General features: G+C 44.8%; 3 protein-coding genes and 1 long non-coding RNA gene across 5 annotated transcripts; 1 reads left to right on the top strand and 3 right to left on the bottom strand.

Moving 5' to 3' along the window:
• Positions 1 to 3,211: 3,211 nt before the first annotated feature.
• On the bottom strand, positions 3,212 to 5,412 carry LOC146207529 (uncharacterized). The gene is made up of 2 exons (XR_014703730.1): positions 4,938 to 5,412; positions 3,212 to 4,830 (listed from the first exon to the last, which is right to left on the bottom strand). It is a non-coding gene; the product is annotated as an uncharacterized LOC146207529 (long non-coding RNA).
• Positions 5,413 to 5,609: 197 nt separating this feature from the next.
• On the top strand, positions 5,610 to 16,704 carry LOC146207530 (mitochondrial import inner membrane translocase subunit Tim17-A-like). Its single transcript, XM_084588277.1, has 7 exons — positions 5,610 to 5,708; positions 6,976 to 7,075; positions 9,096 to 9,159; positions 9,495 to 9,623; positions 9,734 to 9,769; positions 15,425 to 15,499; positions 16,380 to 16,704. Exons 1-7 carry the CDS (start codon positions 5,683 to 5,685, stop codon positions 16,448 to 16,450), a joined length of 501 nt encoding a protein of 166 aa, XP_084444403.1. The 5' UTR covers positions 5,610 to 5,682; the 3' UTR covers positions 16,451 to 16,704.
• Positions 16,705 to 29,240: 12,536 nt separating this feature from the next.
• Positions 29,241 to 58,208, bottom strand: Jwa (PRA1 family protein Jwa). 2 transcript variants are annotated; one of them, XM_084588299.1, is made up of 6 exons: positions 57,967 to 58,177; positions 57,449 to 57,594; positions 57,270 to 57,341; positions 56,472 to 56,607; positions 31,366 to 31,445; positions 29,241 to 29,458 (listed from the first exon to the last, which is right to left on the bottom strand). In XM_084588299.1, the coding sequence occupies exons 1-6, from the start codon at positions 58,146 to 58,148 to the stop codon at positions 29,433 to 29,435; spliced, it is 642 nt and encodes a 213-aa protein (XP_084444425.1). In that variant the 5' UTR covers positions 58,149 to 58,177; the 3' UTR covers positions 29,241 to 29,432. The 2 variants fall into 2 exon arrangements, with proteins under 2 accessions (XP_084444425.1, XP_084444432.1); XM_084588306.1 differs by lacking the exon at positions 31,366 to 31,445 and having other exon boundaries at positions 57,967 to 58,208.
• Positions 36,586 to 38,511, bottom strand: LOC146207532 (uncharacterized). The gene has a single exon (XM_084588286.1). It carries the CDS (start codon positions 37,918 to 37,920, stop codon positions 37,084 to 37,086), a length of 837 nt encoding a protein of 278 aa, XP_084444412.1. The 5' UTR covers positions 37,921 to 38,511; the 3' UTR covers positions 36,586 to 37,083.
• Positions 58,209 to 60,948: the final 2,740 nt, after the last annotated feature.

Raw genomic sequence — 60,948 nt, forward strand, 5'->3', positions numbered from 1 at the left:
TTTCCACCAATGCTCGAATCAGTACAGACCCCCTCCGATTGAGCCAGACTTTAAGCACTGGGCTTCACAAAACAAAGATTATTGGTAGAAGCAACAAGCAGATTACAAGAGAGATTCTGGAGGCAAGAGTCATCAAACAGAAAAAGGGCTTGTGCGTCAGTGCACCTTCAATAATGCTCAGTGAAAAAGAACTTGAGATCCTGTAAGTAGCGTAGGTTTACTCAAAACGCTTAGTATTGTTATATCTTTTCTTGTATGGCAGTTTCCGGTTCTATATCTGGTGGTTTTTAAGGCTAACGACACGACTTAATCCTGCTCATTCATACTTTACATTTTGACAACAGAAGCCCATATACAGCTCAACCTGGCTTTTTCATTTGTCTTCATCGAATGTTTAGCGGTGAGGCATGTGCTTGGTCATGGTGTATACTACTTCACTTGTGTTTTGGATTTTTGTGATTTCTTGTTTATTGTTATTTATTTATTTTTTTGTCAGTGCTTTGTTAGGAGAGAAAACCGGTATATGTGTATATGACGTTTTGACTTCGGCTGAGTCACATGTTATGAAAATGTGCATAAATTCCTCCGTTTTCCAATAAACCTCAGTTGACAGTCGGTGCTGTGTTCATCTCCCTACCTCTGACCACATATATCTCAATCTCAAAGACCTCATTCCAATAGTAACATGCACAAGTATTGATACAGTCATAAATTTATTACAACGAACAAGACTTTGCTGTCAACCATGATGAACTTGACTTTCTGCAACATCTAATGTCAAAGTGAAAGTGATCGCTCCTTCTGCTTATATGCTTTACTTATTATTAAGGAGATTATTAAGTTGGTTTAGACCTCAAGGCAGAATATTAGTTTAAATAGTTTAGTCACACAAACAAAAAAACACGGAAAAGAAATTATAACCGAGCTTTTTCTTGGTTGAAGCGCCGTATAGAGGAAGAAAGTAAATATATTTACACAGGTGGAAGCAGGCTCAAGCATTTTAGAACAGCTCAGGGAGCAGTAATAAAGTAACTTCGGAGCAGCTTTGAAGCAATAAAACGAGAGTTTTGGAGCAATCACATTATGTCTTGGAGCAAGATTCTAGACTCGCTTTTAATAATAGAATTCTAGCTTCCTCACTTAACTCTGACTGCCGAATATTTCGAAAAAAAAAAAAATCACCTCCAGTGTCGAACTATTTCAAACGCTATGCGTTTAGCGCAATACCCGTACTGCGAAAACGCCGCGGGACGGCATACAGCCGCAGCACCTGTACGGCAAAACCAGTCAAAGGGTTAAATAGCAGCAAATGGAATGCTGCCTTCTACACTTCATAATTGAAGATCGTTTAACTAAGAGATTTATACTGTTTTGTAAGATTCAAAGGTGGACTTCACCACCTTGATGCACTCAAGTATTGCCACTAGTTCGAAGTTCACATCAATGAACAGTACATTTCTGCTTTCTATCTTGTGCATATTCTTTTTGATCCTGCGCCTGTGCCGATAAATTTCTGGGTACTGGCCAGTAACGCCTTCAGGGAAGATAGGTGGCACTTTAAGTATAGCCTTTTTCCCCTTCAAATTCATTACTTTATGGCCCTCTGTGGCTGCTCAAATTATTGCTTGAACTATCTTAGTTTTAGCACACTGGCGATAGGCCCTGTATGACTTTCCAACACTTTTGAAAACACATTTAGTGACTGGCACCTAAGTGGCATCACCTCCATAAGAGCTCCAAGTGTGCTTTTGTCTGTCGTAGGCATGACAGGCTAGATGGTGAAGCACCTGCTTGTATTCACAGCAGAATCGCTACAAACAAACCGTGTAGTTCATTGCAGCTGGCCAAGTTTCCAATGGCTCGTAGTCATCATCGGCCAGACTATACCAACTGCAGGGTGAAGGCCTCTCCCATACTCCTCTACCTGTGCTAGCTGCATCCACTTTACTCCTGCAAACTTTTCAACCTCATCCGCTCACCCAACTTTCTGCTGTCCCCTGCGACGATTTGCTTCCCTTGGAATCGTTTATTACCCTAAGCGAACATCGGTTGTCCTCTCTACGCATTACACGCCCTGCCCATGCCCATTTCATCTTCTTGATTTCCACTAGAATGCAATTAACTCAAGTTATTTCTCTAACTCACTCTATGTGCTTCCTATTTTTTAACGTTACACCTACCATTTTTCATTCCATAGTCATCTGCGTTGTCCTCAACTTAAATAGAACCCTTTCCGTTAGCCTCCATGTTTCAGCTCCATAGATGAGTAAGTGTAAGATGCAACTGCTGTATACCTTCCTCTTGAGCAATACCGCTAAGATACTAGTCATAATCTCAGAATACTTACCAAATGCACTCCATCCCAATCTTATTCTTCTAGTTATTTCCCTTTCATGATCTAGATCTGCGGTTACTACCTGTCCTAAGTAAACATATTCGTCTACAACTTCCAGTGCTTCGCTACCTCGTAGTAGTCTGGTGCGCCTGCTTCACTCGCTGATCTCATTTCCCTCACCACAGGCGATTCAAAAGGCCGGAAGTAGGTGCTATATCAAGAGCACAGAACATTTTCCGTAACGAATTCCTCAAATTTGCTTATAAGCAAACATTATGCTGCATACTTTTCTAGTATATTAAAATTTTATACATATTAGGCTCGGGTGAGATGCATTACACCTCTGCTACCGGTGTGCTGCCATCGTTTTGACTACACCAACCACATACCCTGTATACAGAACTCATAACAGACCATTGCCCAGCTGCGCTTCTCATAGTCGCTTAACTTAATTTTCTCGGATTGCGGTTCTTGCTGTCAATACCAGTAATGGCCCACTCTGCGGCAAAACCGTGCTCCACTAAATTTAATGTCACAACATTGATGCAGTCGAATTGGAGCAATTTTGGAGCAGGGAAAGCAGACTGGAGCAGAATGAAGCAAATGGAGCAGCACTTCCACCCCTGCATTTAGGATGAATGCAAAGAAAGGAATACTGCAATCAAATTCTAAATTCTAAGTTCATTCTAAGTTCAAAAGGCAAGCCACCATGTCAGTGTTATCACTCAGTATCCTAATTTCTAAGTTCAATATCACAGGAAAGACAATTGTGCCAAGCTCAAGCTTAACACTGTTCAACATGATCCAGTTACATATATATATATTCCTGCCGAACATAATCACAGTTCCCATATTGTAAGGAATCTTTATCAACCATGCTTTTACTTATGTGTTTATTGATACCTCAGAGGTCCTAATGCAAGACTTTACAATGATAAATGGCGACAGGCTGGTGGTATACATGGCTATGATTAGACAGGTTCTTCGATGGCAGTACTGAAGCTTACAGGATCACTGATGACGGATGATTCCAGTTGTGAACAGTGCTTGCGAAAAATGACTCATGAAATGTAGTTGTGTGGGCATGCAGTGAAACGCCACTTTTACGATGACCTGTGCGAGGTGTTCTATACACAGGTTAGCCGAGACGACTGCCATGAGGTCTTGTATGAAAAGCTTGTGATAAAGGCAGGGGCATGAAGTACAGTGACTAGAACAGAGACTGTAACAGAGATTTCATGGCAGAGATGCTGAAGGAGTATTCGAGGGAATGAAACTGGTGGCATGGTTTTTAACAGGCTCATAAGGTTCAGTAAAGTTACAGTAGTGTGGATCAACTATATGATTGGTATATTAAAGTTGTGATCACACAAGGGTTTTGTAATCTAGTAATTTTACACAAGAAGGTGCCAGCCATGGGTAGGTTACGATAGAGGTATCCAACAGTTCTATTAGAGTAATTAGTTACATGGCTTACAAGGCAAGACAATGTTAAGCCATTAGTGAGGTGACCACCAAGGTACTTAAACGAATTCTTTGAAAAAGTAGTACTAGTGTTAATTTTGTAAGTAGTGAAGTATCATGTGATCGCATTGTGCGCGATTGGTATGTAGTGTCACGTGATGCTGTGACGTGTGTGAATGGCAACGCCGAGAGGGGGAGCGTGGCACTTGTTAAGAAGTCAGCGCGCAGATCGCTCGTGCGGGTCTCTTAATCTGTACGGCCCAGCATGCCGAATAAACATGTTGCTTAGTCGCTCTGCCTCTGCTTCGCTCGCCGCGGCTACAACAAGTAGGATGTGTTGTTTTGGCAGTGGTGAGAAGAAATCAACAGTTTAAAGCTTCTCAGGGACGGAGGCCACATAGCACATCACTATTGTATGCGAATTAGATATTGATATAAGGCAGAAGCGTCGGACGAGTTGGTTACAGAGCAGCGAAGTACACAGTCATCAACTAAAATGTGGATGGTAGAAGTTACTGAAGGGAGATCGTTAAGAGTAAGGGACAGTGCTTTGTGGAACACATAGCTGAAAGAAAACTTTGAGAAAGAAGACTGGGTATTAGCAGTAACAAACCGCGCGCGGTCGGTCAGAAAGCCTTGAATCAAACTAGTGGATAGAGGTTTGTTCAATTCAGGCAGCTTCAGCAGAATGCGGGCAACGTGAAAAATGCGCGCAGACAGGCGACGCAACTTGGGAAAAGCGGTAAAAGAAAATCGAGTACCGAACCTGCTGGATATTTTTTTCGAAGTTAATATTGGGATATATTGAGGGCGAAATGCACCATTTCGGCTCCATATTAGTGCCTATACCCTGTGCGATTCAGGGAACGTAGGAACGGGTGAATGCTAAATATTTTTTACACACTCTTGCACACTACACGAACGCGCACACCTCGTGAATAACGCGAAATAGAAGTGTCCTTTCGCTAAGGCAGTTTTGGGAAAACTGCTAGCAGCTTCGAAAAGACCCGTTTTATCTGGAGTGTCCGGCACTGCAAAAGAAAGAGCACATAAACACCCTTCCAGAATCAGTCAAGCGATCACATACGGTGATTACATAAACACCGCAACCTTCAAAACGAAAGCCAAGACCACCTACACATTGAGAATATTCTTCTTCCATGGCAGCACAAACCAAATCACGATCCCCATACACAGGCCTTTTACATACGCTCTTGGTTTCTACTATGCCACACTGTGCACCATTCATGCTTCAAAAATAAATCCAAGACGCCCTGTTCGTAAGGCAACACGCAAATATGATTTGTTGCAGAATGAACGGAGAGACCAACGGGGTCCGCAGGTAGGAGCACTCTTTCAACTTCTGTGGATGCATGAAGCCTCTAATGCGTCTATCGCCTCTGTCGTTACTAACGTAATCCATGAAGAAACTGCAAGATGAGCACTGAGGCACGAAATGTGCACGGCGCAAAAATCGCGATTCACACGACCACACATTCCAAACGTCGTTTACAAACACACGACATGTGATCTGCCTTGGGCTTTCCTGCAAAAACACCAATCCGAAAGTAATAAACAAAGCCAAGCCAATCCATGGGTTGCAATAACGATTTGCTTATTTTCACCCGGTTGCGCCAAGCTTCTAGCTTATTCCAACCGGGTCGCAGCAACGCCGGCCGTGGCTAGTCATTCTCTTGAAACAAACTCATAAAAATAGCTAAAGTGCCTTGTTCAATAATTTAGCGCAAACTTTTTATGGTGTAACTTAATACAATTATGCAACTTAATGTCATACAACCACAACATTTTTCTACTCTTTCAGTTTAAGTACAGTCTGGCGGTCTGGCTAATTTCTTCCTCCTCCCCCTCCTCCAAAAAACAACATGGAAGAATACGCACGTGAACCATGGTAAGGGGGATTTTTTACCGATTAATCTCGCAACAGTGTAGCAGATAATGTTTTGTTAAAAGGTACACTTCAGTCAGCAGTCAGGAACTGTTGTAGCCGCACGTCTGCTTTCAGAACAAAGGGTATTTCACTCAAGGAGACCGGCTGCTGTGCTGTTGCATCATGGTAGGCAGTGTGTGGCCTTCTAACTCATAGAAGGCATTCATTAAATTTTCTCCGCTGAGCTTTTGCTAGGCTTTGACTAGATACTTCTTGGCACAAACCTGGCTACGGGCACTGTACGGGATGCGTAACTAGATCGTGGAAATGTGTTAAACTATGTTTTTTTTGCCAGCATGATCTGCTCGACTGCGCATCGCCTCTTAGCGATGTCACTCGCGGCAGGTGGCCGCTTTCAGAATCGAAACATTTATGTGGATCCCTCAGTCAGTTAAACATTCGTGACAACAATATTGTTTGCCTGAACATGTTCAAATGACCACATTCATCCAAGGTCACAAATTGAGTCGTTAATTCCCGTTCCACATGGTGTTCACCTTGTCTCAAGCTTAGCTACCTTTCTTAGGACAGAAAAAGGCCAAGGGGACTGGAGTTCGGCTGCATAACCAGGGCACCTCTGATTCAGCGCCGATTAGCTTTCGAGTTTCTTGAGGCTTCACTTCTGAGGAAACCAGCCTGACATTTAGTCATATTGCAGCCACCTAGGCGAGCATTGCAATTCGTGCTTGTGAAACAACAAAAAAGAATGCCCCTTTTGGTTCTAACACTGTATGCTAAAATGGACAGTAAAATGGGCACATTGAGGCTTTGGCAGTGTGCAAAGAGGTAGATGTTCTTTCCAAGTGAATGGTCCCCATTATTTTTTTTTTTTTTAAGCTTGCCTTCTTTCCATTGGTTGGCAGCAGCTCTTTTCCTGAAAAAAAAAAAAAAAAAGCATGTAATATTTATAACAACAATGCATTTTATTTATTAATATGTATGCCTTACTACATCATTATTTTTCCACTACATTGCAATAATTGCCTATGCATCAGTCATGGTCAAATATATCTGGACATTGAGCCGAGGTTAATAATTAGCATTTACTACAAGCGTGTCACAAACACCACAATTCCTGAATGACATGATTAGGACTGGGGCATTATACTGGTCAGTAACTGTTTGACTGCATGAAATCATTCAAGGGTAAAGTCATTATGGCCTGATACATATTCAGTCTTCTGTCACATTATTGCATATTGAAAGCATGTTATATCTTCTTTTCCAGCCCATGGCGCATTGTAGACGACTGCGGTGGCGCTTTCACAATGGGCGCCATTGGTGGTGCTGTATTCCAGAGTATAAAAGGCTTCAGAAATGCACCATCGGTAAGTCAGGACATCGGTAACACATTTGATCTGCTTTGTAAATATTATCACCGACAAACCTTTGACATAGTCAGGGAAGGTTTACTGAGACATACTAGGATGCACTAGGCAGCAAGTGCCTGGTGTAGAATCGAGTGATGGACAACCGGGCGCAGAATTCATCCTTGCAACGTGAATAACTTTGGACGTCAGATGTTTAGAGCTTGTGGAGAACCTCATATTAGCGAAGAACCTGTTCAGAGCATCATCTCGTATGGTTTGGGCTCCAAACAAAGACTTGTTTGCCAAGCTGGTAAATCACATTGTTATGGAGGATGGTTATAGCGGTCAGAATCTTCTTGCTAGGGCCGGCTTTTCTGCCGAGCAAGTGCCGAGCGCCCGTGACAGAGTTGGGACTATTAGGAAGCCACATTGTATCAAGCATGGCTTGGACTTCGTAACCATGCACTAAAACAAACTGAGTGAAGCGTGTCATTTCATGGAGCTCAGCAGTAGTTGGATTTGCTTACGAAATGATGTTTTATATATGCAAAGGTGTGTTAACGGAGAATGACATCCCAATTCCGATGATCCGCACTTACATATGCTGAAATCATGGCGGTGATCATTTTCTTGCGACATTCATTGTGTCCATTTGTTTGAGTCTGGCAAGAAGTTGTTTTTTGAGGGACTTGTGCCGCTCAGTCTCATAACCTATGTCAGCTGAACAAATGGCTTCGGAAATAGTGTGGGAGTACCTCTGGTGCTCTGATAGTGTAGGAGAAAAAACATTGCGCAGCTACATGAGGCAGGAGTGCCATTTTAGAACGGAAAGCACGGTGCCAATTTTCTGCTGGACGGTTCCCGGTCACATTTGTCCACCTTTGATAGTAGACACTGAGTAAATTGAGTGATGAAAAATGTGTGGCATGTTGCAGCCATTCGAGGTAGTTGTCAGTTTGCGGCAGAGGATAAACATCTTTTCTGATGTTGTGACTTCTGAGTGATGCCTGTCTGGCCTTCGAAGTCAAAGCAGAACAGTCGGAGAGAGAGTCGATAATGCTCTCTATGCAGAGTGTATGATTAGTCAGAAGGTTCTCATTGGTTTTAATGGGAGCATTTGGTTCTTTTACTCGTAGCATCCTCCTCTAACTGTGCCTTAACGCAGCTACACACAGTGAAGAGGACAATAAAAATATGCTGAGGTACATGATACCACTGCTCGATAGTTAAGCTCCGCCTCAATATGTGCATGACGTTCATTTCTTTTATGCCCGCGTCCTACATCTAAAAGTTAAGCCTGCAAATTGGTGACCTGAGTGTGATGTGAACATACGACCTTCGGACTCTTCATTCTTCTACAAGCAAACCACTGGTGTAGTCAGTGAAGGTTTATTGGGACATGCTAGGATGTGCAATGCAGCAGGAAGCTCAAAAGAAGACAATCCCCAACCCCTAGCATGACTAAGGCTAGTCAGGTGTTGTCACATTATGCAATCCGACCTCATGAGATTACTACCCAAATGATTATCCACCTATCTACAATATGTGAAAAAATAATGCGACAAAACATCTGTGAGCTGTATGAACAGTCTGCCCATGACATTGTTATTGGCAATGGGCTAATTCACTACAAAAGTGTTGTCAACCTGTGCTCAGCAAGGGGTTGAGCAATTATTAACATATTCTGGTGGCAATACAATTTCAAGGCTGCCTGTTCTGCAGACTTCCTTAATCTGCTCTCCAAGTTTCTAGTTCTTTTACTGTGCTTGTCAGTAGCAGATTTCTTTTATATATATATATATATATATATATATATATATATATATATATATATATATATATATATATATATATATATATATATATATATATATACATATATTTTTTTTTTTTTTTTTTTTGCAAATAGCACTTCGCATAAAAAAAAGCTTCATGTTACTTCGCAGTAAACCCTTAATTTATTTTTATCTAGATCTTTGCTAGTGTGCCTCAGTTGTTCCTGATTACCTTGGCTGACAGAATGTCGCCTTTCTTCTAGGGGGTGAACCGCAGGCTTCTAGGCAGTTTAGGTGCAATAAAAGAAAGAGCTCCTATCATAGGAGGTGAGTAGACAACTTGTGCTTGATCCATTATTGTTTTGAGTCTCAAGTCATACTTGCTTGATGTTGGGCATGTTAGCCCACGGAGCTCCTTTTTGCTCTTCATAGAGGCTTTTATCCACAACACTTATTGTTACGATGGATAAGCCAAAATAGCCTTAATTTGAAAGGGTCTCTGTATATTATGATTGTACAATTTGATTATGCAGAGTAATCAACTGCTACAATGTTTCTTGCATGGCAGGAAAGTTTTGCATGAAGAGAGATTCTTTCTCTCTCTTTCTCTTTGTGAACCTGTATTTTGCTAGTAACTTAGAGTGCTACTGTCGCCTTTGTAGGAAACTTTGCAGTGTGGGGTGGCTTGTTCTCGACAATAGACTGCACCATGGTGAAGATTCGCAAAAAGGAAGATCCATGGAATTCGATCACGAGTGGTGCACTCACAGGAGCTATATTGGCCGTTAGAAGTGAGTATTGTACATTGTCTGTGCAGGCACATCTCACTGCAAATTTCTCTCTATTTGTGTTTAGGATCTCTGCTCATTTTTACCAACTTTTATTGCTTTAATTTTGACAGATGGTGCTGGTGCAATGGTAGGATCTGCAGTTATAGGTAAGTCTCTGTTCGACTTAGTGCAAATAAGATCAGGTTTAAAGGGTACAGTTATAGTTTTTCACGGTTGAGTTGTGTGCATGCGTGTGCCTGTGCCTGCCTGCTAGATGCCATCCAGAGCATTGGCAGTAAATAGAGCAAATATAGGTTTCATTGATGATATTGTGCTGGTCTCTGGAATTTTTTGGATAGCTTTTAGGCCACACTGTCTCAAGCTACACCTATCTTGGCAACCAATTTGCTCAATGTAGATTTAATACCTGCGCATTGCAGGGTGTAAAGAAAGTTAAAATTTTTGCCTTAGTGTTCTTTCAGGGAAGGTGGTTGAAGCAAACGTGCTCGGTGTAATGGGATGCATCAACTGGCATGACATATACTTTATGCGTCATTCATTTCTAGCAAAAATTACTTCTTGCATTAATACAGAGCTTATGAGGGTGCTTATTTTATGAGGATGCATGTCTGCAGCTTTTTGTATGTGGTGTTTATAGTGCCTTTCTTAGGGTTTTCACATTGATATTTTATTTCATTTCATTTATTTTCTCTTAAGGGCCTGAAGTCATTACAAAAAGGGAGGAAGTTTAATATGTTTAACATTCTTTGAAAATGCTGAAAAAAAGGAACAAATAGGAAAACATAACGAAAAAGCTGCAAATAAAAGTAACGATAGCAAAAATGACTGACAATATTTGGCATTGGCATTTTATGCGGGCCAGTTCAGAAAACAGAAGCTTAATCTTGAAGGTTGTAGAATGAGAAGGCACGGCACTTTATGAAGTACTCATGTGGAAAGGGAAGGGCGTAGCAGGAAATGTTTAATAAAATACAGGCATTGAGAAAGTGTGCAGACAACAGCTTCCTACTTGTGAGGTTGACATGATGCACTCATTTCAATGCAAAGCAATAAGGATTCACATTTTGCACTTCTTAGCAGTGGCGCATTTGGTCCACTGTTTAGCGCTCTGCCACCAATGAAATATTCCACTCTCAGAGGAGAGAGATCACATGAAGAACTTGTTAATGCTCAAGTGGCATATCAGTGACTGGCTGTTGAATTAGAAATGCAGGGGAATAGGCAGCTAGACATATTAATAATGCATGAAAGGCACGCTGAGGCGAAATAGAAAGGGGTAGCCCAGGGACGAAGCACTGGGGCCAGCAAGACAGTGGCGCACACTGTCTGGTGAAGAAGGAAGGAGCAACACAGGGAGATTGCTAAATGTTCAGTGTAGTAGAACTTCGTTGATACATTTCCGGTTCATCTCGTTTCATACGCTCAGAATCGCAGGCAGTAATGCATCTCTTATAGAGTTACAATATTTTTTTTCCTTGAATACATTCCCTAATAACATGATTTCCAAAATACTACGTTGGAAAGTTTGACAAATTGTGGTCGTATAATAGATCTTGCAATCAACCGGACATGGCTAACAAATGCTCGTGACAGAAAAACCAATCAGGGGTGCTCTTTCCAGCAGTGCCTAGTGCAAGTAGGCAAAGCATCAAAGAAAGCCAGCATATGCGGCGCCGATTCCCAGGGAAACATGTCTTCATGAGGAGAAATGTAGTGGCTTCTTTACGGTACCTTCGGGGAATGAGTGTGAACCATTTGATAACTACAACTATGCGCTTACATGCGAGCTTGCTGGGTCTGGGGACGCAGCATGAGCAAATATGTGGTGGCTGTAAGCTATTGCAATGGCTTCTTTATGGTTCATACTTAACCAGCCAAAAGAGGAGACACAGCAAACAGGAGGACAGGACAAGGCTGGACTATCAACTGAATGTTTATGATCGGAAGAAAACAACGAAGACTCCTTCCGAAAAGCTCGCGCACAACCCAACCGGTGGAATGCAAGACATTGGGAAGAAGATGAAGACGAAAATACAAAGCCAATTCAAAGTCAAGGCCTAACTAACGACTTTTCTAAAGGTCAAATTCCTTACAATGAAGGCTAACCGACGCCTTAGCCACACACTTGTCCTCGGCTTTAGCAATGTAAAATGCCTCAACCAACTCCCTGCAGAGTTGATTACCATTGCTGTAAACTACACCCGTATTATTGAAGTCAGACGCACAAAGGGACGGGTCATGCTTCGACTTACATTCTCGGGATTGCACATGTAGCCCCTCCCAGAGAATTAGAGTGTTCCGTCAGGCGCATATTTAGACATCTGCCTGTCTGCCCGTAGTAGCACCGGCCACAATTCAACGGAATGCGGTAGACCACATTCTTTCTGCAGGTGGTGAACTTTTTCTTATGAGACACTGCACAACGAAAACTATCACGAGGTACACTGTCGAGCCCCTTTCTAACTCTAGCACACAAGCCTCCTATCTTGTTTCTCGCTGTAAATACAACGTCAACGTCGTACCTTGCCGCCAGTTTCTTAAGTCGGTGAGAAATGCCGTGGAGGTAAGGTATCGCAGCCACCTTCTTTCGTCGCGTCGTCACCCTGCACCGTTTTACTCTTCCTCAATTGCGTTAAAACACGTTCTGACAGACGAGCGAGATGGATAGTTGGAAAGCCTGCCGCCAACAACTTCGAAATTTGTTTTGAAAAAGCATCTTCGACACGGTGATAGCAAGATTTACGTAATGCGGACTTGATGCATGCGACCGCCAACCCATCCTTTACCAACCTCGAGTGGTCCGATTCAAAGCTAAGCAGAGGCTTCCCTGACCTGGGACTGTAGCTCCAACACACGTGATTGTCTTCAAAGCACAAGTCCAAATCCAGAAACTGTATATGGTGATCTTTTGGAAACTCATACGTAAAAGACAGACCCTGACCTTGCTCTTTGAACATTCGTAACACATCTTGCGCCAAACTATCGAAACCATCCTTATTCAAGAAAATAAGGTAGTCATCAACGTAGCGAAACGCTACTATACCGATGGCGTCCAAACCTGGCTTCAATGCGGTGTCAACTTTAGACAGAAAAATGTCGCTGAGCACAGGAGCTACCTGCGAGCCAATGCATACCCCTGACTTCTGGATGTACGTGCTGCCTTGCCAACAGACGAAAGTGGAACTAAGGTAAAAGGATAACAGCTCCAAGAAACTAGCAACCGATATACCGCACGCATTAATGAATGCCAGTTCATCATTATCAACAGTGATGCAGTCTTGCACACACCTTAGAAGTCCGTTCTGCGGCAAAGAATAATATAAGTCCTCCACATCAATGCTCATTGCAGAGCAGCTACCCGGATTTCTGTCCATTAAAATTCTAGCACCTTAGAAGAACTCGGAATCAAAAATGGGTCCTTAACTTTTAACATCTTTAGATGCTTCTTCAAAAATCCCGAAATCTCGTACTGCCATGTTCGACGTTCCGAAACAATGGTCCTGAAAGGTATGTCCGTCTTGTGCGTCTTCGCCAAGATCCGGGTAGCTGCTCTGCAATGAGCATTGATGTGGAGGACTTATTCTTTGCCGCAGAACGGACTTCTAAGGTGTGTGCAAGACTGCATCACTGTTGATAATGATGAACTGGCATTCATTAATGCGTGCGGTATATCGGTTGCTAGTTTCTTGGAGCTGTTATCCTTTTACCTTAGTTCCACTTTCGTCTGTTGGCAAGGCAGCACGTACATCCAGAAGTCAGGGGTATGCATTGGCTCGCAGGTAGCTCCTGTGCTCAGCGACATTTTTCTGTCTAAAGTTGACACCGCATTGAAGCCAGGTTTGGACGCCATCGGTATAGTAGCGTTTCGCTACGTTGATGACTACCTTATTTTCTTGAATAAGGATGGTTTCGATAGTTTGGCGCAAGATGTGTTACGAATGTTCAAAGAGCAAGGTCAGGGTCTGTCTTTTACGTATGAGTTTCCAAAAGATCACCATATACAGTTTCTGGATTTGGACTTGTGCTTTGAAGACAATCACGTGTGTTGGAGCTACAGTCCCAGGTCAGGGAAGCCTCTGCTTAGCTTTGAATCAGACCACTCGAGGTTGGTAAAGGATGGGTTGGCGGTCGCATGCATCAAGTCCGCATTACGTAAATCTTGCTATCACCGTGTCGAAGATGCTTTTTCAAAACAAATTTCGAAGTTGTTGGCGGCAGGCTTTCCAACTATCCACCTCGCTCGTCTGTCAGAACGTGTTTTAACGCGATCGAGGAAGAGTAAAACGGTGCAGGGTGACGTTGGTGTGACGACACGACGAAAGAAGGTGGCTGCGATACCTTACCTCCACGGCGTTTCTCACCGACTTAAGAAACTGGCGGCAGGGTACGACGTTGACGTTGTATTTACAGCGAGAAACAAGATAGGAGGCTTGTGTGCTAGAGTTAGAAAGGGGCTCGACAGTGTACCTCGTGATAGTTTTCGTTGTGCAGTGTCTCATAAGAAAAAGTTCACCACCTGCAGAAAGAATGTGGCCGGTGCTACTACGGGCAGACGGGCAGATGTCTAAATGTGCGCCTGACGGAACACTCTAATTCTCTGGGAGGGAAGGCGAGTTCCAATCTTGCGCTACATGTACAATCCCGAGAGTGTAAGTCGAAGCATGACCCGTCCCTTTGTGCGCCTGACTTCAATAATACGGGTGTAGTTTACAGCAATGGTAATCAACTCTGCAGGGAGTTGGTTGAAGCATTTTACATTGCTAAAGCCGAGGACAAGTGTGTGGCTAAGGCGTCTGTTAGCTTTCATTGTAAGGAATTTGACCTTTTAGAAAAGTCGTTAGTTAGGCCTTGACTTTGAATTGGCTTTGTATTTTCGTTTTCATCTTCTTCCCAATGTCTTGCATTCCACCGGTTGGGTTGTGCGCGAGCTTTTCGGAAGGAGTCTTTGTTGTTTTTTTCCGATCATAAACATTCAGTTGATAGTCCAGCCTTGTCCTGTCCTCCTGTTTGCTGTGTCTCGTCTTTTGGCTGGTTAAGTATGAACCCATACCAACGTGCCCAGTCATCAACCTTGTTGAATTTCTTTATGGTGTAAGGGGGTGAAGCATCCGGAAACACTCAAGAAAGCGATCCCGGCTTGTCATTGTCTTCTACGAACTGGATTGGTCACTAAAGCTCCTCTGCGCTTAAGACAACGCAAATATGGTATGAATTTTGCGAGAGCTTAAAAACGAGCTATGTATACTGGATGTCTATAAATGCTAATCTACACTTTCATGGAGTGATAGTCTGAATTGTAAATGCATTTTTACCTTATCAGCAGTTAAATTTTTCAAAATTAGGCAGTTTGGATCATACTTTTTGCAGGATAACACTTTTTTTCTTCCAGTATTTAAAGAAAGCCTTTTCAACGAGGTTTTAGTGTATTTAGAGCACCGTTTGGAGATTCTAAAGCCAAGTGTAAAAGAAGTGCTGCATTTCCATATTGCAAGGGACAATCTGCAAGGAAGGTAACAAATATACACAGTATGTAAGCAGTAGTACAAACACTTAGATGCACGCTTTCATCACTTTTTTTGCGATGTGCCTTGGAACACAGCTGCACAGCACTGTCGTTCAAATGAAACTTTAAAAACCAGCTTCTACCACGGCCTTCCCCGATGTACTGCAGTCACTTTTTTTTATTCAAATTCAGATCTCTTGTGCAGAGGCACCATAGTGTTAAGATGTATGTTGCACATATGATGATACCAGCGTATCACTTCTTGTCTAATCAAGTCTGTTGTACTGTTACTTTTCAGGTGGTGTTTTGCTGGCCTTGATTGAAGGTGTAGGAATTTTGTTCACCAGATACTCAGCAGAGCAATTCAAACCAGGTGAGAAGACATTGCAAGCAGTCGCACGGGTTGATCTTAGTCTGGCTGAACTTAGAGAGACCAAGTTTGAAAATTGTTGGCAAATGTGTTCGGTATGTAGAATGAATGCTTTTGAGCATTTATACCAGATATAGAGTCCTTGGAACAGGGCCAGTGGTTTATGATTTTTTTTTTTTTTTTTTTTTTTTTTTTTTTTTTTTTTTTTTTTTTAAATCATGCTTTTCAACTTCAACTGCTTGATCAGCGCATAGTGACATATTTCGGAACTGTTGTTCTAGAAGGTATACATTGTAGCTATGGTGACAGCATGTTGTACTGGCCGGCAAACGCTGTGAAGTTCGTCTGTTTTTGTTGCTGCATGAACACCTAGGGCATGTGCAAGATAGAACAGTGCACCACCGCCACGTGCACAAGTGAAACATCAACAAATGATTGGCGAGGCACATTTCCCAACTTGCATTTACCTCTTCTTCCTGGTTCATTGGCGTTTCTCCTTTACTGGGGTGGAATAAATTGGGGGGGGGGGGTATCAGAAATTCTTGCAGTGGAGTAACGATTGATACAATACCTATTACTCTTCCTTAGCCTCGGCAAGTGCCATTTCATACTGACTTTAAGTAAATATATACTGGCAAAGCTTATGTAATATTCAGAAGCCCAATATTCAGCAGTCAGGTAAAGTAAACAAATGGATATTAAGGGAAGGAAAACATAGCTGCGGGTTGCAGGGAGCCAAAGAAAAAAAATGCACATATAAATTCGTAGTTCTTGGGAGGTCGGGTGGAACAGTAGTGTATTCAAAAGTATGATGATGGTGATATGTGCGTGGGCTGTAACTCAGTTTTTTTTTTTTCTTTCTTTAACTTTTTTCTTTTTACAGTGAATCCACAAATGGAGGACCCATCTCAACTTGGAGCGTCACCATTTGGTGCAAATTCGCAGTACCAGTAAATAGGAAAAGGCCTGTGCACAAGTAGGACTGTGTGGTGTGCTGGACATACTGTACTTGTGGCATGTCACTGATGCGCACTTTGGACGGTCACCAACTGTAGTGTTGACAGAGGACATTAATTAGTTGCCCATGAGCATGGTTTGATGTGCATATTCAAAACCATATGGAAAGTTGTCCACTTCTTCCAAAGAATGCCAGACCTGTGATGCAGCACAGTCAAATGGCATCTCTAATAAAAGAAAAGAAGTAGTCATTTTATTGTGACTGTGTTATTTGTGACTCTACAAGGCACTCTACAAAAAGAAGCATATGGTGTCACTGCACATGGGCCATCGGAGGTGCCAACATGTCATTTCTAATACATGTGCCGATTGCTCCCAGTTTTGACAGCTGAGCATGTTAAATCTGCTTTGTCCTTGTCTATACTCCAATTCATACATCAGGTACAACGCAGCGAAAGCTACTCAAGTAGTCCGCAAGAACAAAAAAAGGAGGCATATCATTACGCGCTCGTTTTGTGGCCGAGTGGTTCCTGCAGAAACAGGCTCTATTCCGAGCATACACGTTTGCAATAACTTGCTTCGCATGCCTAAACATCTTCGCAGTGCGGATCTTATAAAAAAAAAATGCGTACCGAAGAACCATTTTCTCAAAAAAAGATGCGCAGCGCAGAGGGCACCGCAGCGCCATCTAGTGGCACAGCTGGCAAGGTTGCGGGGTAGCGAAAATGCGACACGAACGAAAACGACATAAAAAACATACAAATTCACCGAATCTGATCCTTTCTCCCTAATAAAGGTGCTATTTATGAAGTTGGTGGCAAATGTAAGATGTATTGAGCTTTCAGACAAAATAGCTATTATTTCCTCTCGCCAAGAGCAGGCACTATTTTTCATCGCGGATGCGGAGAGCGCAAACAAGAGCTGTAACTTTGGCAGTGTTGCACTTGATGTATGAAACGGAGTATAGGCAGACTGGTCCAGTTACTCTGACCTTCATATTCTCGCATTCTGCACTGTACAGACTTGCAACATCTTGGAGGTGGTGGCACTTAACAGGACCACAAATCCCATGTCGCCGAACTCAAAAGCAGTGGACAATGTGCTGTTACCAGGCTTGAATGCTCAATGTTATGTTAATAGTGGAGTGATAAAAAAAAGCAGTCCCAAGGGGCGGAGACACTTGAGGCTCTACCGTACCGGCTGCAGAAACACACCCACTAGCATCTTCGTTTCTGTAGCAGTGGATCATTTGCATAGATGTGTAAGTCAGCTTGTCAGCCAAGGCTCGTTTTACAACCAAAAGAACTCTTTCCCAGTTACTGCCAGTACATGAGTACTATTGTCAACCTTCCTTTGTTTTAGAAACTGCATGCATGTGACTGGCCAGTAATAGCGCAGGCATCTGGAATTTTGCTTTGTCAAGGACTAATGTTCAGCGAGCATTCTCAAAATTATGTGTGTCAACACACAGGAATGCACTAGCATTGCTGATCAGTCTTAAGTATTGTAAAGAGGTTCCGAATGCCGATTATGATTAGTGAAGACAGCCAACAGTATGCTCGGAGCTATTAGAATCAACAGTAAATAGCATTTGTTCCAAGGTCAATATAATTTCGTGCCTTCTTTTCTTTCTTTTTTTTTTAGTGATAATTGCTGCATTTCACACTTTGCATCATGGGCAAGACATGTAGTGCGAAGAGAGAATAACCGATGGTCGCTTAGGGTAACAAACTGGATTCCAAGGGATGGAAAGTGTAGCAGGGAGCGGCAGAGAATTAGGTGGATGGATGAGGATAAGAAGTTCGTAATGGATGCAGCTAGCATAGGACCGTATTAACTGGAGGAATATGGGATAGGCATTTGCCCTGCAGTGGGTATAGTCAGGCTGATGATGATCATGATTAAGCAACTATCCCAAAAAAGATTTCAAACGTGTATATATACTGTGTATATATACCGTAAACCATCTACTAAATTTTCAAAAAATGAACACTCCATAGTGCTCAGCCTAGTTACACTGCATTTGTGGCACCTGTGATGATGACAAAAAAGCACTCGCTGTAGTTTTCAAGAAGAGTGTGAATCCGGTCTTGTCAGCATCGGGGCAGATCTGAGTTGACATCAGAAGTGGACTGATTGCCACAAACAAAACCTGCACTCTTTTGCACAAGGCAGTGTGAAGTGCATTATGCAAATGGTGAAAATGTATGGAGCATACAGATTAATATTTCAAACAATGTATAGCATGCTTTGTAATGGCACTGGGGTCCTGTCATTTGTTTTACTTTTATGAACCTGCGCTCAATTAACTACATTAAGGAAGGTTAATTAAATGCGGCCTCAAAGAGCGCCAAACCGCGGTTCAAATATATACGGAATCGCTATCCTTCAGTAAACATCATCGACCTAGCTTATCAGATATATCGGTAATAGAAAGCATTCACATTTTCCCTCGTCGCCGGGCTGAGAAAAAAAAACTAAAACAACAGACCGACACACACTCCGCCCACGAATGCGTCACCAAGTCAGTCCAGGGCCCGTATTCATAGTTTGCGTCGTTATCGAACTGCCGCTATATCTCACGTGACCTCGAGTGATCTGATTGGTCGAAAAGCCGGAACCACTACGGAACCGGAAGAGGTGGCAACATCATGTTCCGTCGTTTCCACCAATCACATGACTCGAGGTCGGGGAGATAGCGACACTTCGATAACGACGTAAACTCGGAATACGGACCCTGGACTGACTTGGTGACGCATTCGTGGACGGAGTGCGTGTCGGTCTGTTCTTTTTGCTTTTCTTCCTCAGCTCGGAACACGGGCCCAGCTCAGTTGTTCACTTGACAACAGAGGAACGAGGGGAAACGGCCAGACGCGCGCTGTCCGGGGCTGGGCTGAGAACAATGGGGGCCCTGGGCTAATGCGTAGGTCGGCCCCTCCTCGTTTCCTCTCTCTTGGTGACCGTACCATTATCGCCGGCGACATTTTATGACTCTACAGCGAAGGCCAGCGGGAAAGAGAAGGTGACGGGCTTTTGCCCCCGTCCTGACGCCACACCGTCTCTCCAACTCGCCCTTTGTTAGTCTACCGCGCACCCTTCTCGGAATACAGGTCATGGCACGGTGACAAAAGCGTGCCGCCCTCCCTTTTCTGCTAGGCAGGAAAGAAAACCGCAGAAAGCTGTCCGCGAGTATGTACACTACTGGAATATAACTTTAACTGCACCAAATAAAAGTGAACAAGGTGCGTTTGTGGAAATCACGCGATAGAAATGCATTAGCATTAGTCTTGCAGAACGCAAACACAAGCAGGAATGCTCACAAACGATAACAGGAACTTGTCCAGAAGGCACATATATTGCATATGGCTTTTCTGATTGCCTTTCCGAAAGAGGGAAAGAAGAGGCGATGGAACTTTTTGAGAGGCATTTGGCGATGATGGTGGTGGCGAAAAGGAAGATTGTTCTCCTCTTGCCAAAAATTGTCACCAAAATATTTTTTCCCACCCCGTTTCCCTGACGCTACTGGCCATCGAAATTCTCTTCCTCAATCTTTTTTTTTTTTTTTTTTTTTTGTAGAAAGTCATGTAACTCGTTTTCTGCCAGAAACTGGAGAATGTTTTTGCTTTTAGTGTTGTCTGTTTGCCATTTGGAGAAATCCTCCTCCCTCATCGCGGACAGTACCCCACTTCGTGGACTCGTAACTAATGGGCGGGAATTCATGTGAACCACGTTGTAGTGAATTTTTTCTCACTTGTCTTTCTTACGCGGCTCTCGCTGTAGTGCTTCTGTACACCTCCCCGCACTCTCCTGCGTCGTGCGATGAAGCGCGCTTGCAGAACGAGGTTATTGGGTCGGTAACCGAGTGGTCAAAGCAGCAGCTCTCAAATTCGAAACGCTGGTGGTGATTAATGGGCGCTGAAATGATTTAGGGTAGCGTTCTAGCGTGAGACATAAAATACATATTTTAGGACTTGTATAAGCTTATACCGAAAAGGAGTGCAGTCGATCCCGTATATATCGAACTTGAACGGGATCGCAAATAGTTCGATATATCGATCCTTCAATATATAAAATATGCCAGCAGATGAGGTAACCCATAAGCGTCCATACGATGTACCCATTTTATCAGCGCGCTTTCTACGGCGATACACGTCCCGCCGGCATATACTAGCAGCCCACCACTCGCCGAAAGTGCAACTTCCCACGAGGCGCACCAGTGCATCGAGCGTCACTTTGCACCAGACGTTGAAAAGTAGGGCGCGCCTTTACTTAATTGACGCTCCGTGGGAGCAAGCAAGCGCTCTCCATATTTCATAGGAGCAAATCGGAGTGTCAGGGCTGGCGTCTTGTGCCGCGTGGCGCAAATGCCTTTGGGGTTGGGGTCATCAAAGCTGCTGCAGACATTTCTTCGGGAAATGTCATTGCATATCATGAGAGGTCAAATACTATCACCGGTAAACTATAAGCATAACAGCTGCTCAGTTTTATAAAGGGAAAGCTGATTTCTTCTTCAGCAGCGAAGCAGCCCATGCGAGAGCCGCCACAAACCTTCAGTCGGCAAGGCTGGCTTCACCACACGACAACCTGTATTCCGAAGTTTGACTTCTCTGCATGGCGGCAGTGTCGCGCTGGAAGCAATCATGCCAGACTAAAGACAATTTTTATTTGGGCTTAGTGTTCACCTCGTCCAGCAGTTTTACAACGTAACTAGCGACCAAGGTTGCGCAGCAGACCCGGCTCCGCACGAGAAAGAGGAACGTGTGGCACAATTAGGAGAAGCACCCTTTGCAGGGGCACAGCGCGCAGTTCGATATATCGAGTGTGCCGCTGAACAGGAGTTCGATATACTCAATAATTCAATATATCCGGGATCGATTACATATCGTGTATGGTCGCCTCATTCGGAAATATTTTAACTGATTATACGAGGCGGATTTTTTTTTTTGTTCTTATCAAAAAAACTGCAAAACAAATAGAAAATAAGCTTAACAAGTGAAAAGATAAACATCGGCAGCCGCTTTTTGAAAGGGCGCTGAAGTTTTACCCACTGTCCGATGGAGCATTACGTGCTGCTCGTGGCGAAAGGCATTCCTCGTGTGATGTTGGCAGAGTACTTTCGACACCCTAGTGCTGCGGGCAGCGTACGGGAAGAACTGTCGAGGTGGTGGTTGTGGTTAGTGTTATGGATTATTTTGAAGAGCGTGACGTTTTCCTTCGCCACATGGAACCGCGTCATTCTGAGAGCAGACGACAATAACTTTCCGGAGAATTCTGCGATTTGCGAGAATTCTCCGGAAGAGCGATTTGTGTTTGTATGGGGGTATGAAAATTGTGCGTGTAGTTTTCTAAAGCGCGCTTTTCACGCGCGTCCAGTTGCGCGTTTGTGACGTTCGTCGCTCCCTGCAAAGTTTGTCACAGCTTACTGATAATTCGGAAGTAAACCACGATTAATGCAAATGTGCATGAATGCGCTATAAGGTGCTCTTCCTAGTTTCATTTTTTTTTTTGTACGCTATGTCGGGGAAAAAAAAGTATGAAAGTGTCCTACATATATATATTTTTTTCATTCCATCAAGCTTTTTTTTTCAAACCGCAATGTGAAAATATTGCTTGATAAATGTATTTTTCATCATTTATCAATGTTCACTAACAGCGCGTATTTTGAAAGAGTCGGAAAATTGCAGAAACGTACACAGATAGATCCGCCCGAACATTTGTGATCATCTACTCACAAATCAGTGGCGTCACATGGTCCATAGGGTCACGAAGAGTCGAACACGACTGAACGACTGAACTGAACTGAACTCGCAAATTTAAAAAAAGCTGCATAATACTTCGGTTCTTTAACTTGCTTCCATGATCCGTTTTCGACTACTATGGAACAGCAATCTTCGAGTGATCTCCGATTTAAGCTGGGCCGGAATTCGGTTTTTCTATCGGCTTGCAGAAGTAAGACTGTTTATACAGTCGCAGAGTAAAGTCGCAATGAAAGTCACCCAGAACCACAGAGCAACAGCGAACTCCTCAACGGAAGAACTTTGGTTTTCTCGTCTCGAGGAGGCCCGTATGGTCTCGCGGAGCACGTCAGTATTACCAGTGTCGACGATGGTGGCAGCCAGCGGATTTGACGGCCGCTCGTAGTGATTGGATCGCATTTCGAGCGCTTTCGCGATGGTGGTGGCCTCGGACACAAATTCTGCGATGGTCTTGGGGGGACATCGCACTAAGCCAACGGGGATCGGCTCCTTAATTCCCCTCATGAGATAACGAAGGTTTTTACCCTCGGACATGTTTGGATCAGCCCAACGGAATAACTTCGTGTTCTCGAAGTAATTGAGAGCCCTATCGCTAGGGAGCTAAAGTCTCGCCTGTAGCGCAGCTCGGCGCGTCCCTTTGGTAGGACGGTAGTGAAAGCTTGCAGGGCCTTTCGCTATCGAAGTGTCGCTATCTCACGTCACCTCGAGTGATCTGATAGGTCGAAAATCCGGAACCACTACGGAACCGGAAGAGATGGCAACATGTTCCGGCGTTTCCACCAATCACATGACTCATGTTTGTGATATAATCATGTTTGAAGGAACTCCACGTTGTTATAGGGGTATCATGATTTTCAAACCAGGTGCGAACTGCGCCATCCAGCGAAAAAAAAAAAAAATAGATGCTGCATGCTTCCGGTCGTCGACCCACCGATTGTACTGGACTACCCGCTCAACTTTATCTATAGCCAGTCTTCCGGATCATCGCCTGGAAAGCCTTGGAAGGTGGGTATCGCCAGCGGCTGCTGCAACACGAAGGTCAGCGATTATCATGGGTGACTGCGTGATCGCCGAAGATGGTGCTGGAGCAGATAATGGCGTCCTCCAAGTACGGTGATATTGCAGAGGTGTGAATTCCGGCTCAGGACCTGAAGCAGTCGGCTACACTGATGGGTAGGCGTAGTCTCGATGATAGGAGATCCCTGAGGACTGGAGTCTCGGCTGGTTGGAGGTGTGCGGAGCGTCGGATTGCACTACCCATACAACAGATGTCACGGAGTAAAGTCCCAAAGTCACCGAGCACAACAAAGCGGCAACGAACTAGGTAGTTGTTGTTCTCCTCTAAATTGGTGGCACATACCCACAAAGGGGGATCGGCCAAGAATTGGGGTGCAGAGATGTTTTTGAGATGTATAATTACATCGCAAAAAAAAAAAAAAATGAAATGAGTGCCAGGGAAAAAAGGAAAGTGAAATATGATAAACCAAAATAAAAATCAAATGCAAAGTAGGTGCTAGCACTGCATAACCGTTGTACTTCAGCACGTTAAGCACGGCGAACCTGCGCCGCAGTTCTGTGGCCGAAAGGTCTGGTGTGGTATCATAGGGGGAGAGAAAGAGAGAGGAAAACGCGCTTGAAGGCGAGCGGCAGTAACGCCAAGAGGTAGGCACTAGCTGCTTCACGACGCGGCGAGCGGCTTGGAACCGAGGTCCAGAGAGCACCGCGCGTACACGTCTGCTGTCCGTGAAGGCTGAGGATTGACTGGTCACAGGTGCGAGGGGAGACTCGGTGAGATGCCGCAGTCGAGCGCGAAACACGACTGCCCACTCCGGAGTAACACGCTTGTGCAACCATCCTTTGTTCGATCTTACGTATAAACATCCAGCTTTGTTCACAAAGCCGAGAAGGAGGACAAAAATCTTTATTTTATTTTGTCAGTGGGAAAAGGGAGGGGGAGGTCTCGTTCATGAGAGCCCTACAGGGTGGCCTCCAAATCTTCCATGCAGTGGTGAGGGAGTGGACAAAGAGAGAGGGTAACCTGGCACGCCCAAACCATGTGGTCGAGCTTTGGCCGCTCACCGCAATGAGGGAAATAAAGGGAGGGGTGCTAGAGGTTTAGGAGAGATGGTGAAAGAAAGGTACTTATTAGTAGGCGGCGGTATGTTGCTGCCTCTTGGGTAGACATAGTGAGAGAAGGGGGTGGTAGTGTACGGCGAGACAGCCTGTAGTGTTCAAGCAGTTCTGTGTATACATGTGAGAGAGGCATACATGTGATCCGGGAGAGAGGGGGCTCGGGGAAGGAGCGTGTCGATGGGTATAGCTTCATTACCGGGCATCAACTGCTGTCCCGTAATTCAGATCACACTGCTCATTTGCCGAGGGCGACTTTTCTACGAGTTTTTCAAAGCGAAAGGAATGCGGGATGAGTGTTGAAACGGGGAGCTCGCGCGAGAAAGAGGCGGAGAGCGCGTCTGTGGCGTTCATTGATACCGGCATCGCTGAAACTCGAGCTCTGGCTGGGATACAGGGGCTTTAGGCTTTATCTGGATGCAGTGCGAAGCGTCTCGCGGCGGCGGACGGTTGCGGAAGGAGCGCGCGCTGCCCCGGACAACGCCGACGGCGACGACGACGCGAAACGCAGGAACGGGCGCCAAAGAGCTGCTCTGTAATAACAATACTATTTATTGCTGGTACTATTCCTTTCTGCGGTAAACGCTGCGGGCGATTTCGGCGAGCGCTGTCTTTGCGTTCGCAGCTCAAACACGCGCCCTAGTGCGAGGGCGTACGTCATCGAAATTTGTGCAAGCCGGCGCATGCGCTTCACTCAGCGCTTACTCGCCGCTCTATAAAACACTTTCATGCAGCAGGGTGAGGGCTGAGGCCATGGCAGACGACCGATATAATGTACCGACGCCAACAGTTAGGCGCGACTGCATATGTCCAGAATGCTACGCTGAGAGCGAGAAGGGTATGGCTGTAAAAAAAAAAAATTAAAATAAAAAGAATTCCTGCTACAAATTTCCCATTCTAATACTTCCAATGGCAGTAGCAAGTATTGCGCATGCGCGTCGCACTGCGGTGAAGGTAAAGTGTACACGGCCAGGCCGGCAACGCTGCGCCTAAATTTCAGTAATTTCACGTGCTTCTCGTACGCACTTTTGCAGGAAAAAGCGCGTTATTCAAATACCACAGAGCGGAGAGTGCACGGCACATCAGATAGGTGCCGAGGACTCCCAGCTTCTCCTCCTTTTCGTTGTGGGTGCTAGCGCGCAAGGAAGTCGTCCGAGGGCCATCACTTCTAGTCTCGCCGCGCCCGCCGGCGCGTCGTCCCAGGCACGTACAAGTGAAAACTGACACCGCGAACGCTAGACGCTAGAAAAAAAAAAAAGAAAAAAAAAAAGAGAATTCGGAGGCGAGGCGCGGCGGGGCTCGCCAAGACCAGACAGAGATATGCCATGAAGTGTGCGAAAGGTGCACGCGCCTGACGCTCCACGTGACCGACAATTCGTTCCTCTTTCAATTCCTTTCCCTCAAAATTAGGCGGCCTTTCTATCTCATGCCATGACTTTGCAAACACCACCTCGAGGCCTCGATCCGCTCTCAATTACTGCTTCTCCTTCCCCTTGTTGCAGTCTTACACGTAGAAAGAGTGAGCTCTCTATACATGGGAATTAACAGTTTGAGCCGTACGTCACTCTTTCCCCTTTCCAGTCAGCTTTTTTTTATTGAGAAAAAAAAAAAAGACAAAATAACTCGTGTATCTTGCTTCTCTGTTTCTAATGAAGCAAACAGGGACTCCTCTAAGGATGAGATCACCACGTCAGCTGGCTGCGTGGACAGGCATGTATAAGCGCTTCATTCCAGAATATGCAAGATGCACCTAAATAAACTGGTTGCACCAGACACAAGGCGTTAAGCGCGTAGGTGACATGTGCATGGTTGTGGAACTGAAGAATTTAAACCGATCTGCTTTACGGACGACTATGCGCGTAGAAATGCGCCTGTAAACGATACAACTGATAATCAGTAAACATATGGGACAACAGTTCTGAACTTCTATCACTTCGCCGTTGCCGGTTTTCTTTGTTTCAAAATTTGGGAAAAACTGGCCAATTGATTGCCGATATTTTTTTTATTATTAAATAAGTATGCTAGCTGCAGTGGGCGACATTGCAGGAGCTGACTACACAGCGCGGACTGCACCATAGCGTGCCTTGTATCGACTTCTCTTTTGAAACCATTTTCACGGCTCCTTTTTTCCCATGTATGTTCGGCATTCCACATAATATATATATATATATATATATATATATATATATATATATATATATATATATATATATATATATATATATATATATATATACAGTTAAAACTCGATTTAACGAAGTTGAGGGGAGCCGTGAATTATTTCGTTAAATCGAGAACTTCGTTAAATTGAATGAGGCATTTCTTGGGCACATAATTCAGTACATTCGATTACAGTAAAACCTCGTTAAAACGTACCCGCTTAAACAGTACTTTCGTTTTAAAAGTAGTAAAGTCAAGTCCCCGACTGAGCACCCATTGAACATAATGCATTTTGCATCCGCATAAACCGTACCAGCTTATCGCGGTCGTAACGGTTAGCACGTACCACTTTCACTTTTCGTCGCACTCACGCGTGACGAATTCACGCCGGTAGCACCGACCCAAAGGACGGTTCGGCTAGCGGCGCAACAATCTTCCCTAAATACCGCCGACGGGACGGCAAGCCACACAGCTAATGACAAATTGGCGCCAAAGTTGGTAATCATACAACTAGCGCAATCTTTGGGGATCCGTATGGTCATCGCCATGACCCCCCGCGCTACTTTCGAGTGGGTAGCGCCAACACCACGACCGGCGCCGCTAGCGCGTATGAAAAGAAACAACAACAATTCTTACTAAAATTCTAATTTTGGGGTGCTGTCTACAAAATAGACCAAAAATTAACACTTTTTCACCTTTATTTCTCGAAAAAAGGTTCGTTAAATCGGGACAAATCACGGAATCGGTTTCGTTATTTCGGGTTAGTCAAAGCATTGAACCCTATGGGTGTCTGAGGGGGAATTAGGATACCTTCGTTAAATCGAGATTTTCGTTAAATCGGGTTTCGTTAAATCGAGTTTTGACTGTATATATATATATATATTATTACGATGAACAAAAAAAGAAAGAGAAGAAGAACGCTCGGTCACCCGCAGCTAATGCTTTCGCTCAATATTTGGTTCAGCAGCGTTAAATCATTGTAATATTTTTATTTTTTCACGATGAAGTTAGTGTGGTGGGACAACTGGGAGGAAGCGTAGCAATTTACTATCAATGCTCCTCGGATCAGCTCTTTCGGGCAAAGACCGAAATTGACTCGCGAAGTACGGAACCGCTTTTTAATCATTTACTGTGGTTGCAGATCGAGCGGCCGTGTTTCAGCATAGGTGAACAATATAGACTTTTTGAGATACCGAGATGACTTTCGCAGCGTTCTTGACTAGTTAAGGAGTTAACAGGTCCCAATAGTTAACGATAAAATTTATAAAGAAAGCAAGAAAGAAGACTTCTCTATTGCGAACAAGACTCCCTGTGGGGTGCCGAATTCTTGCTTCTTTTTTTTTCCTCTCTCTTTATCTTATGGTCGGCATCAGCATTCTTATTTGTCCCCGATCAGTCGAGATTTCGTCCAAATCTCGGCGCTCGATTCCAAATAAAAAACTACATGCAGCTGGCCATTGATAATAGCACTTATAAGAACTTCGATGATACTGCTCTTCTCGGCGTTCAACAATTGCGAAACATTTATTTCGTCAGAAAAGGCAGAATGCAGATGGTCCTTGCTAGGTAGCTATCAGTCCATGGCTATTCGATGACCCGGGTTTGAACTCCCAGGTCTGAACTGACCAACACAGCCTCCCATTGTTCGAGAGCAGGAACTTGTAATAAATTTTATCCACCGCGCCCCTTTTCGAAAATCACGCGCTGCGATGCGATGGCCACCACTACGCGTCACTCTACACTGTGCGTGCCTAATGCGTGCCAACTGAGCGTCATGTGACAGTTGCGCCGCGATAGAGCGCTTTTCGGAAGCGGTTTGAGACGACAAAATGGCAACCAATTACTCCGTAAATAAGTGAAAATGCAAGGTCGCTATAAGAAGAGCAGCAAGTCTCTGATCATGATGTAGGTTTTTTTTTTTTTTTTTTTTTTTTTGTGCGCGTACAAATTTAAGGACAAGAAAGGCGAGACGTACACACACAAGCCTTATTTTTTAGCGCTTGTGTGTGTACGTCTCGCCTTTCTTGTCCTTGTCTTTGTTTGCGCTAAAAAACCCTACCTCAAGATGAACTACCAACACGCCCAGCAAGAAGTTGTAATGAAGCCTCTGGTCAGTGCGCGCCAACTACAAAAACAGCAATCGCAGAGAAACGGGGGTGTGTACGAAACAAGAAAAGATTGCAAAGGCGATATGTCCCCCGCATTCAAGTCACCGCACTTTCAGAATCACTGTGTCCCTCTCCCATTGCCGACAACCCCTCTCGGCCTTGCTTTTAGCTGTTCTCCCGAAGCCAGCACAGCAAGCTTGATGCAGCAATGAATATAAAAGCGTTCTGGGAGCGGTCCAACTTTCACATCGCCGACGTTTGAAATATGCGTCGAACATTTGCTGTGCATAGGCTGTTTTTGTTTTCTTTCTTCGTACCGGATATTGCATCACATTGTGCACAAATGAGACGAGGAGGCGGCGACGTTTTAAAATGATTCACGAAGAACCAAGGAGAAGCAGTTTTATTCACTTGTGCTTGTCAAACAAGAAATGCCACGCTTTTGGTATAAATTAACAATATACACACAAGTATATGCTGACCGCATTTTTCTTTTCGATTTTTGCGAAGCGAGCGGCTCAGCACACAGATTAGACGAGCGATATGCAGTCGACAATTCAGTTGTGCAAGAGATCAAACAAGCGAAAGTAAGAACGGTGCGAAGGCTCTGAAAAAAAAAAAAAAAAAAAAAAAAAAAAAAAAAAAAAAAAAAAAAAAAAAACACGCTGAGCTTGTTTTTAGCTGCACTCCCAAGAAGTGATGCACTTGGAGACGGTATGAGCGATATCTGCAATCCTTTATAGATGCATGCTGACATGGGGACGAGGGAAGACGGTCTCCCAGGGCCACATGGCCGTCGATCGGTCGATCTCCGCGGCGCCACCATCACCGGTTCCGGTTAATCTTCATACCTGGCCAGGAAAGGAAAGGCATTCGTTACGTGCTCTCTTTTTTTCTTTTTCAATTAAGCGCCGCGTTGAAAAAAAAAAAAAAGAAAGAAAGGATCGTACGCTGCTTTCGAATGAATGTTCCCCCTTTGCATGGAACTCCATCATTTCAGACATGGTTCCCACTCGCAGCCGCATTTTACAGTGCATAGGTGCACTACAATGGACTCAGAAAACTGCATGAAGGACTCCGCGATTAGCATCATGAAGTGAATGGGTTAAAGCCTCTCCTCTGGGACCCAAGGTTTTCGACACGCCGCAGGACACCCGTATTTGGTACACCTGGCATGTTCTACCCTGCAATACTTCCCTTTTCAAAGAAAGCGTCTTCGTCGCTTTAAGTTATATGTGACGACGCGTTATGTGGCGTGGCTGATTGAAGGCAACAATTAAGAGCAGGGACGCGCACATCTTATAAGAGAACGCTAAGCTTTTCTTTTTTTACCTGTCTGCCCCGTGCATATATTTCTATATACGTGAAAGCGAAAAATAGCAGGCAGTTTTTCACTCTTCCTTATTTTATTTTTTTTTTTTTTTGCGTGTACGTGCTAAACCTATGTAGGAAGAGTAAGGAATAATTAAATTTCTCTCCTGATAGCGCAGCCACTGCATATCTCGAACAAATAAGCCGCGCCGGCAATGTTTCGCTGTTACCGCTAAGCAACGCAAAAGCCCATACAAACACATTCCACAACAACCTTCATTGAATAGCACTTTCTGAACATTTGATGCAAGGATATGTCGTCACTTCAGGTGCAGCCAAATCGCGGCATGCAAGGCGATGGGCCATGCCGAGCTACTGGCCGCGGCGTGCGCCATTCTTTTTAATTACATTGTGAAGGCACTACTATGCGGGCGTGAAAAGGAAATAAAGAGGAAATGCGGCCGCGACACAATCTCCCCTCGTTTAAGATGCCTTCGAGTGCGCCTTACAATAAAAATGGTCAAGCTAACGAGAGAGAGAGAGAGAGAGAGAGAGAGAGAGAGAGAGAGAGAGAGAGAGAGAGAGAGCGCAAAGTCATAACAAGAACGCACTTTTCAAGGGATGCACGCATATCCAACAACGACAGATGACGTGGGATAGTCCACGGATGGAAACACGCTCGCGACTTCATTGTACATGCGAACTGGTAATAACCATTCTTTTTCTTTTCTTTTTTTTTTTTTTGTCACCTACTCGCGCGTTCACTTCTATACAGGCGCTAAAATAATTGCACGCAAGATTTGCGATTAAAATACACACGTGACTTCTGCCGTCGTGTAGTAGAAGTGAGGATATTGAAGTAGAATGGATGGATGTTAAGTGCGGTCACCGCCATCTTTCCACTAAATTTAATCCGAGCCTTTTCTTCTGTAAAAGGTATACAGTGTTATAGAACACTATAGTAAAAGGGGAACCCGCCACGAACATCGTTAACGCCTCCTGCAAAGTATGCGGTCTCCCGCTGACATATTTGTTCTTCTCTTCGGCAGATCTAGGTCGATGCTCGACCGTCCTCGATCACTAGCTGGTGCATGCATGTGGTCTTCTTCTCCTTACTATACCTAATGATCGGCGAGCGGGCGACGCGTGGCGGTATATTGGCTACAACGCGCCCGACTACGTCTAAGTTCATTTCAATATGCTTAATGAAAACCCGGTACACTTGCTGGCACAATATCTTCTTGCAATGAAATACGCGAACAGCGAAAAGGCTCGACGGCGAAAAGAAGTCGCGCAGAAAGGAAACCATCGAATCCGAAGAGATCGCAGCGGCGCCCCAATGTGCATGCACGCATGCCCGTGCACAATTTTTTTTCCCCGCTAATGAAATACCGATTACAGGTGTGATGAAATCGAAGTAAATATAGAGCGCGCAGCAGCAACGTACGTTGTCCGATTTGGGCGAACTTCCCTTCCAGCTTGCCTGCCAGATCGCTGCCAGCCTGAACAACCGTAGCGGTAGTGCGACTGCAAGGGGGGGAGGGGGGGGAGGGGGTGCAATGGGTTAGCGCAGGCTGTGTGCATAGGCTATGTGCACGACGTGGATGGTTACAAAAGAAAAGCTTTATATAGTGAACGTATGTATACATGTGCCCAAATAAGTTAGGAGGGTAGAAGTGTAGGCCAGTTGGTGAGACATAAGAAAAATAAAACCGCAGCAGGCACAGGACGGTGGGTGGAGACAACCCAGACAACACACCGCCCTGTGTTGTCTCCATCCTCCGCCCTGTGCCTGCTGCGGTTTTATTTTCCTTATGCCCAAATAGGTTTTCTGGTGACACGGAAGTATCGTCGAGATAATGCAGGCGTATTCTGTCCTGTTCGCGTAAATGCAGAGCGGACACTTCCATTCCTGTCTGCCTAACAATGCCTTTTTGTGACTTCCGTGCACCGAAAACTACAGCGGGTGCACCTATGTACGAGCTCCCTCTCCAGTCATCAAAGACCGCGAAGCGCTATGAAAGTTAGGCCTGGCCTTAGCTAAAAGGAGATCGAAAACTACTTCGCGAATGGCTTTCATCTTTCAAGGTATCGTGTAAGTACTTGCCATCTTTGGTCACCGCTATAGCACAGCCAGAATCTCGGGTTTTTTTTTTTTTTAATTTCGTCCTTAATTCGTAAAGGCCACGCTTAGCTTTCACAGCGCTGCAGCAATGCGAGACCGAGAACCAAGTGTGGTTCGCTTTGGCTACGGGAACTATAGCAATGAATCGGATGGTCGTGTAGCAGAAAGACATTTCCCACGGCTGGCCGCGCGCTAGCAATACCGGAATGGCACGGTGGTTCGTACGATAACTGCCTAAGAGTTCATATTGGCCATACGGAAAGTTGTGTGCGCCACCTGTGCGTTTTGGCACAACGATTTGTTTTGGCGACGTGACGATTTGTAGACCTCCAAGTTTCAAGGCATTCATCACACTGCATTCAGAAATATAGGACTAACATGAAGTTTACGGCAACTATAAGAGCCATGTCACGGATGCCGTTTTGTGGTGCAGAGCACAGCTTCAGCAGTGCTATGCACCACGAAATGTGCCCCCCCCCCCCCCCCCCTTTTTTTTTTTAAGCCTTTAATGGCTCATATTGTCGTCAACAAAAGCTGTCCGCGCGAGCTGTGCATCTGATTGGTCGACAGAGAAGTGAAGTCACCAGCCGCCAAATTCGAAGCGATCAACCAGCATCATCTTGTCTATCGTTCCTGCATGCCATCTGCAATCCCATACTTAAACGCGCGCCAAGGAACGCCACGCGACAGGAGCGATGGTGCACCGTCCAAACGCACACTTGTCGAAGAAAGTGTGACAGATACAGCGCCTTTCCTTTCCTGTAAACCAATTATAAATATATGTAGCACTGCAACGAACGCCGATGAGAGGCAAATGATAGGAGAGGAAGGGTAGGCTTTCGTCATTCTCTTCTTCAGAGACACCCAAGATACCCTGTATTTTTTTTTATCTTGTATTACTTCTCATTCTTATGATTGGCGCACAATGCCAGCAGCAAGGTGTGCTTGCGTAGACAAAGCGAATACCACGAGTACAATGCTTGTGCTTCAGACGCGGCGTTAGCACAAACGTCAGAAAAGCAAGCACGACCAAGCATTAGCGGTCTGCACGCTTATATATATATATATATATATATATATATATATATATATATATATATATATATATATATATATATATATATATATATATATATATATATTGTTACGAAGCGGCAAGCCGATGAAGACAGGAGACAGAGCATGACCGATGGCGATGGTAGATGACGTTTAATGAATGTCCGCGGGCCTAGCGCGATCGCTCCTGCCCGCGCCACTGCCCGCTTCTTCTTCCTTGTCGTCCGTAACAATATATATATATAATACACCACAGTGAGCACCGATTACTGTGCGATTTCTCGGAACGCTAATGCATATGTTACAAAATTTAAATGTGAGACACCTGGACAGCGTATATTTTGCGCGATGCGTCAGGTGTTACAGAATTTAGAAGCGTCTATTTAATTGTTTTAGATTCTTTAGGCACGGGCGCCGCATATAAGAGCAGAATTAGAGCGCGAGGAGCTCAAGAAGCAGCTGCCCCAGCCGTATCGCCAAACCGCAACAGGTTCATTCGGTGCAATTAAGCTGCGCATTCAACAGTTTACGGTTGCGTCGAAGCAAGCCCTTTGTTAAAGCCTCCCTCACTCACTCACTACGTCACTATACTTGCTGCGTAACGCGTGCCCCGATATACAATTGGCCGCCGTAAACCACGCTGAATTGAAGTCGCCGCAAGCCACCATGCTAACGGCCACTTGGCTCTTCCACTAAGACTACTCCCGACAATAAAGTTTTCTCTCTCTCTCTCTCACTCACGGCTGTTTCTACTTATTCTCTCACGCACCCACAAACGGTATGCTTTGGAGGTCCTCTACTTCAAGGTGCTTTTTAAGAGTCGTCTACACCATACGCGCACCCGGCATGTCCGCGTACGTCCTCCGAGAAAATGCATTTGTGGACTATACGTTTGCCTTTCAAGTAAAACAAATTCTGGGCAAGTTGATGCATTTCAACTAAAAGGAAAAGTTCTACAGCGCTAACAAAGACGAATAAGCTTTGACGGGACAGTTGGAGATCAGCGCCCGTCCTATCCATGTCTCATTGTTAGCGATGTGGAACCTCTCCTAGTTGTCTTTCAAGTTACAGACCACAGCTGAAATTTCCCCTCGAATACACCACTAACATGACCAATGTGATATGCTTTTGAAGAAGTTTCACCGCCCAGTAGATGTTAACAGTCGATACTTCTCAAAAGCGAGTTCTGGAATTCACGGGATACCGGGAAAACTGTATTATTTTACTTGGTAAAATTATTTTCTGCCTCATCACCGCCTCGTTGACGCTTGTGCAGATGCATAGACACATTACTATTGAAAAAAAACTATTTTAAAAGTTTTCCCGCCATTTAATTCAAACTTGTGACGTCATCACTGAAAAGAACGGTTTGCTGAAGTGAATGGCTGTATATAGCTCAGCTTCGGGGATCCGCGTCCAGAAATCGGCCTCAGGGCACGCGCTCTCATACCGAAATCGACCAGTTATGGCGATACATGTATTTTATGTTTTGGTTGTTTCTGGCGAAATTTCTGCGAGAGTCGTCTCTTTGCCCTAGGAACGCCACCACCTATCGATATAGGCAAACTTCAATTTGTGCTCATTGTCCCTCAACTCTGGGCCATAATGGTAGATACCGTATATATGTCCGCGTAACAGGTACAGTCTAGCGCGACTGTTGCGCAGGTTGCGCATTATAATGTTAAGCTCAATATATTATTTTCAGCCTTCTAGACAAAATTATCCGCGTTCGAGCAATTTATTCTGAGTGGATTAGTCCTGGCGTTGTCATGCACCCTCAAACCGCGTTAGACTGCACTTCTCAAGAACATAGTGCCGCTCCTTTTTCTTTGCTTTTTTTTTTAACGCAGAAATATACGCAGTTACATTAAACTTCGTGTGAAGTGCCCTAAAGGACAGCAGCCATGGTTAAGATATCGCAACCTATGTGACGGCACAAAATGTTCGAATGCATGCGTTGCGAATACAGTATACACAACGCGTTAAGACATTTTTGCAAAAAAAAAAAAAAAAAAAAAAAAAAGAGAGAAAAGAAAGCAGAAAGCACAGAGTATTTTGAAGTCCATGTTTTATGCTTGAAGTGATCCAGGTCAAACGATTCTTGCATATGGGAAGCTTTTATTGCTTCACAGTAAAATTACCGCAACAAATGCAGATGAAGGGCTCACAGCCACTATCTTGCTGGCAGTGCTCACAAGGCATGCGCCAAGCAAAACAAGAAAAACCTAATTAAAAGCAGCAGACTTGTCATCAACAATTACATACCGCGACAAAGCCTCAGCAGAAGAACGGTTCCTGTAATCTCATTCAGTTTAAAGCGAACGCAAACATTTCCCTTTGTAACATCGCCAGCACTCGCTAAGAAATTTCGCGATCAAGGAAGCAGAACAGAATCTCGATTAAACAATAAGGGAACACCAGTAGTTCAACATGAAGCACGCCTTCTGCAAGACCGAGGTCGACGCCACACTTGGGCATAAGACGGGGAAACTACAAAACTATACATGTATCTTAGACCGTCCATTTACTATCATAAGGCAGTAAACGTAAATTAACTTCGTGACCACCCCGAAATCGCACAGCATGCCCGTGCGTACAAAAATCTCAGTATCCGGCCTTTAATCCAAACTAAAAGAGCGGCTAAAAGACACTAACAAATATGACACAAAATTAGGCATTGAGTATTAGCTACTTTAGCATTACTCACAATCTGGAAACATGTTTAGACAACACCCCGTTCAGACGATGCTGCAGAATAAGTTCCGTAAGAACTCAGTGTTGAGTATCCAGTAATAACTCGCAACGAAGAGGGAACCACGGAATGACAATGATAAACTGCGCAGAGTAGATCTGGTCACAACTTCTGCACAATTGCGCATGCGCAAAGTAAGGCAAACATGCTGATACAAATGTGCGCGAGTCTCTTACACACAAGCGCCCATAAAAAGCTTAAAACGTAGTCTTGTGTCGATCCAGTCTAAGAGGGAATACGAACTCAAAATTAACGCTTTTTCTTTTCTTTTTTTTCATTTAGGAAACGCTAGCAGGGCGGTATTACCGCAGCACGATGTGTAGAAAAGTGTATAGAGCCCGTGAAATTATACTCCTGTTAGAATAAGGGAAGAAACATCAGCCAATCATGTGGCCACTTCTTTCACTCAGATACTTCGCCTCGCACTTATAGCTGAACACACAATATTGCTGAAATTCCTTTAGCGTAACATCGGGATGAGTGGACGTGAATGACCGCGATAAGACAGGGACTGGCTCGAGCTGGGCATGTCGCCACTAACTATCGTTACCAGTACCTCGGCAGCCTTAACCAGACTGCGCATATATCGAACAAAGAATTCTCGATATAATCGCATGTAGAGAGGACATTACGTAATCTACAGTCATCGATGGAATCCGCCCTGCGGGCTCCTATCTGCTACGCCCTTGTTCCAGCAAATTTCAGATGTCAGATTATACGAAAAAAAAAAAAAAAGAAAAGAAAAGTCATTATGGTATGCCGAGAATCGTATCGACGCAGTCCTGTTGGTCGTATTTATGCCCTGGTATATGCGCAGAGTTCAGAGAATGTTGTGAGCGTGGCCTCTAAGCAATTTACGTACAACGGTATACGAAGCCGAACGTATTGCAATACCTAACCCCACTACGCATTATCACACTGGATTGACACAAGAGTCGATAGAGTGCAACAATTAGTTCGCAAGGGTGACCCACTGCAGCACACAAGATCTACCAAGCAGCAAATGACGAGCGCCCCTCGGTCTCCAGCCTACTGCAAGCGGTTGTCCTCAAGTTGCACGGCTAATTGAGTCACTCACAAGACGCTCGTGCCAATGATCTTGCTATCACAATCTACGACGCGACGCGGTCGCCAACACCGTCCGCCAACCTCACCGTTTCTCCAAACTCGTCCGGCACGCACTGCAGTCAGCACGTGCACCACAACAGTGCCAGTCAGATCACGCACGGGTGTCAGTTCCAGGATCGAGCAGTGAGGCCCCCGCCGGAGACGTCCGTGGGTCCCAGCACGTTCTGTAGCTCGACGATGTAGTTGATGGCCATCTTGAGCGTCTTGATCTTGGACAGTCGGCGACTGCCGTTCTGCAGGCGCGGCGGTATGGCGCTGCGCAGCCGGTCTAGTGCCGAATTGAGACGGTGCATGCGACGCCGCTCCTGATGGTTCGCCAGCGACCTGCGTCGCTCCAGTTCGGCCTGGGACAGGGCCCGCTTGCGAGCGCTGCTAGCGCTGGACGAGCGTCGCGCCAGCGTTGAGGCTTCGACTGCAGCGCCAGAGGTCGCGTCTTCGTCTCCTTCCGCCGGAGATCGGCCGCCGGTGGGAGTCGCCGAAGAGTAGCCGGCGTCCAAGCAGTCGGGGCAGCTTCCAAAGGCGCAGTCGTACGCCGCTGCAGCGGCGTTGTACAGGAAAGAAGGCGGGGCGTCGATGTAGCTACGGTCGTAGACTGCGTACGAAGACGTGCGGTGCTGATGCTCCGGCAGGACAGCGCAGGGCAGTGCCAGCTCATCGAGAGGATAAAATGAGGCCGTTGCGGCAACGTCGGGATAAGGCGGTCTGTGCATCAGGACTGCCGCTGCTGCCGAAGGGTAACAGCGCTCGTAAGCTGCTCCAGTAGAGGTGGACGGGTGGCGATGCTGGTACGCTGCGGACACGTCCAGAGCCGCGACCTCAGCGTCGGCAAACATGGGAGAGAATCGGGCTCTTATTCTTCTAGTGCGAACTCCAGGACAGCGTACGACGAAGTGACTCCACGAAGGCATACGCTCTCCAAGAAGCATGCGCTGCTGGCCCATGAACTCGGCATCGCTAGCTCAGCTCTTTTCGATCCCACTTTCTCTCTTTTTCTTTCCCCCTTCTTCGTCTCTGTTCGACGATGAGGAGCGTCTGCGGCCGCAGGCTGCAACCGTAGCGGTAACAACAACACCACCACCGCCCAAAGGCACGCTGAACTTTGTCCCGCTATGCAAAGGAGCTCTCCTCAGGAAGAGGAGAGACTAGGGAGAGAGGGGGAAGGCAAAGGAAGAAGCTGTCGACGTGGCCACGCTGGTGCAAAGGGCGAGCAGACACGCACGCCGGACGGAGGCGTTCGTGTTTACTTTGCACGGTGTTGTTCGCGAGAGGGTAAGTTCGGTGGTGCTGGCTCTAATTATAAAGTCTACGCTGTCGGGAAGAAAAAGCCTCCGGAGAGAGACAGCGGAGGCAGGCTTATTGGACGAACGTGCCTGGCTGGCCAACGGCGGCGGACGAACTTCCCCCGTTTTCTGCCCTCGCTTCTTTTGCTGCGCCGGCGGCCGACGCCAGCGTGGCGTAGCGTGCGTGGCGCGAGCAACAGAAAAAATAAAATAAAATAAAAAAAAAAAGATTGGAAGCAACAAAAAGAACGAACGGAAAGAGGAGAGGGGGAAGACGAGCTCCCCAAAAGCTTCGTGTTGCTTCCAACGCCTCGGTTGCAGCAGACAGACTCTGAAGAGAGCACGTTTGGCAAAACATTGCACGCGCAACCCTCGTCGCGGCAGCTTCTTTGGTTATACGAGGAAGCCGCCAACCAATCAGAAGAAGACGTGTAAAAAACGAGAGGAAGAACGGGGTATGCGGAGAAGGGGGGGGGGGGGGAGCAACCAACGCCTTTAGGAGGGAGGCGCACACACGCCCACTCGCGCTTTTTCTCTCTCAATCCGGGCAAGACAGTGTGATTGGAATACGCCGTAAGCGCGTGCGGGAGATCATCGAAGACGTCTGGGACGGCGCCGAAAGTGGTCGGTCACACTGACAGGAGGCTGCACGTAAAACGCGTAATCAAAATTAATAACCACTTTCTCGGCACTCAGACGGATGACAACGCAGTTAGAGTAAAAAAAAAAAAAGAATGCGTTTTTGCTGGCTTACGTGCGGTATCGAAATCTTTGAAAAAAAGAAAAAAACCTCGGGGCCCTTCGCCACTCTCCTTTGTTCGCGCACACTTCCGGTGGGCGCTGCTTATCAGTAGGCGCGCGTGTCCCATTGTCTCTATTCCCTTTCCGGGATCCCCGATAGCCACTATAACGGCCAGATGTCGCCCACGGCGAAACTACGCACCCGTTTCAGGTGTTTGCACGCAGCCACACGCAGCGACACGCGTGAAGGAAAGGGAAGACCTGAGGGAAAAAAAAAGGCATATCCCGCTCCGTCCACACATGGTCGCGGTGCGGAGTGTCGCCCGCCCACCCATGCTGCGTTCCCGAGGTTGTTGCCCCGGCCAATTAGGCGACACCGTCGCCACCTTGGCTGCTCGCTCGGCACACAGCAAGCTGTAAGTCCGCAAGCTTGCACTGCAGTACACCCGCATGGAAAAGAAAGAAACAAGGCAAACCAAACGTGCCTCCGCAACAAACAGCATGCCTGTTTTCGGGCGCCAAACACAAAAGACGCGTTTCTCTCTCTCTCTCCTTTTCATTCTCCAGGTCATGTGCTGCCTGCGCTGTCCGTGTACCTGCTCGCGGCGTCAACATATGGGACGACGAAGGAGCCGAGAAGCGGCGAAACGCAAAGCTTCGTTCGCTGATTATTCTACGACACATGTGGCGCTCCCTGCATCTACCTGTCGAAGGGTGTAACAAAGCTAAGAAGGCGATCGGAATCTCGAGCTGAATGAAATGTTTACGCGAGACCCGACCCCAGACGGCGCACGACTGACATGAGAAGGTGCGCGTTGATTGCCAAGGTTTCGAGATGCGTTTACGAGACCGGGGGGTCTCGTATCGCGGCACGTTTAGAAACCGACGCTGCCGACAGCGAACCATCTGGATGCCCGAAGACAAGAAGGGCAACGTGTTGCAGCGTTGTTCGTTGGGTGCCCCCGTATGGCTCCTTTATGTGCTAGCAATTAAACTGCAAAAGGCGGCCAGTTTAGAGATTATAGGCCCGCGAGTTCAACTCCTTGCAACAGCCCAACCTCGCGGAGTTATACTGAATAAAATCCGCATAAAAAAAAAATAAAAAAGACGTACACGCAAGCTGACCTTCAGTTTGCTCAAAATTAGAAACAAATAAAAAAGGCACCCGTAATGTTTGGTATGAAGTAAATCCTAACGAAAAAAATCATAATAATAGTAAACGCGTTTTCGTACTACTATGTTACTAAACTGATTTTTAGCTGCCAAAAAAAAAAACAAAACGAAAAAAAAAAAAAACACGAGAATTACGAGCAGCTGATTCCTTAAAACAAAATAAAGAACACGACTGTTTCATCCCATTTCACCTCTAGGTTTTCTTTTTCAAAGCCAAGAAAATTCACCTTTGGGAAACGAGGAAATTCAGTGTTCAGCGAATGCTTAATGGCAAATCGGATTCCGCCTCCAACAAAGTCCCTTCAAGCCCATCATTCTAACGGCCTTCAGAAAAGGAAGAATTAAAGCCCCGATGAAATCGGCGCAAATGAACACGCTACTTCTGTAAAGGCCGTCGAAGAAGCGTGAAGGAGAAGCGTACGGACTGGCGTCGTTGTTGCCATGCAGGTGGCGGCAGTGACGTCAGTCTGTCAGTAAAAATGCGTGAGTAACGAAAATTATTGGGACAACAAGGTAACGAGCCGAAGGGCAATTTCGCGGAAGGAGGGGGATTACGCCGAAGTTCGTCTAACTGAAAAATTTCCGCAAGTAGTATTCTGTTGTTCATAAGGAAATTGCGTTCCCCTGCTTGCTCTTACGTAAGGAGTCCCAGCTAATGTGCTCCGAGAGGATGATGTCCACACACTTGTCCGGAGCGCTCGAGCGGTGCAATGGATAGTACACTTCCCATGGATCAACTCCACATGCTTTTGAGAGCTGTATCGACCACGCCAGGCAGCGGCGATTGTCATATATATTCACGACAGAGCGCGTCTTCCGAACGCTCTACGTGTATGTGGACGAGTGTATACGAGAGAAGTGAGAGACAAAAGCACAGTAAGTGTTGTTTTGTAGGCGACAGGAAATCATCCACGTTGCGTGGAGGTGGGAACCTCTTGTTTCGTTGTCTCTCAAGAAGTGATCGCGCAAAATTAATTAGTAGCTTGTGGATCTACCGTGCATTGTATAAACGAGTCCAGGAATCTGGGACACTTTTTTTAATTTTGGGTCAACTGTGGGATATCGTAAGATACTGTTATGCACACGCTTGTGGGAACAGTCTAAGCTTCCAATCCGTGATAAAAATTGGCTTCCGGCTTTGTCCTGCACACTCAAAAAGTAATTAAGACTGCTGTGGAAGGGGTGTGCACGAAACAAGACAGTGTCGAAAGCCAGTTTTCTATTCCCATGCAGTTTTCCGAAGGAGTTGTCTCCCCCGCTTCGACTCCCCGCTTTTTTCAAAATACTTTTGTCGACCTTTGGTTGCCTACAACCCCTACTAATGACACCCCTAATCCATCCACTCTTCTCTTTTTCTTCCTCCCCATGCCGTGACGTCTCGCACTGAAACGCCGTAGAGGAGCGTGGCGGTGCGAAGGGACGAGGAGGAGTGGAGTGGTAAAACGTTTATTCGCGATAAAAGAAAGGGGAGGGGGGATATACAGGAAGATGGTGTCTGCGTGCATGGGACCCGCTTTTTGTGAATCCTTGTTACTTTATTTTTGGTCGCGCGCACTGACATGGGAACACTGGCACAAAAGATAAGTCCTGGAACTTGAAAGACAAAGTTACCCTCGCCGCAGTAGCTCAATCCGCTGTTTTCTCTGCATGCTTCCTCTTAGTGAAGTTGACGGTACCACACTGAAGAAAGTAAATATCATCATACTGAATAAATAAACAAATTAAACGAAAACAATTTACTTATGTTTGAGAAAAGAGTTCATGAAAGCTACAGCTACTTTACGTGAATGTAGGAATTAAAGCTCTCTATTGCATGTTCGAAGTAAGTGAATAATCGAATATACAATTTTCATACAGTTTTGTCTAGTTACTATCGGCCATGTAGCCAAGAAAGAGATATTCGCCCGCAATCACGAGGAAAAACAAGAAAAAATAAAACCCTCTATGAGGAAACATTTTGGCGTTATATCTGCTTACATCCTTTGCACTGGGCAGTGCACTGAAATTAGAGGAAAACTTCGGCGTTGGTAATTAATTATCCTGCCAAAGTACCTGCAAAATAACGCGGAGGAGTTTGAAATGCCTAGAGGTCTGCGAAATACATAACTATGCGATACATAATTATGCGGAATCACGTATGTCTTTTATTGTAGTGTTCACACACAGTCCTTATATGCTCTCAGCCGGCTGGCATCAGACGAATTCGGTTTCTGACCGTGGAACAAGCGACAGAGAAAATTTATTCACAATCTTTCGTGCAAGTGCATAAAACCAAAAAGACATCCTTCACGCATTTGCTAACTGCCAGTACATTTCGGTGGTTTCCAGCATTCAAAATACAGTCATGAAATGATCTAATTAGAGAACTAGAAATTTTGCTGTCATTGCGGTCCTAAGTATCGCGGAAAAAATGCAAATGGGTCCTCCGAAATTTCATAGCAGGCGTCGTATAGAGAGCGAGTTTCCATTAAAGAGGTGAATACACGAAAAAATTTAGTTCCCATAATATTTGTCCGTGATTCGTTCTACATATTGGCAGGTGTCATAATAACGGGCACGACTATGCTTTCTTTTTATGTCCCTGATTTAAGAACAAGCCATATTTAAAGAGACATTGCGGACAGCTCCATTCAGTCATTGTTCTCGGTGAAAGTTGGCTCTTTTTCGCTATGTCACCTCTGTGTGGCAGAAAAGGATGATTTATAGTCGAGAAAGTTGAACTGAAGCATCTTTTCGCCAGCGGATGTGATTCATCATAGGTTAAGATATTGGGGCGTGCTTTAAAATAATTTTGTGGCAGCTGTGGAATATTGCAAAATACTGTATGAACGTATTGATGGAAATGGTCAAACCTTCCTATTCATGTCAATTTTTTTGCCTCTGAAGTTTGTCCTTCGCTGTCGATAAACAAGTCAGACTGCCACATAAAACGAATGAGGCGCGTTTTTGAAAATCAATAGCAAAAAGCCAGAAGCCTACCAAGGAATGATCTGCGGATATATTGGTTGTTATCCTGAAGTTGTACAATATGTCAACAACTATGTTCAAAAACTATTTCCCAGAAAATGTCCCAAATTTCTGGGTATGATCCTAGGTTGGGAGCACGAAAGACGTGAAGAAAAAAATGAAAGTCCCTGTACTTTCGCACCCATGCAGCCTGGAACCGAGCGTGTCACTTCGTTGGTCACTTATCAGTCATGACTGTGACGCACTGGTCCATTTATTTACAGGTTGCCAAGGAATTCGACTTTTTCAACGGTTTCTGCACAACACGAGGCTTCGTAGGCGACTGAACGCTCCTGACAAACTATACGAACCTTCCTCGCTTCCTCTGAACGCCTAGTTTCTGGAAATACTCCCATCGGTGAGCGGCGCAGTTTATCGAGTGCTTTTCGAGCGTTTCTTGACGACTAATTTTAAAACTAGCAGCTTATGTAAAGGTATTTGCTGCATAATGGTCGTGATGTACCTTTGCAGGAGGAAGTTGTACAGTCGGACACTTTTTTAGAAGTATTTTCCAAGCAGTGAAGAGTCGTCAATAGGGGTTGTCCGCAGTGGGAGAAGGACAAAGGGATTCTGAAAGCGCGGGGACTCGAAGGCGGGGGAGATAACGCATTTGCAATACTGCATGGGAATAGCGACCTGCATGGATTTCGACACTGCCTTGTTTCGTGCACACCCCGGTACTGCTGCGCCGGAAGACAAGGGATAGGATAAAGCATGCAAGGGCAAGGACGCGCCCACAATTCCTTGTGCTGCAATCAGCGTCGTCTGCTAGGCCATCCTAATTAGTGCGACGCCACCCCTGCTCATTAAAGGCTGGTATGTATCCAGCCCCAAGAAGCTGCGACTTTTTTTTATATTATTATTATTCGGCTGCATACAGTGCAGTTGATACTTCCGATTAGTAAAGCTGTGTGCCCAAGAAACTAGCTGCGATCGTTGCTTACGAATAGCTAATAGAGAGGACCCTCAATATCGGCGTACTGGGTTAAAAAAAAAAAAAAAAAGAATCCCTCGAGAGGGCACCCGCAAACAAAACTGGGTAAGATCGAATATTTTAGGGGAAACTCCCAAGGTGGGGTAAATTTGTAATAAGGGAGTAATTACTCATTGGCATCCACCCAAGCGCAGTCATACGGCTACAAAGAAAAGATATACAGCTTCCTCAGAAACCTCGTAGTTAAAGAAAAATTCGCCCAGATCCGGAAATCGAACCCGGGACCACCGCCTTTCAGGGGCAGTCGTTCTACCGACTGAGCTCACCAAGACGGCCAGCAATCAGACGGTAGGGAAAGAGCGAATTTTTCTTTAACTACGAAGTTTCTGGGGAAGCTGTATAGCTTTCCTTTGTAGCCGTATGGCTGCGCTTGGGTGGATGCCAATGAGTAATTTCTCCCTTATTACAACTTTGTAAGGTCGCTTTATAATTTTGGAGGGACTTGACCACCGGAGTCTAGTGTCATGCTTAGAACGTTACGCGTTAACATCAATCAAAGCAAAAACACACGCAGCAAATGGAGATGGCGGCAGTCCAAACCACGCTTTCCGTCATTCTTGATAAGCCTGAGGGCGGCTGTATACAGTCATGATAAAAAGTAAACTCTCTTTCTGGTTTCACTCCCACCTTCTTCCCTTCGATTACGGCGTGTTCCAGGCGTCCATGGAGAAAGTGTGACAGATACTGTGCCTTCAATTTCCTGTAAACCAATTATAACAAATTGAAGAGCCCCGCCACGGTGGCTCAGTGGTTACGACGCCTGACTACTGAGCCGGAGTACCTGGTTTCGAACCGGACCGCCGGAAGCTGCGATTCGATGATGGCGGAACGGAGAGGCGTCCACGTGCTGTGCGATGTCTTTAAATACCCCGTGGTCGAAATTACGCCGTAGTCCTCCACTACGATACCTCTTTCTCTCTTTCCTATTTCACTCACACCTTCGGTGGTCTTTGCGCGGGAGACGAAGTGGTTTGTGGTGTTTCACGTTCAGAAGCAACTGCGGCTATGAGGGGCGTTTTAGTGGAGATCTGAAAGTCAATTTAAACTACCCGTGAATCCTTAACGTGCATTTACATCGTTTAGCACGCGAGCGTAGTCCCTGCCTCTCGACGACTAAAACATCAGGGAGTGAACAGACTGTTTTCATCGTTTGGATCAAGCTTTTGTTTTTCCCTAAGCCCTTGAAGGGCCATTTGTCGCGCATTTTACATATTTTTGCGCACCTAACTTCCTTCTCGGATCTGCTTAGATTAACGCTTGTTCACTTACGGATGCATCCTACGGCACTTTAGCTTTGCCGAACGCCCATGCCAACGCCGACTGTTGGGGCGCATTTACAAATTCTGGGAATTTTCAAATGAGTGCGCATTTTTATAGGGTCATTCCACGTCATTATTCGCTATCGGCCTTTGATTTCGTTCAAAAAATAGTGGCTTTCTATTTACCCGCCAAAAGCAATTTTCTCTAATGTCTTACAGAAAAAAAAAAAAAATCCCGTCAAGTGATAGGCCTTTTATTTTTCCAGACTAGTGCAAAGCTATATCACATAGAAAAAAAAAATCAATATTTTTCTTGTATTTCCTACCCTCTAAACTCTTTGTTGAAGACAATGTACATGAGTTAAATGAATCTTTTTTTATGATGTGCCAAGACATTGCCTGGACAAGGTTTTTGTGTTTCTTGTAGTTCGTTTTTAGTTCAAAACGCTCTATCTCTGAACTTTAAACAATTTCACACGACATTCGTGAGCAATATAAGGCTTTTAACTGACTCGTTATACATTAACTATACAGAAAAAAGTTTACACTAAAAATCAACTGAATAATGTAAAAGAAACGGCAAGGTTAAGAATAGGTGTATTGTGCTGCGTGTTCAGACGAAAATATGTGCTCAGTACTAACTGCAAAAATGCAAAGCAGTTTATTTTTTTGATCTGCAATTTTAATCGAGGGTTTTGATGTTTTAGTCGGGAAAAAATATTTTAGAGTTGGAGCCCCGATCACGGTTGCCTAGCACTGTCGCTTCACTGCAGAACACAACGTTGACGTTGCCTTGCCGTGCATTCACGTGCTCAAGCGCTGCGCATCCGGTTTTGGCGAAGCCGTACGCTTCTGTGTTTGCAAAAGCTGTGCTCTGCAACCGTGCGAGAGTTGCAAGAGCGGAATAGGGTGACCCGAGGGGGCATCGACAGAAGCTACTATGATCGCCTGAAGAGACGGGAGTCTTGCTTCTCCAGTCATTCGCTTTTCTCTTTTCTTTTTTTTTTTTTCACTAAGCTCTGTACCTAACACATTTCGACGTGCTCCCGAATGAGTACTGAGTTATGTAATTTCAACAGTCCTTATTATAAATACAGAATAAGGCATTTTGTGCAAACACCGATGTATCTAACAAATTAAGGTGTGTTCTACATAAACACTAACATTATCTATCAATCAGTGCGTGCGTGCGCGCGCGCGTGCGTGTGTGTGCGTGTTAATTTACGTTTTACAAAAACAATAAATTACAATAACCGCAACCACGTATGCGCGCGTTGTTGCTTTGTATACCTTAATAAAATAGAGGCTTTGCAAAAGTACTTGGATGTGTTGTCCTCATCAGCACTGCCGAATTGACAACGGAGCTATCTCTTGCCCGCTACACGCCACGTATCACAGCTGCCTTGCTTCCCTCTGCCTCTGAGCAGTAATCATGCAAGCCGCTGCCGGCTAGCTTCAAAAAGGAAGATCGAATGATACCTTAACACGGGACCTCTGTTCTTTATGGAACTATTCGGTTGTGCCGTAGAAAGCGTTACGAAACTCGGGCTGGGAAGCGTGGAAGCAAGAGAAAGAAGAGGAGCAGAGGGTGTGGCGGAAGGCAGCCGTGGCGAGACTCCGGTCTTCCGGTCATATTCGCTTTTGTGGATACCCCCTACCCAGTCGTTCGAACCTATCCTCGCACCTCGAAGAGCGTGGCTTTTGCAGCATGAAGTAAGATGCCGGCTTCGATCAAAGCGGATGTGCAAAGCAGGGAGCAGTCTGAAATCTGAACAGCGCCAAGGCTTGTTCAGCAGTGAAGTGACAGAACGAGACAACCATAACCGGTATGTTGCGGCACTATCAGCATTTTTTTTTCTCGACTAAAGCAAAACGAGAGGCAGGCATAATAACAATTACTGAGCGAAATCTCAATAAAAAGCAGTGAAGTGACAGAACGGGACAGCTATAACCGGTATATTGCGGCACTATCAACTTTTTTTTTTTCTCAACTAAAGCAAAACAAAATATAGGCACAATAAGAATTCCTGAGCGAAATCTCAATAAAAAGGGCTACAACCGTATCTTGCATTTTCGAAGTGAGCATCTCAGTATATTTTCGTCTGAATAAGCAGCACAAGGTAGCTTTGGTAACTCTGGCATTTTTCTGTGTATGTGTGTGGACATTACTCCATTTAATTTCAGTGTGATTTTTTCCCCCTCTAGTAAATGCTACGGCGAGCCAGTTAAATGCTTTATATTGCTCACGAATGTCGCGTGTACGTAGAAAAAAAAAAAAAAAAAAGTTCCAAAATGGACCGCTCTCGGCTACAAAAACGAACTATAAAATCACACACACACACAAAAAAAGACGTGCAGGTAATGTCCTCAATATGATAAAAAAAATTCCACCCCTTGTACATTGGCCACAAAAAAAAAAAAAAAAAAGGAGGGGGGGGGGGGCGGAAAGCAAGTAAACACTTTTTTATGATTCTTCCCGGCCTCGGCGGCAGCTTTTCGATGGAGGCGAAAAGCAAGGCGCCCGTGTGCTGTGCGATGTCAGCGCACGTTAAAGAACCCCAGGTGGTCGAAATTTCCGGAGTCCTCCACTACGGCGTCTCTCATAGCCTGAGTTGCTTTGGGACGTTAAACCCCACAAACCAACCATCTTCTTTTCTTTTTTTTTTTTTTCTCTTTTTTCGGAGGCCAATTTCGGACTAGTCTGGACAGTTCAAAGGGCTGTCACAAATGACAGGAAATTTCCCCCCTCGGTTAGACATCAAAGAAAATTGCTTTTGAGGGTTCAATAAAAAGTCACAAATGATTTGGACGAAATCAAAGAGGCTCGAGTTCAAACATAAGTGCATTTATCATGGACTGACCCTATAACTAAACCACGTGAGAGCGGCCAGCAGATACGATATTGTACTAGGTGTATTCCACAAGTAAATAAAAAAAAAAGGGGGGGGGGGCCCTGCAAGTCTTTTTTGAAAAGCAGATGACAGGGTCGCTCGCTTGACAAGGTTCCACTCTAGTCCGGCGGTGAATCGGCTTTCGGTTGCCTTTCCCAGTCATATTTGTATCATTACGCGGACATGACTATTACGGGGATTCGTGGTCAGTGAGGCGAGTGAGAAGACAGCAAGTGCGAATTCCATTCGAATGAGCCGCCGGCCACTGCAGTGCCTCCCACGCGATAACACGGCACACAGTATGACAATGGTCCCTACTCTCACCACTCGTCTTCGCTACTCGGGATTCTGGCGGTACGGCACGTCGCTCACTGTGCAATCAGGACGAACAGGTGTGAGAACCGGCGCGATGCTTATACGTAATCCGCTGTTCCGAATTTCTTGTGGTCTTTAACAGGTGACAAAACGCATTTCAATTTATCGCCCCTCTATATTCACCCGCTTCTCTGCCTTTGGGCTCCATCCAAGTCCACCGGGTTACCCGCAATCCCGCTACGATGCCCGTTCCCAAAAGCTGCTCCGCCCTAACCTCTCTCTTCAAACTTCCCTAAAAGGTTGATTCAACATAACATGCGTACGCATTCAATGAACAAGCTTGTCTCATAACTGTTGCCACTGGTATAAAGTGCTAAACGTAGCGGGTTAGTCGCTGATCACGCTATATTTCTGTTAACAATACCCTATTCTGTTAACAATGCCCGCTTGGTGAGGATGTTTATAAAACAAAATCCCTGGGTTTTGCAGCGCTAGCACTACAGGTCATCTACTCCGCCGAACAGGCTTTGTCTGTTTGCGTGCCTGTCTGTCCAGTCCTCCTTACGAGCAAGTCTTTCGAACCCGAGTAATTTCTAGGCATCGAGTTGCAAAAAAGTTTTCCCCTCGCTTGCGTCATTAGTTGCCATAGAAAATGCGACGCCAGAAGTTGTCGAGAAACCGAAGCGGAGAGTGGGAAAACGGCATGCACAACGGACACTCCTCCGCCAGGGCTCTTCCTCCCTAATCACCTCTCGCGCTCCACTGACCTCAATATGGCGCCAAGTTTGATCTCGTAATCAAAACTGCGACGCAACCGTTCTTCGCGCAGCGTTCCGGGTGGCGTCACCACATTTCGCTGCTTAATAAGCCCGTACCAGCCTACGTCACAGAAGACGTATTAGGTGCACGTGTAATACCAGTGGTTCGGCCTGGTGGGCAAAACATCGGATGCGGGCGGCGCGGTGTAGGTCTCATGCCCTGTTTTTCTTAATGCCGTTCACTTGTTGCGTGGCCGAATGCGACAACTGATCGGAAACAATGAGCGGCGTACTTTTTTTTCGTTTTTATTTTCGTTTTTTTTTCTCTTTTTTTTTTTTTTTTTTTTTTTTTTTTTTTTTTTTTTTTTTTTCCAGCTTTGCAAGCGGCACAAAATGAGGTTTGGAGGCATGCAAAGAACGAAGCGATAGACGCCATGCGTTGACAGTCTCTGATTGTATTTGAGTCGTAGGCAAAGTTTTGCGTGCATACTACTTGTGCATTCGCGTATTTTTAGATGAACGAAACACTTTGTTTGTTTTACCACCCTTCCAAACCAATTGCTCAAATACCGGGTGGTATATGCGACTGCTGGCAGTCCTGTAAGAGCTTTTCGTGCGCCAGTCGGCTCAGCGGATCATGTTCAAGAATCCGTCATCAGACGGCTCCAAAAAAAAAAAAAAAACATGTCAGAAGCATGTGATCGCCGAAGTACAGCAGAATACAACAATGAGACGTACAGTTTATCGCCTTCGAGCGCTGTGCTGATTTTGGTGGCATGATTTAAGTACATTCTTGAAGATTATACAGCGCCAGCATAAATGTTATTTCATGTATGCAATATTGTGTCGTTATTTTCCATGCCGCTGGTTCTACCAATGTGCATCACATTTGTTGGTCCGAATTGCACTCACCCTGTGTATCAATGGGCGGTAGAACGAGAGGCTTGTTCTCGAAAATACGTATATTGCAGCACTGCCTCGCGACCCACTCACGTGAAATTATCAGCGGATGTAGAATGCACGCTACTAACAAATTTCCGGTGACTGAATTACGCTGCTAGTCTGAAATTTTTTCCACCGCACACTCGAGTCGCGTTAACTGTTCGTTAGGAGGTTACTTCTAGCAGTAGCATCTTGTCTTTGCAAGACCGAACGTGATTTAAACGACACAAATTAAAAATGTATTTACTTGACAGAGGAATCCTCCAGCCAAGCACGGAGCTCGTGCGTACGCTGATGCCTTCGCTCCCGAATGCCCACACTTCGTGGCGTTTAATCAAAAGTCGCTTTTGGGAAATGTATATTTAAAGAAAAAACAACAACGGTATCGATCGACATCTGCAGTAACTTCAATTATGTGTATGGCCTACACGCTTAAAACGTTTCGTGAAATTTTAAGGCATCTTTATTACGAACCACGCCTGTTCTAGGAACACAAAAATATCACCGAAGTGTACGTTTGCCGAACGCTTGTGATCACGTTTGCAGGTGCGAATCATGCACTGGGGAGTGCCGCATACTTGTGCTTGATCGAAATATGATTTCAATGCATAATTTGAAGGAAAAACTGCACATCGTCGGGCAGCTCCCCGACGCTCCACAAGCAGGGAGACGGGGCACAAAAGGACGCTCCAGTAAACCGATTTCCTCCCGGAGCGCCCACCCACCTGTATTAATTCTTGGCGTAAATTTGTTTGCTAACAGGGGGAGGTCCATTGGCACACATCTGCTAGTCTAGTTAGCGATAGGGATTCGAACCGACCTATGCGCCTCCAATTGTGTATTCTAATATCCTCACTACGCCATGTGACCTAGTGCAGCACGCGTTTTGAATCGAAGTAGTTGCGCGAGCGATATTTCGCCATGATATACGTAAGCGACAACGAGGGAGTAATTACTCGTTAATGTCCACAAAAGCGCAGCCATACGGCTGCAAAGGGAAGGTTTTTCTGGGGCAGTCGCTCTACCAACTGAGCTAACCAAGACAATCAGCAGGTCAGATTGTAGGGCGAGAGCGAACTGATCAATAACTCGAAGTGGGCACGGTGTTGATTGCCCGGGTGGATATCAATGAGTAATTATTCCCTTATTTCAAGTCTACTCCACCATGGGGAATTTTCCTAAAACATTCTATCAACACTGTTCCCACTTCGAGTAATTGATCAATCTGCTCTCGCCCTACCATCCGACCCGCTGACCATCCTGGTTAGCTCAGTTGGTAGAGCCACTGCCCCGGAAAGGCGGTGGTCCCGGTTTCGATCCCCGGATCAGGGTGAATTGTTATTTAACTATGAAGTTTCTGAAAAGCTGTATAGCTTTCCTTTGCAGCCGTATGGCTAAGCTTGGGTGGATGCCAACGAGTAATTACTCCCTCATAACTCCACGTAAGCGGTCTTAAGTGCTTTGAATTTTTTTTTTCAAGCTTTCTGGCGTGCTGTCCACTTAATTATTTAAATGCGCGATAGATTATACTATACATATTTACACTCGGGAGCAATTTACCGCTGGGGCAGTTTCAGGAGCGGACCCGGGCTCACTAGAATGATAATGCACCAGGCGTGGATTTAACCTGCGGGACTGGGCAGCAGACTAATGACATTTGTAATATATCCTGACCCTTCATGACATTCTGAGCTGCAAAAACTGCTGAAGAACTGCAGGGCATGCTGTATCAAAATACGAACCTGTAAAAACGGTAGAAACCCAACTTTGGAGAACAACACTCAAACATTAGCGCACACAACCTTTCACAGTCTGCAGACCTCTTGCGTGTCCAAGAAACACACACAAAAAAGGCAACAAACCACAAGTTGATGCCAGTGACTCAATAATTTTTGAAAGGTAACTGAACTAAGGCTTTTAGGATGAGCACGCGGGCGTAATCTTCAAAGCACCAGTGCGTCTGACGTAGAACTCTGGCACTCTGAAAAGCATGACCACGTGATCACAAGTTCGCGTCAAGTGTGAGCGACCTTGTACATAATTACTATAAAGAATATCAAATATCTTGTAATCTTTAAGTGCTCCTATATTTAGTAGTGTAGTAGTAGTAGTAGTAGTAGTAGTATAGTATCAGTAGCAGTAGTATAGTAGTAGTAGTAAATATTAACTAGAAATTATCTCTTTTAAATGCAAATGTGCAAGGCTGTGCATGAAAGTAGTAGACAAGTGCAACAATTCTTTTTTCTTTTTTTTTGCATTTTACTATTCAACATATATCATTTATCCATCTTTCAGGTTCTATGCCCCTCTCCTAAACTTCCTTTAAGCGTATAATTAAAAAATGGAGCAGAAGTGGCCTTATGGAGAAAAACAAACTGATCCTATCAAGTGCAATGGTGCCACACTGATTTCCACAGGTACAGTCTTTGTCATAAGTGTTGAGCCCAGGCGGTCTGCTTCAGAGCCACTTCATGTGGCTTGCAATACATTTCCAGTGCTCCGAATCTCTTGATGCTAAGATTTTTTGTCTTAGCCTATTCGATGGTAAGGACCTCCACTAATGCTAAATAAGAGCCACTACAAGGCTCAGAGGCAAAACCCCTGGACTCTGCACTTTTGACATCATAGATATAATTCCTGCGCTACACAGTCTTTAAAGCGGTCTCCACAGCTTGCTGAAAACTGCTTTGTAGTGAGCTTGATTGATTTTTTGAACAGGCAACAACATAACCATAAAGTACCTCAAAGGCAGTGCTAGAAGTTAACGTGAACATGTGAGATGTTTGCATAAGCTTTTGTTATCACAAGTTGCAGTCACGTGGACCAAAAGTAGCCCAAGAAAAAAAGCGTCGGGAGATCTCCGTGGATGCGAACCAAGATTTGAATCTAGGAAACAGTGTCAAAGGCACAAGCGCCAAATGTCAGGCATGTTGAAGGCATTGCAAGGGCAAGACCTTGAAGTGCAGAAGTGCAGCAGCGATCAAGTTCTGTGGGTGAGGGATGACCGAGATGCATCACCGAGATGGAGTTCATCACCTGCCGCTTCTAGAACATGACAGTGCTTTACTTTTCCCCAATGCACTTACAGTAAACGCCACCAATAATCTATATCAGCGACACTATGTGATCTCTTTTTACCCCATTTCTTACTGTGAAGGGACACGTACAATGTTATTTTCATACAAGAAACACGTAGAGAAATATAAATATAATATATACAGGCAGGTCTTGCGCATTCTATCAGCACATATCAGCATTTTAAGTACAGTGTGTTTCAAGCTATATAAAAATGTGCGATCTTTAGTGAATTTTGCATCAGCGGGCACAGCAAAGCTTAGGTCGACACCCAGCAGTCTCATAGCTCTCATAGCTAGAAATGACTCTCTGTGCATACTGGCAAGTGATCCCTCTCGAAAGATGCTGACACCCAGCAGGTAAAAACTGTGACCTCCTGAACATGCAGGATATCTTTAGGTGAGCACGCTGCAGCCGCAAAATTATTCGTCAGACAAAGTGAAACTTATTGGTTGATGTTGGTGTGCCAGGCCGCTTTCTTGCAGTTTCGCTATAAGTGCTAAAATATGACAAACCGAAGTTATCTTCTGGGTCACTGCTGCAGTCATCGTCCAAAAATATGTCCGTAGATGCATCAGACACTGAGGAAACATGGCGTTTCCACAGGCAACTGTGTGCGACACAGTGACATAAACAACAAAAGCATCACCTGGCCCATCTTGGGTTATATGTGTGTGGGGGGTGCTAAATCTCAATACAGACTGAAAACATAGTTCCTCTACTACCTATTTGATGGCTCTAGCTTTACGACTTTAAAATCATGCTTTGCGGGCTATCGATGAGGAGGGGCACAAGCAGGAAAGTTTTATACTAAGTATGCATTAAGGACATTTCAGAGGACTATGGAACGAAAAATGGCAGGGGTAACATTAAGAGATAGGAAGCGTGTAGAGTGGGTCAGAAAAATAACTCAAGTTACTGACATTCTAGTGGAAATTAAGAAGAAGAAATGGGCATGGGCAGGACATGTAGTGCAAAGAGAAGATAACCGATGGTCGCTTAGGGTAACAAACTGGATTCCAAGGGAAGGAAAGCGTAGCAGGGGGCGGCAGAAAGTCAGGTGGGCAGATGAGGTTAAGAAGTTCGCAGGGGACAAGTGGATGCAGCTAGCACAGAAACGGGTTAAGTGGAGAAATATGGGAGAAGCCTTCGCCCTGCAGTGGGTATAGCCAGGCTGATGATGATGATGATGATGATGATGCATTAAGTAAAACCTGGCCAACAGTTTGCAGATAGAGCTTGGGTACTCAAGTGAAAGTGCAGGGCATTAAGTCATTAAGAATTTTTTCTTCAACCTTGCAGAAATCTCATCAAAACTGTCGGTGGAACTTACACACATAAATGGGTAACAAACTACAATTAAAGAAACAGCGGTTCAATTTTGTGCACGTATTCTGCACTTCAGCCCTTTCCATTTTGGCTACTGTTTTATCCCACGGCCCACTCCAATTTAGGTTGAAATAATAAACAAACACGGATAAGACCACATGGAGCTTGCTTATTGGCACTGGGCTCCACCATGCCCCTGAGACAACTCATCGTGTGAATGCAGTTTGAACCACTTCAATTGACTCAAGGCCTTGCCTTCAACAAGTGCACTTGTTCTGTTACTATGGCCACTCTCAGATGGCCTGCCCTTCGTTTACAAACCTTGACCCGTGGAGAAGCAAGAACGTGTGAGGCCAAAAAAAATATTAAAAACTAACAACTGTGCTGCTGCATGACAGCGCATACCGACTGCATAGCCACAGAAACAAATAAAACATAACACTAACCTCTTGCTGTTCAACTAAAAAAAGATGCAACTTCCTTGTGAGCTATACAACACTGTGAACAGAAAACGCTTTTACAGCCTTACAAATGCTACAGCCCGAGTTTCTGTCTGACAAAACTGTCATTTGTTCAAGCTGAACCGTTTTGTTAGAAGCAATTTTAGTGTGAAATTCCCTTGACTATCATTTCATAAATAAGCTGCTTTTACTTTTTTAGTGCATGCACTGGAGACACTACGAAGCAAGCAGCCGAGAATTATGCAAGGCCTGCAACTACACCTAACACAGGAGGCTTAAACTTTGGATCATGGTGATAGCCTGCAACTAGGGTTATCACTAGAATTACATTTACTCATGCTGCTGGGTACAGTAATGCATTTATTCATGCTTTCCAGTGTTATACTACATACACACTTTTGCCAAACACGGTTTCACAGTCTACTGTAGTTACAACTAAACCTACAGCTTCTATAGACAAAAAGGGGATATAAACGGGATCCAGTGATTTCACAAAAAAAAAAAAAAAAAAAAAAAAAAACTGCAAATAACATGACATCACTAAAAAAAAAAAAAAAAGATTCCCTAAATAAATAGCTCGTTTGCATACATGTGCTTATAAACTTCTTAGTGTGTCATGTAAGTGCAACAACTAAGAGCATTGCATAAACACAGAACTTCTGAATTTTTTACCTTTTGAGGAATGATATCTCTGAAGAAAAAAAAAAAAAGTTCTTCCCTAATGAAACCTAACATCATGCAAAAGGTGTAGCAGAGATGGAAAATTGAATGCCAGGCATTTCTTAATGTTAGCAGCAAAAGATGCAACAGCCCCTCTCTCTCTTTCTCTTATATATGTACTTTATTATCACAGTAGAAGTTTGTAATTGTTGCAGCAATGACACACGAGTCAGAATCTTAACCACAGTAAAGAAAAAGCTTCACCACATACAACTCGCACAAATAATACAATGCTTCACACTAACTAAGGAGGACACAATGGTGCGCCGACCACTATTCAAAGCACAGCCCAAGCATGGTTCACAATAATCGACTACAAAAGCAAAGCGCAGCGATGATCGGCTGCTTTATTTCACAACTGGGGAGGCTTGAGAAAAATGTCCCAGCATGAAAATCCGAATGCTTTAACAGAAAAAAAAAAAAAAAAAAAAAAAAAGATGGAAGCAGCAAGACTAGTAGCAGTGGTGCACAGAGAGGGGCAGCAGTTCTCGCAAAGATGACGAAGACCGAGTGGTGAAGAAGGTCTGTGCGCATGTGCGATGACTTACGATCCAGCCTCCTGCTCCTGTCCCAAAGCATCGAGGAAGAGTCCCATCGGTGTTCGCTTCAGTCCAATGACCTCAATCGTGTTTGTCAGTTTATTCTTGATGTTACGCAGCCGCATTGATGCATGGATGAACACCACTGGAACCAGGAGCACACAATTTACTATTAAACACCATTCTTTGAAAGCATTTTTCAGGCATTCACCAACAAGAGTTAGAAGAGATAGCTAATCAATCCGTGACATGGACTTTGCAAAAAGTGCCGAAGAAATGGCTAATCAATTTGTCACATGGAATTAAGAGTAAAACAGAATGAGCTACCACTGCCATGACTGACATGTGTACATGGTTTTATACTACTACAAAAGTAGTTAATCACTTTTGAAGTCCTCTCACTGCCAAAGTGCTGTCTACTTATAAGCAAGTAGTACATATGAAGAACACAGTTCCATTGTAGAGGAGGTACACATTGGCATACACCTGTGTGAAGCTTTCCTTTGTAGCAGCATGGCAGTGCATAGGTAAATGACAATGAGCAATTAGTACCTAAATGAAATTACATCACTTCGGGAGTGCCCCTTAAATATAACCGTAAATATATTAGACATCTAATTCCTCATCTGTCTTATCCCAGGTTTGTTCTCTGAATTAAAAAATCACCTAGACCAATTATTTTATGCTGTGCAACACGTTTAACAACGCACAATAATTAAAAACAGCATTGCAGTACACCGGCAACTGCCTGAAACGTGAGTACGTTCGATGCTACAAAAACGTAAGCGGTTTGTCGCTCATACTTACACAAAATGGGCAAGAGGATGCCAAACAGGAACACCACCACAGATCCAAGAACGTGGACAATGAAGTAGCCGCCTAAAAGTAGCACGTACAAGATTAGATGATTTTATACACGGGCATGATTAGATGATTTTATATGAACAAGCAAAATCGTAGTTCCGACTGTATGCCTGAGCACATACCGGACAGAATAATCAGGACGCTGAGAACCGGGTGATCCCTTTTGAGCTGCGTAGCAGCCGGCTTGGAGTTGGTGATGTAGTAGAACAGGCCGAACGCTACGGCTACAGCAAGCATCCCGCACAGCATTTTGGAAGGGTGCAAAATTCTGCAACAGAGAGTAAAAGAAAGCGTATTGCGTTAGTACCGCCATGCCACGTGTGAACGATGCATACAAGTTGGCTTGAGTGACCGCAAGAAGGAAAGATGACAATCACTTTAAAAACATCGTCTTCAGGTCTTGTTGCAATGTGATGATTTGTATCAACTTCTCTTTTGCGTCGTCTCATCGAATGCGTGGTTTTTGACATAATGTCTGCAATTAGAGTTTACATACATGCCACTCCCTATCTGTTGTTCCAGGATCTGGCGGTGACATCGTGGAGCGACAACAAGCAATATCAGCGGGACATAGCTGAGCGCGGGCACGCAGCTGTTGGTGCAGCTAAAATTAGGGTGGTGTCATCCACCCGCGACTCACCCGACGCCGAGAAAGACTAGGATGGCGAGGACAAAGTAGTTGGACTGGTAGTAGAGCAGATTGTTGTTGACCCTGTTTCCCCATTTTTCCACATCCTTGACGTTGGGAAACTGAAAACGGGCAGATTCGAGAAGAAAATCATCTAAGCTCCGAAGCGGAGCAACCTCAACTTCGTTCGCCATTTTGAAGACACAACACCGCTCGATGCGCCCTCTGCAATTTAACATAGGCTTGTTCCGGTTTCGGTTACCTCTCCCCTGCCTGCATTTGCCTTGCATTATGCAAGGCAAAGCAAATACAAAATCATCGCGACGTTGGTGAATACACCGCTTATCTTATCATGAATTCTTCGTGGAAGTGCAGCGTGAAGAAAACAGGAGTGAGAAGGACGTACATATGCATAAATACGTAAAACAGCATTTTATGATAGTGTGTAATGCGCACGTTACAAAATGTAGCACATGTAGCCACCAAGTTTGCTGTAAACTTTTTTTTTTTCTTTTCAAATTGACTCAAGTACAAAATTCAAACGAAAAAAAGCGCGAAAATTTGTTGTCCACACGAGTGATAGGGTATCCAAGATATTATTTGACATGCATCGCATATTAATTAGAGCAACATCACCACCATATGTTATAGAAAAGTTATGGAAATAGCTCGAACAGTATAAACCCGCAACATTTACATTTGAATATTTTCGATATATGACACTCTAGACGCTCTAGATATGACCCCTTTTTGTTCACAAAAATTTGTTCTGTTTTCAAGCTCTGTTTACACAAACAATATGCCTGATTATGCTGTGAATACAATAGCTAGAAAAACAATTAGCAAATTGATGTCTGCTATCAAGGACGACATGGCTGTTTCAATGCCCTCAAAAGTTCAAGGCGAATACTTATCCGCAGCCGAACTGTCAACAATAAAAAAATAAGAATGCCTTCTTTTCTTTCGTTCACACTTCAACAGCGGAAATGAAAATAACCTAGCACATGTAGGGGACCTAGAGTTATTTTACTTCACTGCATGCACATTCATGCATATTTATGAGTCATGGTGACATGGTAGTCGCGTACAAGACGAAAAAAGACTAATTATCAGTACTATGTAGTCCTGTCACTGCGTCGACTATTTCGCGCATAATATATATGAATGAGAAAGACATGGCCAAATTGTCCAACTAGACGCTTAAACCGCCTAATTGTTCACTTAGCAGAAGCGCATCTTTGCTTCATCCGCGGCAGGTCTAATGATTTCATCGTTATCGTGGTCATCTACTTTCAGATCGTCCGTCAATCTCTTCATATCATCGGCAGCCGAAGAGAAAGTAGCGCTGGTAAAGGACTGAAATGGCACTCTAAATAGTCCGCACTACCTATGAAGCTCAAGGTGTTAAAGAAAGCTCTTACGAGTAGAATTTGCCGCATTTCGATCCGTGTACGTGCTATTGGGGACACACGTTTCCACGAAGCGATCATATAACTCGAAGACCATAGCTCCCTTATTGACTAGCCAGTGTTTCGAGAGTCCAGACCATACATGTCGAGGTAAAAGTCTAACTAGTGTGCTGTGACGTGCGCTAGTGAAGTAAAGTGATCGCGAACGCACGTGGCACTTGCACGCCAGAATTGCTTTCCTTCTGTGCTAAAAATTTCCATCTCCGATAGTGCATCAGCAGGATCTAGCTGATTTTCTATTAGTCAAAGAATTTGTGAACAGAATTTCTAGGCTTTAGCCTTGCTCTGTTTGCGAAAACGTGTCCACAAAACGCGATGCAAAAAGTGGAAGCAAAACATGGAAGAAAAATGTAACGTGTGATATGACGTCACATCAAGATGAGACTGGTGTACGTAATGACAAGTGGTATATAAATGTCGTCATGTGAGTCATTATAGTTTAGTCATGAGTCATGGTCACTTGTCATGAGTCAGTCAGATCGGAGAGAGATCCAATGTACATGACTATGGAGTCCATGACTTGTGTAAGTCAATCAAAGTCATGACCATGACTAATGTCTAGTCATGACTCAAAAGTGCTGTTCCAGGAGCTGTGAAAGAGCAGCCAAAGCACATGCTTTCGCATTTCTCCAATGCAGATCTCTGCACTCTCAAAGTTTTTGGGCGCCATTTTAGTGCGAGTAAGCATTCATACGATCATCAGAGCCAAGTAACGATCTTGCTTGTGTTGACTTCTGATTGACCCAGATCGTGACGTCATAGTCCACGTGTCTTGGCACGGGTAGTTCAAACAGTGCTTTCAAGCGCTATCATTGGTAGGGATCTCCATCATGTGGGTCCCGGCTCGCGAGAAGATTCCAGGCAATGAGGCTGTTAAAAGTCTCGGCTGAGATATTTGCACACGGGCGACCATGGAATCACCCTTACCCGGGTCAAAGGATCCGCTCATCATGTACACGGAAATCACGGCTGAACACAGGAACGGAAAGACTAGACCTGCCATCGCCAGATCGGTCTCTCACACCTATGGAGCAAGAAACCTGTGCTCACACCTAAGGAGTGCAGAGACTGGAGAAAATTACAAACTGATTCTTTCCACCTTATCTGCATGGAGAGAGAGAGGGGAACCTCAAAAGTTCGGCACAAAATGCGGAATAATTGCCAATCAGGATCATCTCATTTGGGAATACCACGATTTTCTCGGGCATTGAAGGAATCAGAGAGATAGAAACCTGGGATGCCCTCCTCCGAAGCCGAATTTCGGAGCAGCAAGGTCGCGTAATTATCTGGCACGGGATGCTTTGCGAAAGACGTCCCCCTGCGGGGCTCCGTCTTCCTTGAAGGCCCCCTATCTTCCTGGGGCCTCTACATCGACATTAATAAAGTTATCTTGGTCTAACCAGGCTAAATGCCGGATAATTTCAGTGTGAAAACACAATACTTTACACGTCCAAATCCAACCAAAAAATGTTTTGTATTGTATTAGCCGGGCTCGATCAGGCGAAAAAATAAAATAAATAAAGGG

This window comes from Amblyomma maculatum, chromosome 1 (genome assembly GCF_055883805.1).
Source record: "Amblyomma maculatum isolate TAMU_Amacu chromosome 1, ASM5588380v1, whole genome shotgun sequence".
In the NCBI taxonomy this organism is placed as follows: domain Eukaryota; kingdom Metazoa; phylum Arthropoda; class Arachnida; order Ixodida; family Ixodidae; genus Amblyomma; species Amblyomma maculatum.

Coding starts and splice junctions, on each gene's coding strand:
- LOC146207530 (XM_084588277.1), top strand. CDS start 5,683: ATGGAAGAATACGCACGTGAACCATG. Junction 9,770..15,424: donor GGTAGGATCTGCAGTTATAG/GTAAGTCTCTGT, acceptor GTTACTTTTCAG/GTGGTGTTTTGCTGGCCTTG. Junction 15,500..16,379: donor AGCAGAGCAATTCAAACCAG/GTGAGAAGACAT, acceptor TTCTTTTTACAG/TGAATCCACAAATGGAGGAC.
- LOC146207532 (XM_084588286.1), bottom strand. CDS start 37,920: ATGGGCCAGCAGCGCATGCTTCTTGGAGAGCGTATGCCTTCGTGGAGT.
- Jwa (XM_084588299.1), bottom strand. CDS start 58,148: ATGGCGAACGAAGTTGAGGTTGCTCCGCTTCGGAGCTTAGATGATTTT. Junction 57,595..57,966: donor CTAGTCTTTCTCGGCGTCGG/GTGAGTCGCGGG, acceptor TCTCTGTTGCAG/AATTTTGCACCCTTCCAAAA. Junction 29,459..31,365: donor GTTCGCCCAAATCGGACAAC/GTACGTTGCTGC, acceptor TTTCCTGGCCAG/GTATGAAGATTAACCGGAAC.